The sequence below is a fragment of the Drosophila subpulchrella genome, chromosome 2R, assembly GCF_014743375.2.
Source record: "Drosophila subpulchrella strain 33 F10 #4 breed RU33 chromosome 2R, RU_Dsub_v1.1 Primary Assembly, whole genome shotgun sequence".
Taxonomy (NCBI): domain Eukaryota; kingdom Metazoa; phylum Arthropoda; class Insecta; order Diptera; family Drosophilidae; genus Drosophila; species Drosophila subpulchrella.
In genome coordinates, this window is record NC_050611.1 from 20,610,509 (window position 1) to 20,675,245 (window position 64,737).

At 39.4% G+C, this 64,737-nt stretch overlaps 12 protein-coding genes, 4 non-coding genes and 3 pseudogenes across 17 annotated transcripts; all 19 read right to left on the minus strand.

Annotated features, from left to right (window-relative positions):
- Window positions 1-10,055: 10,055 nt before the first annotated feature.
- Window positions 10,056-21,397, minus strand: LOC119550268 (G surface protein, allelic form 156). The gene is made up of 7 exons (XM_037858847.1): window positions 21,262-21,397; window positions 18,777-19,789; window positions 17,227-18,364; window positions 15,907-17,166; window positions 12,056-15,844; window positions 11,852-11,967; window positions 10,056-11,785 (listed from the first exon to the last, which is right to left on the minus strand). Exons 1-7 carry the CDS (start codon window positions 21,317-21,319, stop codon window positions 10,223-10,225), a joined length of 8,937 nt encoding a protein of 2,978 aa, XP_037714775.1. The 5' UTR covers window positions 21,320-21,397; the 3' UTR covers window positions 10,056-10,222.
- Window positions 21,398-22,503: 1,106 nt separating this feature from the next.
- Window positions 22,504-23,561, minus strand: LOC119551493 (annotated as a pseudogene).
- Window positions 23,562-25,672: 2,111 nt separating this feature from the next.
- On the minus strand, window positions 25,673-27,279 carry LOC119551434. Its single transcript, XM_037860777.1, has 2 exons — window positions 27,132-27,279; window positions 25,673-25,917 (listed from the first exon to the last, which is right to left on the minus strand). The coding sequence occupies exons 1-2, from the start codon at window positions 27,277-27,279 to the stop codon at window positions 25,673-25,675; spliced, it is 393 nt and encodes a 130-aa protein (XP_037716705.1).
- Window positions 27,280-27,424: 145 nt separating this feature from the next.
- On the minus strand, window positions 27,425-29,549 carry LOC119551904. Its single transcript, XM_037861518.1, has 3 exons — window positions 29,398-29,549; window positions 27,831-28,211; window positions 27,425-27,770 (listed from the first exon to the last, which is right to left on the minus strand). Exons 1-3 carry the CDS (start codon window positions 29,453-29,455, stop codon window positions 27,637-27,639), a joined length of 573 nt encoding a protein of 190 aa, XP_037717446.1. The 5' UTR covers window positions 29,456-29,549; the 3' UTR covers window positions 27,425-27,636.
- Window positions 29,550-29,684: 135 nt separating this feature from the next.
- On the minus strand, window positions 29,685-30,354 carry LOC119551435 (putative protein TPRXL; the record flags this gene model as incomplete). Its single annotated transcript, XM_037860778.1, has 1 exon — window positions 29,685-30,354. A coding segment is annotated over one exon (630 nt), but the record flags the coding sequence as incomplete, so codon positions are not given.
- Window positions 30,355-30,444: 90 nt separating this feature from the next.
- On the minus strand, window positions 30,445-31,023 carry LOC119551905 (annotated as a pseudogene).
- A 36-nt stretch (window positions 31,024-31,059) lies between these two features.
- On the minus strand, window positions 31,060-32,267 carry LOC119551903 (protein SLG1-like). The gene is given in 2 exon segments (XM_037861517.1): window positions 31,060-32,004; window positions 32,007-32,267. Coding segments are annotated over 2 exon segments (969 nt in total). The 3' UTR covers window positions 31,060-31,296.
- A 2,108-nt stretch (window positions 32,268-34,375) lies between these two features.
- On the minus strand, window positions 34,376-35,982 carry LOC119551436. Its single transcript, XM_037860779.1, has 2 exons — window positions 35,835-35,982; window positions 34,376-34,620 (listed from the first exon to the last, which is right to left on the minus strand). The coding sequence occupies exons 1-2, from the start codon at window positions 35,980-35,982 to the stop codon at window positions 34,376-34,378; spliced, it is 393 nt and encodes a 130-aa protein (XP_037716707.1).
- A 145-nt stretch (window positions 35,983-36,127) lies between these two features.
- On the minus strand, window positions 36,128-38,253 carry LOC119551765. The gene is made up of 3 exons (XM_037861293.1): window positions 38,102-38,253; window positions 36,534-36,914; window positions 36,128-36,473 (listed from the first exon to the last, which is right to left on the minus strand). Exons 1-3 carry the CDS (start codon window positions 38,157-38,159, stop codon window positions 36,340-36,342), a joined length of 573 nt encoding a protein of 190 aa, XP_037717221.1. The 5' UTR covers window positions 38,160-38,253; the 3' UTR covers window positions 36,128-36,339.
- A 135-nt stretch (window positions 38,254-38,388) lies between these two features.
- Window positions 38,389-39,058, minus strand: LOC119551437 (putative protein TPRXL; the record flags this gene model as incomplete). Its single annotated transcript, XM_037860780.1, has 1 exon — window positions 38,389-39,058. A coding segment is annotated over one exon (630 nt), but the record flags the coding sequence as incomplete, so codon positions are not given.
- On the minus strand, window positions 38,909-39,727 carry LOC119551766 (annotated as a pseudogene).
- LOC119551764 (uncharacterized protein in LEU2 3'region-like) lies at window positions 39,538-41,011 on the minus strand. Of its 2 annotated transcripts, XM_037861292.1 has the most exons (3): window positions 40,657-41,011; window positions 39,996-40,588; window positions 39,538-39,841 (listed from the first exon to the last, which is right to left on the minus strand). In XM_037861292.1, exons 1-2 carry the CDS (start codon window positions 40,996-40,998, stop codon window positions 40,001-40,003), a joined length of 930 nt encoding a protein of 309 aa, XP_037717220.1. In that variant the 5' UTR covers window positions 40,999-41,011; the 3' UTR covers window positions 39,538-39,841; window positions 39,996-40,000. The 2 variants fall into 2 exon arrangements, with proteins under 2 accessions (XP_037717220.1, XP_037717218.1); XM_037861290.1 differs by having other exon boundaries at window positions 39,764-40,588.
- A 772-nt stretch (window positions 41,012-41,783) lies between these two features.
- On the minus strand, window positions 41,784-42,582 carry LOC119550762. The gene is made up of 3 exons (XM_037859686.1): window positions 42,388-42,582; window positions 42,173-42,324; window positions 41,784-42,109 (listed from the first exon to the last, which is right to left on the minus strand). The coding sequence occupies exons 1-3, from the start codon at window positions 42,572-42,574 to the stop codon at window positions 41,849-41,851; spliced, it is 600 nt and encodes a 199-aa protein (XP_037715614.1). The 5' UTR covers window positions 42,575-42,582; the 3' UTR covers window positions 41,784-41,848.
- Window positions 42,583-43,553: 971 nt separating this feature from the next.
- LOC119550750 lies at window positions 43,554-44,484 on the minus strand. The gene is made up of 3 exons (XM_037859671.1): window positions 44,229-44,484; window positions 44,022-44,176; window positions 43,554-43,933 (listed from the first exon to the last, which is right to left on the minus strand). Exons 1-3 carry the CDS (start codon window positions 44,437-44,439, stop codon window positions 43,604-43,606), a joined length of 696 nt encoding a protein of 231 aa, XP_037715599.1. The 5' UTR covers window positions 44,440-44,484; the 3' UTR covers window positions 43,554-43,603.
- A 1,484-nt stretch (window positions 44,485-45,968) lies between these two features.
- Window positions 45,969-47,183, minus strand: LOC119551438 (L-asparaginase-like protein GD25160). The gene has a single exon (XM_037860781.1). The coding sequence runs from the start codon at window positions 47,181-47,183 to the stop codon at window positions 45,969-45,971; it is 1,215 nt and encodes a 404-aa protein (XP_037716709.1).
- A 5,429-nt stretch (window positions 47,184-52,612) lies between these two features.
- Window positions 52,613-52,684, minus strand: Trnag-ucc. Its single transcript has one exon. It is a non-coding gene; the product is annotated as a tRNA-Gly (tRNA).
- A 359-nt stretch (window positions 52,685-53,043) lies between these two features.
- Trnag-ucc lies at window positions 53,044-53,115 on the minus strand. The gene has a single exon. It is a non-coding gene; the product is annotated as a tRNA-Gly (tRNA).
- Window positions 53,116-53,255: 140 nt separating this feature from the next.
- Trnag-ucc lies at window positions 53,256-53,327 on the minus strand. Its single transcript has one exon. It is a non-coding gene; the product is annotated as a tRNA-Gly (tRNA).
- A 7,339-nt stretch (window positions 53,328-60,666) lies between these two features.
- Trnag-ucc lies at window positions 60,667-60,738 on the minus strand. The gene has a single exon. It is a non-coding gene; the product is annotated as a tRNA-Gly (tRNA).
- Between the last annotated feature and the right edge of the window lie 3,999 nt (window positions 60,739-64,737).

Below are 64,737 nucleotides of genomic sequence, written 5' to 3' on the forward strand. Positions count from 1 at the left end.
GTTTTCCTTTTCCTTGAGCACGTCTGGAATGTCCTGGCCTCCGCAAAAATATCATTTGGTTTCACAACATTTGGAATTGGCATTTCCTCGAACTCCAATATTCAGATTATGATAGTTAATGTTCAACACTTAGTTACTCGGACTCATTAGGCAAGGATAGGATACTAGGATGCGCTACACTGGATTCTTGACGTAGATCACTGGAAACGTTATCGTGCTTTGTTGTTAAACCTCAATAGCTGATTTTGGAATTGGCCTCACTTAAAAAAAATAAACATTAAAACCTGATTTATTCTTTCGCTGCATAACGCAAAAAGATATGTTTTTTGTTTAAATCAACACTTCGAGGGGGTTTTTAAATGCTGGTTACCTTAGCTTTGCAGTAACACTCTTTATAAAAAATAGAGATGAATCTCTTAATTTTTGCAGCTTTAAGGATCTACAACTCCCGTAGCCAACCACAAAAAACAATTACAAAATTGTTGGGCAGTCGGTGGTTGTCTGACATGACCTGACCCCGAGTTTTTCGCCCGAACATCGAGTGAACATGTAAATGGAAAAATTTTTCACAGACAGTTGGGTGCGTGTAAAAAATTTCACTTTTGATTTATGCGCGCGGCGTGGAAAGGTGTTTGCAAAAGGAAAATGTATATAGTATATAAAAATAAACAAAAACTGGCAAAGTTTCGAGAACCTGAAGCAGCTACCGCAATAATAAAATTGGTGGGAGTTTTGGGGGGGCACTATAGAAGAGGGGATATTGCAACATATTTGCATAGACAACCATTAGGGCAACGACGACCATTCAGCCACTCAACCATTCAAACCCTGAATGGCTATTACAGCGAATAGATTATGTTTTGCTATGCACGTTGCTCGGCTGCCATAAAATTTTATCTGCCAAGTTAATTAAGCCGGTAGTTAGCCAACTGGGAAGCTGGATGGCTGGATAGCCGGGATCTCGGACTATCCTGGCTCTCCTGTTCATTTGCAGTTGAAAATTTAATTAGTTATTCCATTTGCGCGCCACACTCGCTTTTCATTGCGGCCATTCAGACTGCTACCTCTCATTTTCCGGTTAACCCAAAGGATTCGCGAGAGGAAAACGAAACTGTCTGGGTGAAGGGGCCAGAAAAAATGCCAAAAAAGTAGACACGAATATCTGATCAAGAGTTTCCACACCTTGGCTGGGAAATCACCAGAATCGCATCAAAACTCACGCAAGGAAAAACTTTGGTCGGCATGCAACAGCCAGAGTCTCAAGTTTCAGGTTGCAACCTCAGCACGCGATTTCATTTTTTGCCCAAACGCCGATTATGACTTGTACTTGTTGAAAAGCTTCGGGGGTATATAAAAAACGAAAGGTACAGCGAAACAGCTTAAAAAATGTGTAATGATTTTTTGGGCATGCTCAACATACTTGCAATAATTTGCATGCGACCCTCGAGTGGCATGCAATATGCACTTCTCACGCAAGGCTTTATAATGGATTAATTACAGGTAATGCGATCCCAGACAGGTCACACACAGTTACTTTTTTTTGAAAAAAAACAATTCATATTCACAAATAATATAACTCCTTTCAACACTTTGTGGGCCGAATCGAAGTATTCTTCTCAGATTACTTAATATTGATAGATTGTGTTGTGATTTAAATACTCTATGCAATTCACCACGTACATTGGGTTACTTCCATAGAATATTATAACAATTATAAGAATCTTTAAAGACGATATATTTTCTTTTAAAAATGTTGTGCACCAAATTATAATATTTTTCCCAACTCAATGTTGTAACTTTATGTTATACCAAAAAATAAAATAATATCCACCTGCTCACAATAAAACCAATTAGACACGTCCATAAAGTGACTTCCATTTGGGCAAAGATGGGCACCAAAGGCGTTACATGCTTAAGCACTTTGAGAGCATGTTTGACCATCATGAAGAGCAAACATTGAAAAACCCAAGGAGGTCCAAGCACTTGAGAATGGAAATAGGCATGGGAACATCAAATGGAATTTTTAAATGCTCTTGTAACTCACTCAGATGATCACCGTTCCCAGTCGCAAACTCGAAAAAAATGTTTAAAAAATCAATTTGTATGCTGGCAACAGGTGATTCAGATCTCGGACTTGGGACTTTGGAACCTGCCCTCTTTTCAATCGATTGCATATTTTATGCTCCCATAAAGACTCATTAATTCTATTCGAATGGAGTCGTAAACAAGCCATCAAAACTGACCCGTTATTACACGAAATGGGGGAGAAAATAAAATAAATAAATCGGTGCCATAAAAGCTTGTTTGTTGACATATTTAAATGACGTAAAAATTGAATAATAAAATAGCCCAAAATGGCCAATATATAGCTCATCATTGGGAACTCCAACCTGTTTACAAGTTCTTGAGCTACATTTTATTTTTATTATTGTGCAGATAAAAATCCATTTTAAGGTTAAAGAGTGTATTGTAATCGCATAAGAACACATATGTTCAAATAAAGTTATAAATTAATAACCAACAAGATAAACAATGTTGACCGCAATAAATTAAATTGGCAGTTCATTTAATTCCCGCGAAAGAGATCAAGGCCACAAGAAATCTCTTCCGAAAAAGGTAAAAATACAACGAAATTTATACCCTTAAATAAGTAAAATTCATATATTCAGCAGGGATAATAATGTAAATAATTGCAAATTGAATATTAAGATGATGACTTTAACTAATAGGCTTTAAAAATAAAAATAAAAATTGAAAGTGTAATTGCTGTACAATAGAGTCGATGGTAATATTCCCTTTGTAACAGTTTGTGGTCATAAATTATAACCAAGATAATTTGCAACATCGTATCTCAACCGGAGATTTTAATAATTCATCGCATTTATTGAACTGCCACCACAGGTTAATTGAAGCGATTCCTCATCAACCATATAACGAACAATTAATGGGGTTAACCGCAATAAAATAAAACTTACTTTTTATTGTCAATCGATAAAAGAGGTGAAACATTAAGACGGCAGAAGTTCATCCAAATATAAATAAAAAGCTATGAAGTTGTAAAGATTAAAGATATCAATTTAAAAGGCATTTTTCGTGGATCTTTGACTTACCCTATAAAGATCCATTGCTATCGATTTGAAATGATTGTAAAAATCAATTTAAAACGATTTTATGGTCACAATCCTAGTAGCTATAATAATATCAATAATATTTCAAGCTTCATTGCTTGACTTACTTGGACCTAATTGGATTTCTCTCTGAGCAGCTCTGCAACATAGATAATTCCCTTCAGAAATCTCTGGAGGCGTTGGCCCTTATTGAAATTCATTTAGTTGTCCAACAACTAATTGAAATAATCATGCGAAAATTTGTCTAATTTGTGGTCTTGTCCCCTACATAATTCACAATGCAGGCCAGACATTCTGTCCTCCGGTGTCTGGGATCTGACATTTCGGTACAAATAAGGCAGTCAAGCGGCCATTTGCTGGTTCCCTGCGCATTTTCTTCATCAATGATTAATTGTTTTGACAATGTTGCAGCTACGTATATACCTCCATAAGTCCATCCTGCTCTTTCCCATATGGTTTTGGATGTGGATGTGGTGAAATATTCCGCGTGGCAAGCGCAAACCTCTGCCTCTGGTCCATGTCACATTTGTGGCCTGGCACTGACGAATGTCCCCAAATTGATGTATGATTTTGGCAGCGATGCCAAAATCCTGATGGGGGCAGTAGTCTGTCTCCATTTCCAGGGGCTCGAAGACCCCTCTCCTCCAGACTACTGTGTGCGGAAGATTTAGTGCAGGGCTTCGGGTTCTGTGGAACATTTTTGGCAACCTATGATATATTTCGCACTAAAGTTAAAGCTGCTTTATGGTACTTGCAACGATTTAAGTTGGTAGTGTATATTGACACAGATATGGATTTAAGAACACTAGAATATACAAACAAATGATTTTAAAAAACATAGAAGTATATATGTAAATAATATTAAAATAATATAATATAAATAAAAGCAAACATTTATTTTTGGATATACTTTATATATACCCCTTCCTAAAAAATGCTTTAGACTGGTAGTTTCGTTAAGATTATATATAAATTGACATCCCTAAGAACTTTTTTCGTACTTGCAGGATAACTTTAAAATATTTAAGAATACGGTTAGTAAGTAATTTTAGGTTGTCAATGGATTTCGTTTTTAAAACCAAATGAATGTTTTTCTTTTTATATCTTAATCCTACCTTTATCTACCTTATTTCCCCCATTTAAAACAAGTAAATGTCACTGACAGGTAGTTCGATTTCCTGCAGCTGCTGATTCACACTTTTCCTAACCGGTTTCGGTCTAAATAAATCAGGTTTGCTTGTCTAACCCACTTGGAACAATTTCCTTGCTACTGTATTTACACCTTCCTTTTCCTTTAACGACAGCTAAACAAATTAAACTTAAAAATAAATAAAGTGGAGGAAAGAACAGAGGACGAGCTTAAAGGGTGGCAAACAGTTTAGCTTTAGTTGCCCCCAAAACTTTCACTTGACCCTTGTCAAGCGATTGCAAAGGGGGTTGGTCCAAAGGTGAGGGGTCAAAGACAGGGCAGTCGAGTGTTGTAATCAACAGAAAATTGGCACCAGTCAACAGAACTCCTCCCGGAATTTATCCTTCCGCCCCCTTAGTTTTAGTCCTGGCATCTCTGTATCTGTGTCATTGTCAGGATATTTTTTCGAGGGTGGTTGCCTTGACCAACTTACTGTATCAGTGCGGGGGTTGCCCTATTTGGCTCTGTTCTGTTGTCGTTGATAAGTCGGCAGGTTCAATAAATCGTCGCCTTAGCAAAAAATACATAGTTAGTGGATAGTTGAAGTCTCTAGGAGTCCCAGTCCCCACTTGGCCATTATCGTCCCGTTGAAATCCGAACATGCGACCCCATGTAATCGCTTGCCATTTACTTTATCATTTGCCAACATAAATTAGGAACTAAACGGTTGCACTAAACTGAGAGTGGAGCGTGTTTTGCATTTCATTAAATTATAAGTACGCTCAGAGAAATAATTAGGCAGAAATTTAAATATGATTACTTTACACAGCAATTACTGATAAATGGCTTTACTACTAAAAACTTAAAATATTTATCAATATTTATTGAATAATGGATTATAAACCAAGATATTATATTTCCGTTAGATGTAAAATCAACAAGTCCCTTAAGCAAATCTAATCACATCACATACTTCGAAGAAAAACAATTACGCGGAAACTTAAAATCATCAAATAATTAGAAATGGTTCCTTTTTTCTCTGTGCATAAATAGGTATTTCTATATGAGAAATGCTAATTAAGTGGAATGCAGAGTTGGCGCCACATGCCAAATATTTGCAGCAGCTGACACCATTTGGGGGTCAGGAGTACGTGCTGGTTAATTAAGCGGCCATGCAAATGCATTACATGTCCTTCTGCTCAGGTGCAACAGCATTTATTAGAGAGAAAGGTTTACATTATAAGGCATTCCCTCAAGCTGGAACAGTTTACGTGACAGTAGGCCTTCTCCTTTAAGCTATTAAAGAAGTAAAAAAAAAGGAAATAACTCCCCAGAGTCGCCTGTCCAACTAACACAATTTTTCACACCTCTTCCCAAACCTCCTTTGTTGAAATGTATTATATATCTGCACCATTGACCGGGTCACCATTCGGAAAAAATGGAGTTGCAAAAAATGTAGACAATTTCTTTAGCGCAAGTCATGCATTCCATTTCCTATTTACATTTATCTAACTCTCGCCAAAAAAAAAGGAGCAAAGGATGCGGATTTAATGGAAAACGATGATGCGCCAGGGTTGTTGGCCCCGTCGCTGTGGCGCCTGGCAACCCTGGTCGGCGCCACACAAAATTCCACTCCGCATTGCGTTGCGTCCGTTTTTATTGCATGTGATTGCTTAATTTATTTGTATATATTTTAAACATTTTTCTACATTTTTTCAGAGGGTAGCAAAAGGTATTCACGCTTTTGGATTTCGGATTTCTTTAGTTATTAAAGGCCTATAATAATATAACATATTTTATCAAATGTTAACTTATATACATATAAGAATATATAATAATAATTGTTACCAAGAAATCTTACAAAATTAAGGAGTATTTAAAATGAAGATCTATATAAAACAATCTATAAATCTTAGTATAATTTTGTAAGATAGTTTTTCTTTAATCAAATGGTACCTCTGTTATTCAAGGGTATTTAAGAGAACCATTTTATCAAAAGTGGCCTGTCCTTTCCGTTTTTATTCATTTCTGCTCCTTTTTGGCGCTGACCAAATGGTGCCAACTAGACGCGATGCGCCAAAAATTGTTAAACGTTTGCCAAGTGCAATGTAAATTGGTGACATTTGTTGGGTAACACTACGTATGCGTGATTTGTTTCAGCCAATGAACCGAAAAAGATAGCAGTCAATGAGAACCAAATGATATTACCATGGCTTTAAAGAATATAATTTTAATAAAATGTAGAATTTGTTACGTTTTAAACGCTTACACAATTTATTTGTGATATTTATGGAATAACACTACGAAAGAGATAAAAGTCAACAGTAACAATGGTTTAAATAAATTAAGTTCACGCAATAATTTAATTTTACAGGCAAACTCTTTAGAAAGAAAATGCAAAAAGTGTAACGAATCCACGTAACCATAAATCATTCAACTTAAATCCCTGTAACAAATTCGTATGCACGCGAATCAATTGTTCAATTGTTTCCGTAGGAAAATAAATAAAATATAAGCCCGATGCTGTTAGGGATGCCGCGGAAAATGGAGGAAAAGCGCTGTTCGGAGAGGGAAATAGGGCGTAGGGACAACAAACAAGTTGGCGGCCATAAATAAATATCGCATAAGCCCGGAGACCAACCTAGAATATAAATTTGCACTCTGTTCCCTTCCCTTGTAGCACAATCAACTTAATTTTGTAAAAATTCAATTTAAATAATGCCGTGGTGCGGCCCTATAAAAAAATAATCTCGCATGCGAATATCTATCTCTATTTGTGTATTGTGGCAGAACGAATTCAATTGTCTGGATTTGGTTTAAATGGCAGATGTTGCTTTAGTTGGAGGTTTATTATTTTATTTGACTTTAAAAATGCTTTATTAAATTCTTATAGTCTATCAAATATTTCTTTAGTTTATATATTTTATAATAATTATTGTTTATCATCAACAAGATGTTACCTCTTCTTCAATTCTGGCTATATTTAATATTCTTACCGTTACATTTCCTATAAGTGCTGCTAAAATTAAATTGAATTTGCCGCTTGAAGTATTTTAATTTCCTTCGGACACGATGCGAGTCCATCGAAACCTAATAAAACGCAGAGACACGTACGCACCTCTGACATCCAGAAACGGCGAAGATGACGAGTGGGATCCCCGAATGTTGCACTGTCTACTTTCATGTGTCTTGTCCTCCGTTGCTGCCACATATGCTGCAATCTCCTGAAGTAAATTGAAGTGACAGTTGGGGCAGAAACGAGTCGGTGCGGAAATTAATTGAATTCCCTTGAAAAATCAAAAGGGAGATAGTGCTCAAAGTCAGCAGTTCACAGATCCATGAAAATCTGTTACTGAAATATTTAAAAATATTTATTTTTTATTTTTTATAAGATTCTCTGTATCATATAACTGCCTGCTTTAAGCATTAGCGTCCCTTTGTATTTTTATTTTAGTTGTTGAGAACATTTTTAAGGATTCGCCAAGCTTTATTAATTAATAAGAATTAATTTATTAGGATTGGATGACATTTTTATTCAGATGCTTCCTTGTTTATATTAATGTTTATATGTAAAACAAAATTTAAACACATTTCGTTCCACTTTTGTAATATTTAAATGTGTTGTTGAATAGGAATTTAACATTTCATATAAAAATCCTTATTAAATTATTCGACTTTATGTTTCCTTTTTAAAATTAATTTTCATGTATTTTACACATATATATTTCCCTTGTTTAATTTTATTCAACCTTTTTTCTTATTTCCTTATCTCCCTGAAACGAAATAAGCCCAATGGACACCCACCACGAAGCAGGGCTGCAATTAATTTTCCATTGGCCGGGCGCTCAAACATTTTAATCAAATGACAAAACCGAAAATAATTTATTTTGAGGCACATAACTCACAGCGAACTGGAAGCCGGCACGCGGTTTATTAAATTTTGTTTGCTCTGGCGCTGAAAACTGGCTTCGTGCATTTTCCATGTTGCTGGCATTTTCCTTGTTGTCCGCCAGTTGGAAAACTAATAGATTTTCAAAGCGGCTGTCCCTGTCAGCGAAGCCAAGTTGGCAACGGAGGGGAAATCGCGGGAAAGCCGAGTTAGGCGACGTGATAAACGCGGCGAAATAAATTGGTCAACTTGCAGTTTGGGTTAACGGGCAGTTTGTTGTGACAGCTGCAAGGCGATAGCTAAATAAAAAACAACAGGTTGTCGACTTTACAAAGTGATCGATGAATACGTGTAATCAATAAATTCACCTCGGACTTTTGGCCCTGGGAGCTGTGATAATTCAAACGATAGTCACGATCTTAAAGTATGTAAATGGAAAATGTTACGAAATTGTAAGATGATTTTGGAGGGGGTGAAAACTTAAGCATTATTCATCCAAAAATATAAATGGATGTGATAAAAAGATTTTGAAAAAGGGAAGTATATCTTTATTCACCAAAATAATTAAAATACTTATTTGAAAAATGTGAAAAGTTTTGTAAAGAAAAAATGTATTATTCAACTGAAAATGTTAAAAAAACTAAATATTTATTGATTATAAAGTTACAACTTAAATAAGAATTGCAAATATTTAAATAGCATTTATTGGCTCAAACATTTTTAGAATCCATACTAAATCTTAAAATCTCTAACATTAAAAGGTTGAAGAAAAACCGAAATCTTATAAAATTTATTAGGAAGAGTGAAAGTCAGGAACAGCTTGAGGGAAATCTTTAAATCGTTGAGTAATAAAACCAACCAACTGAGCCATCAATAAGTTCATTTTTTTCGCATTACTCATGGCTCCATCCATTTTCCACTCTCGTTTCGAATCTTTTCAGAGACCGCCTACATGTCTTGTGGTTATTGTGTAATTTGCCATTAAATCGTTGTCAACCACTTAATTGCTCGCTATAAATCTAAAACGCAATTGCTTATCGCTGGTCTGACCAAAATGCCGGCAATTAAAATCAAATCAAATGGTCTTTGGCCACTTTTTTCGCCACAGAAAGTTGTCTTTTCATTGGGTCCCCAATCTTGATGGCAATTTTTGGACTACAAATCTCTATTCCCCAGCAGGAGTCAGGGATTAAGTTGTGCGTTTCTTTGTTATGCCGGGAAAATTTCAATTTGCTTTAAACTCCACTAAAGCAAAACACACAACGCATCGCCTTCTGCATTTGCATTTTATTTCCAATGGCTGCGTTTCGCAATTTCTTGGCAACTTTTTCCCTTCCATTGTTTTTCGGTTTTCTCGGGAGGCAAGGCAATTTCACTTTTCAACTTTATTCGAGCGAAAAATTGACGTGGAAATAGTGGGTCGGAAAAGGGGAAAATCTGTCTGGCATATCTCAGCGGAGAAAAGGTGTAGAAACTGAAGGAGTTCGAAGCTAGACAGGCGTTAAGGCTTCCGAAACAGAACAACCAAGTGTCGACAGGCATTTGAACTGACGAAAAAGTTTTATACTTTATTTATATAGTATTCAGGAAACACTGAAAAGGGAAACTGAAAATGTTATTGATTTAAGGGTTCTGAATAGTGTTCTTAATTTGAAAAAAAACTTATCTTTATTGTTCGAGAAGAAGCGTTCTTGAAGTAAAGACGAAAGTACTCTCAAGATCCTTATTCTAGAATGACCACTTTTGTAATAGAGATGAATGTGGTCTCGATTTGGTATTTTGAGACAAACAAATGTACATAATAATTCATTTAGATTCTAAAAGTGAGATCGTATTTTTTCTGAGTGTCACTCTGCAAAGAAAAGAAAATGCACAAATCTCAAAGTAAAAACTCTCTAAGTTGGTTCAAAAATTCGTTTGGTTTATTTACAAATCGTTTGTAGGTGGTGCGAAAAGTCCAAAAAGGTCCATTGCCCTCAGCACAGCAATCTAATTACATAAGCTCTACTCTATATAAATCTACTTAACTAGGTGGAGGACATGAAACTAGAAGATTGGATAGTCTAGATCTCTATCCTACAGTCGCTGAGTGGAGCTGATCAGATAGGCGACGAGGATGGTGAGACCGAGGCCAATTCCAGAAAGTCCTCCCGCCGATCCTGTGAGTTCAACGGTGTTGCAGCCATCCGTGGAGCACTTGTTGCAGTGGTCCTCGTTGTCGATCTCGCACTCCAGCTCAGAGGCACATCCTCGTCGCAGGAGTCCATCGTTGTAGGAGGTGACACATCCATCGTTTGCGGCATAAATGGGGCACACGGCCAAGCTGTTGGGTTGCTTGGCACAATTGGGATCTGCAGTGGAGTTGCAGATGTGGCAGCGTCGTCGGTTGTTGGGGAAGATCTCGGAGTTGCACTTGGCGCCGGAGCAGGCGGAACAGGTGCCACTGGCCACACAACTGCTGCTCTCGGAGGTGCTCAGGGCACTTCTGCATCCTCGGATGGTGTGACCATCCTCCAGGCGGGTGATACACTCGGAATTGGGGGCATGACAGGTTATGGTTCCCTCCACACTCGTGGGATCCTGTGCGCACTCCAGGGATTTGCTGGAGTCACAGGCCAGGCACTCTCCTTCTCCAGGAAGTCTGCTGAGTTCATTGCACTCGCTGCCCTGGCAGGAGTACAGCTGATTGCCCTCCTGCCATTCCTCCAGACTAGAGCTGTTCTGGCTACTGGCACAACCCATCAGTTCCAAGCCGCCGTCCCTGGAGTACTTGGCGAAACAGTAATCATCCGCTCTGTAGGCCAAACAAGCCTGGGACTGACTGCTCGTACAGGTGGCATCCGCACAGGTGTGGCAACTCAGACGATCCGAGGGATACGAGAAGGTGTTACAGTCTGTTCCTGAGCAGGTGGCACAGTTGGTGCCACTTCCATCCGTAGTACAGTCAGAGCGATCATACAACTCCTTGTCATCCACACAGGATCGAATCAAATCCTCGCCATTCAAGGCCACCAAACACTGACCCTTGCAGCTGCGTTTGCTCAAATCCGATTCTGAGGGATCCAGGACACAACTGGATTTGTTGGCAGAATTGCAGAAGGTACAGGTGACAAACTCATCCGTGGACCAGGCATCGTTGCACTCATTCGACTTGCAGGTGAAGCACAGGGCGGGGTTCTGCCGGCAGTAGCGATCCTCGTAGTCATCGACATCATCCGCGCAGCCTCTCCTCCTCACCGTCACGCCATCCGCCTCGAAGACGGTCTTACAATCCTGATCCTTGTTCAGGGTGCAGGCTACAGCCGGCCCCAGGGAACTCAAACAATGTTCACCCACGCAGGAGTGGCACTTCAGAGGCAAGTCCTGGTACAGTCCATGCTGACCATCATCCACCCGGTTGGCTAGATCGATGGCATTGCACTCGCTTCCCGAGCAACTGCGGCAATTGCGGAAGTCACTAGAATCGCACTCCAAGTAGCTGCTGCATGCACGGGTGGTAACATTTCCGGAAAGCAGGGTCTTACAGGTCTCCGTCTCACTGACCCAAGGACAGGCCAAGGCGTACGTGGGATCCGATTCACAACTGGAATCATCGGCGGAGGTGCAGGAATAGCACACTTGACGATCAGCAGGGAAGACCTTAAAAAGGGGGATATATTCATTATTATAAGGAGTGTATATAGGGTTTTTGTGTGATAAACTTACCTCGCGATTGCAGCCATCAATGGAACACACGGAACAGTTGGCATCGTTTCCTAACAGACAGGCAGCGAATTCAGACTGGCCGAGGTCGTACAGGCAACCACGGTTGGTGGAACCATCTGAAGGAAGGGATATGACAGAGATTTGTTAGAAATAGCTCAGTATAAATATCCAAAGAACAAGAACCTTAGCTTTCTCTGTACTTACCGTCCTCCAACTTGGTGAAACATCCGGTGTGGGGCAACTGGCTGCAGGTTTCAAAAGCTCCCACGGCCTGGGCATTGGTAGCGCAGGTGGGATCAACGCGAGAATCACATACAGCACATCGCACGGGGGACTGGAATTGGGGTACATTGCAGTTGGTGCCATTGCAGACGGCGATGCGCTTCGTCTTGATAATGGACTCCAGATCCTGGTTGCGGAAGGAGCTCAGGCAGCCGAGTTGCTTCAGATCGTTGTCCTCGTCCACCCACAGGAAGCAGCTGTCCTCGGGCTTGTAGATGGCACAGGTCTGGGGTTGAGGATCCTCGCACTCGTCGCCCTCGCAGGTGTAGCAACTCAGGCGATCCTCGGGCAGAATCTGGACATTGCAGGAGTCACCGCTGCAGGCGGAGCAGGTGGAATCACTGCCACTGGCACAGGTCAGTTGATCAGCCGGCTCCTTGTCATCCAGACAAGTGCGAATGAGATCGAGACCCGACTCGGTGCTTCCATACAGAGCAGTCATACATTGTCCTTGACACTGACGTGTCCTGTGGCTAGAGCTCGTGGGATCCGAAATGCAAGAGGAGTTCTTGTAGGAGTCACAGTAGATACAGGTGGTGTACTGACTGAGAGCGGTGGCATTGTTGCAGTTGTTGGACTTGCAAGAGGGACAGCTGGCGACATTGGAGTCGCAGTAGGTGGCGATAGCCGAATCGGATTCCACCTCATCCTGGCAGCCACGTCGGGTGACAGCTCCATCGGCTCCAAATACAGTCAAGCAATCCTGCTCGTTGTTGTTCTGGCACTGGACAGAGGGAATATCGTCACCCTGGCAAGCAGTGCCCTCGCAGGTCAAACACTCTAGAGGAAGGTCCTGCCACTTTCCGTAGTTATCATCCGATTTGGCATCCAAATCAACCTGATTACAACCATCTCCCTCGCAATAGACACAGGTCTTGGCATTCGCCTCGCAGCTGAGCGAGGAGGCGCAGCTCCTGTAGGTCACTCCGTTCCTCAAATTGGTCACACACGTGTCATCTGCTTCGTACAGATAGCAAACAGTGAGGCTTGAGGGATTGGATGCGCAACTGGGGTCCGTGTCGGAGTTGCAGACATGGCAGGATCGTCGGTTGCTGGGGTAAAGTTCTTGGTTGCAAGTGCTTCCGTGGCAGGAGTTGCAGGAGGTCGAAGTGCCATTGTAGCAGGAGAGGAACTCGTCATCCTCCAGGCTGGAGAGACAACCCCTCTCGGTGCTTCCATCGGAAAGTACCCTGGAATAGCAATCGGGGAAGCCACCAAAGACGCAACTGGTGGAGGTGGTGACAGTCGAGGGACTTATGGCGCAATTGGCGTCGGTTCGCGAACTACACAGGGTACATCTCTCTGCTTCTGGAACGGACTCAATGGTATTACAATCGTTATCGCTGCAGGTAATCAATCTCTTGGAGCGTTTCAGTAGATAGATATCCTCATGGCTGAGTTCACTCAGGCAGCCCAGGGCAGATACCGATCTCTCCTCATCGAACTGAATGTAGCACTCATCGTTCTCCCTATAATTCGAGCAACTGGTAGCCTCTGGTTTCTGGCACTCATCACCCTGGCACACCAGACAGCTCTGCCGACTGGCCACCAGGTCCTCCGAATTGCACTTGGCTCCTTCACAGGTGGCACAGAATCTCTTGCTTCCTGCGATACAGGCATCCCGATCCTCCTTTTCCAGATCATCATAGCAATTACGGATCAAGGCATAGCTGGGATCTTCAGTTTCGTTGAAGAGAGGAAGGAAAGCCGACACACAACGCTCATTGCACTGGCGAGTCTTGGTGATCAGGGTGGGATTACTCAGGCAGTTCGAGTCCTTGCTGGAATCGCAGACGATACACTCCACATAGCTATCCTGGGAATCGGCAGTGTTGCATCCATTCGAATTGCAACGCGGGCAAGAGGAGGGATTCAGATCGCAGTAGGTGGAGGCCTCGAAGACCGGTGCCGAACAACCTCTTTGGGTAACCGATCCAGTTGCACCAAATACAGTCACACAATTGTCATAGCCGGAGCACTTTGTTAGGGTGCCTCCTCCAGAAGCACATTCCGTGCCGGAGCACTCCAGACACTCGATAGGAATATCCTGCCAGGCTCCTGGCTGACCATCTTCGTTAATCCTGTCCAGATTAATGGTGTTGCAACCATCGGCGGAGCTGCAAACGCGGCAAGTTGAGGAGTCCGAGGGGTTGGAGCAGGACAGAGTGGAATTGCATCCTCTGTAGGTAATACCATCCAGTAAAGTGGTCACACAGGACTCGTCCGGCGAGTAAATGGAACACACAGTGCTGGTGAGGCTGGCTGGTGAGGAAGCACAGTTCGGATCGCTGGAGGAGTCACACTGGTAGCACTTCCTCCGGTCAGCAGGGAATACCGACAATCCATTACAACGTTCTCCAGTGCAAGTATCGCAGAGAGATCCATCTCCAGTCAAACACTCGTAGAAATCTCCTCCGTCCAAACTGGACAGACATCCACGAATGGTATTACCGTTCGAATCAATCTGGGTCACACACTCCGTGTAGGGCAACTTGGAGCAAATGTCGGTGGTGAGCAACTGATTCGGATTGGTGGCACAGCGAGGATCATCTGTAGAGGTACAGTGCAGACAGGTTTGGGGATCGGGAGTGAGGGTGTATTCATTGCACTTCTGTCCGGAGCAAAGGAGCAATCGCTGCTGGGCCACCAGTTCCTGGATCACCTGAGTTTCAAAATCACTGGCACAGCCCATGGCCACCACATTGGACTCATCGTAGGCCAGGTAGCACTGATCCTGCTCCCTGTAGGCCACACACTTGGCTGTTTCCGGATCCTCGCACTCGGGATCCTTGCAGGTATAGCACTCCAGTGGGTTAGCAATCACATCATCGCCATTGCAAAGGGATCCAGTGCAGGCGGTACAGTTGGCATGAGTTCCCGCGGCGCAGGAAGTGCGTTCATCCAAGTTCAGATCATCCAGACAACCGCGAGTGGGCAGCAGGGCAGAGTCCCAAGAGGAGCTTCGGGGGTACAATCCCGTCATGCACTGACCCTGGCACTTCCTGGTACCCTCAGGCTTCTCCCAGGCACAGTTCACATCGTCCTCAGCATCGCAGAAGTAGCAATCCACATAGGAATCCAGGGACGCGGCGTTATTACAACCATCTGACTTGCACTGGAAACAGTTATCCTTGTTCAGATCACAGTAGTCCGCATTGGCAGCCAGGACAGCATCGCTGCATCCTCTGGCCACCACCTGACCCGCAGAACTGAAGACCGTGGAGCAGGTCTGCTTGTTGTTGCCCTCACACTTGATGGCTTCCGTGACAGAGGCACAACTGGCGGCATCTTCACAAACGTAACAGCTCAATGGAAGATCCGTCCACTTTCCTGGCTCACCCACGTAACCCGACTGCAGATCCACATCATTGCAATTGGCTCCAGAGCAAATCCTGCAGCTTCCCGCCTGGGATTCATCGCAACTCAGTTCCGATTGGCAGCCACGAAGAGTTCGACCGTTGTTCAAATAAGTCACACAGGCATCGTCCTTCGAATAGGTACGGCAATAGCTCGAATAGCTGGAGGGACTCAGGGCACAGTTCGCATCGTTGGCGGAATCGCAACGCAGACACGTTAGCCAATCCGAGGGATAGACCTCGTTGTTGCAACCATTCGTGCTGCAAATGGTGCAGTTGGAGCTTTCAGAGCTCAAGCATTCATCGAAGAGGTCATCATCGGTGTCCATGAGACAGCCACGCTCCAAAACGCCATCTGAAAGGTGGAAAGTAGATCGTTGAATAAATACATTCAAATTTAATCTTATAAGCACCCACCTTCATTAAGGTAGCTGTAGCACTCGGGGTTGATGTAGTGCTGGCAGACAGCTTGCAAGGACCCACCAGTGCTCACACAATCGTCATCATAGGTGGAATTGCAGAAATTACAGGCGACGCCGACCGTGTTCAGTTTATCCTTGGTGTTGCAATCGTTGCCGGAGCAAAGATACAAATCCCTGCGGTTGGTCAACAGGTATGAATCCTCCAGATCGGTGGCACAACCCATGGCCGTGACACTGAGATCTCCCACTTGAATGTAGCACTGTTCTCCTGACCGATAGCCCAAGCAAACTTGGCTGACAGTCGTTTCACACTCCGCATCCTGACAGACGTTGCAGCTGAGTCGATCCTCTGGCACATCAGCAGTGTTGCAACTGGCGCCCGAACAGGAAACACAGTTTGCCAAAGTTCCGGCTGCGCAAGCCTCGCGATCGTCGTACTCGAGTTCATCCAAACAACCGCGAGCCAGATCGTAAACGGGATTCGAGTCTGACTGATTGCGGGGATATAGACCGGTGAAGCAGCTGCCGTGGCAGGATACGGTACGGGATACATCTCCAACACTCCTCACGCATTCTGCCTGATCGCTGCCATCACAAAACAGACAGTCCACATAGGCACTAAGTTCCGTGGCGGTGTTACATCCCGAAGACTTGCAGAACTTGCAGTTGCCTGAGTTCTCATCGCAGTATTGCAGAAGGTCTTCATCCTCGTAGATGGTATCGGAGCAACCTCGGAACACCACCAAGCCAGAGGCATCAAAAACTGTTCCACAGTTTTGGTCATCGTTTCCAGTACACTTGCCCAAAGAGCCCGAACTCGACCCCTGGCACTCGGTGCCATTGCAAGAATAACAATTGACTGGCCCACTGGACCACTTGCCAGGATAACCAATGAAGGAGTTGGACAGATCCGCCACATTGCAGTTATCCTTGGAGCACATGCGGCAGTGCTGTTTGTCCGAGTCGTCGCAGGTGAATTCCCGCTGGCAACCACGGTAGGTTACACCATCCACCAACTTGGCACTACATCCTTCGTTTTCCAGATAATAAGGACACACCTCTGCCGCATCGGGAGCTGATGCGCAGGTGGGATCGGTCAGGGAGTTGCACCTCTGACAACGACGACGATCGGCGGGATATATGTCCATGTTGCAGTAATCGCCAGTGCAAACCGTACAGCTTCCAGTGCCAGCGAGGCACTCCTCCAGTTCATCTCGTTCTAAGCTGCTTAGACAACTACGTTGGGTTCTGCCACCTGGGGGGGGATTACAAGAATTACAATACTTCATTTCAGGATACCTTTCCTTATACTCACTTTGGATTCGGGTCTGACAGCTGGAGTAGGGTAAGATACCACAGTTTCCTATTAGCTCGATCTTTGAGGGATCTGTAGCGCAGTTGGGATCCTCCGAAGAATCGCAGAAGAGGCACTTGTGCGGAACTGGCAGGTTATCGAAGAAGTTGCAATTACTCTCGTTGCAGAAGAAAAGGGAGTGGAAATTTTCATCCACATACTCCTCGTCCAAATCGGACTGACAGCCCATGGCCTTAATATCGGCCTGATAGTTAAACAAGATATAGCAACGATCATCGGGACTGTACTGGCTGCAGAGACTAGACGTAGGTTCATCGCAATCCGATCCAGAGCATTTCCAGCAGGTCTGAGTGATCTCGGTGATTTCATCAACGTTACAGTTGGTTCCAGAGCAGGCTATACAAGCTCCATCGGTTCCGGCAATACAGGATGCCTGATCCTCTGGCTCCTTATCATCCAAACAACCTCGAACCGTGTCGAAGATGAAGTTCTCACTTGATCTCCTGCGAGAAGCGGTCATACATTGACCATTGCAAAGACGACGGGACTTGACGTTTGCTGCATTTTTGGCACAATCTTCGTTTTCATAGTCGCAGTAGATGCATTCGGTGTAGCTATCCAGGGATGTGGCACTATTGCATCCATTGGAGTTGCAGTTATGGCAGCTGCCAGTGTTGGCATCGCAGTAAGTACTCCAGGACTGCTCCACCACCTGGCTGCAGCCCTTGGCGGACACAGATCCATCAGCTCCGAATACGGTCACACAATACTCCGATTGGCTGGAACAGGTCACATTGGAGAGATCAGTGGCGGCACAACTGGTGGCATCCGTGCAACTCTGGCAGCTCAGGGGCAACACCTGACCCCAAAGTCCAGGCTGACCATCCTCCAACCTCTTCAGGTTCGCACTATTACAATCGGCTCCCGAACACAGCTGACACTTCCTGGGACTGCTGGAGTCGCACTGCAACGAGGCACTGCATCCACGTTGGGTATTCCCCGAGAGGTCTACGCTTGTTATACACTGCTGGTTGGCGGTGTGCAGCAGGCAGAGGGCGGCGGAGGAGGGCGTGCCCTCGCAGGAGGCATTCTCACTGGAATCGCAGATCTGACAGCTCAAACGCTCACTGGGTTGCAGCTGGAATATTAAGTTTTAATTTTTTAAATTTTGACTAAAAATAGAGATATTAAAATGAAGTATTTGGATTTTGAATTTAAAATGTTGAAGTTAAATACAAGCATTTAATACAAAACATATGTAAGTGCATTATTTAATCGTATAAAATTTGAATAAAGGTAGACTAGGTGTACTAATATAAGGATTTAAAGTTTAATGAAAATGACTTTAATTTTAAGTAGTTTAATATAACTATGAGGTCGAATTTTACTTTCAGTTATATTGATTTAACTTTATATTAATAAGTTAACAAGGCTTGTCCATGGGTACTGACAATTAAAATAAGTAACAATTTACACTTTAAAAAATTCTAGAAAAATCCACGAGTAACGTGATAGTTATCCAAGTCTTCCTGATGGAATACTAAACTCACCTGCTGGTTGCAGTTCTCTCCTGAGCACCTAAGGCACTTGGTGGTATTGCTGTCCTTGAGACAATCCAGGTAATCCTCACCCTCCAGAGAGGTCAGGCAACCCCTCTCCGTGTGTCCATTCTCCAGGATCCTCGAATAGCAGTCGGTATTCACGAGACTACTGCACAGGGTACTCGTAGTCACGTCCTCTGGGGCCACGGCACAATCATCGCCCGTGCGGGAACTGCACAATTTGCATCTTGTAGGCTGGGCCAGAGCAGATTCCACATTGCAGTTGTCGCCAGTGCAGTACCACAATCGCTTGTTGGTTTCCAAGAGGGTGACATCACTCACATTGTACTGACTTAGGCAGCCCATCTCGGAGATGGATCCCGATTCATCGACCTCGATGAAGCACCGCTCTACAGCATCTTCCCCAGAGGGAACAGCCCGACAGGTCTTCGTCTGAGGACTACTGCAATCTCCTTTGCAGCTGTTGCAACTTCCTCGTACACCCAAGTCCACGGAATTACAGCTGGCTGAACTGCAGGCCACACAGTTCTCCAGGGATCCATCGATGCAAGCCTCCCTGTCGTCCAAGTCGAGGTCATCCAAACAAGTGCGAAGCAGTTCCAAGGGGGCACCCTCCTCGCTATTGGTGGCATATAGAGCCGTAATACAGCCTTGGTTGCACTTTCTCCTCTCAGTCACCAGCTCGACGTCGAAAACACAATTATCATCGTTCTGAGCATCGCAGGCATAGCACTCGAGCAGATCCTCAGTGGTTGTCAGGGAGTTACAACCGTGCGATCGGCACTCGTAGCAGTTATCCCCACTTTCTGTGCAAACCGATTCTAAATTGTCGCTGCAACCTCTTTGGATCACAGCTCCACTGCTGTTGAATATGGCCACACAACTTTGGCCATCGTTATTCAGACATTTTCGCAGGGCTCCAGACCCTGCAGAGCACTCTTCGAGGGTGGAACACTCATAACAGTTGATCGGACCATCATGCAAGTTGTGGATATAGGCATCTGCAAGTGCAACATATATATTTTATATATTATACTTGAATTCTTTAAAAAAATTAAATAAATATTTTAAAGTACAAGAAATACAATTGAAATTTCATTAAGTATAAGATATTTAAATATATACTTTAATGCTGGAAACATTTCATTTCGAGAGTAATTCCTTAGAGATGATAACAAAAACTGTAATATCATTCTGAATGAATGAAAATTTAATTCAATCCGCGAAGGCAAGTAAAATTCTTCTTTAAAAATACGTAAGTTAATTTACAATCAATGGCAATATGCGGCTTGTTACTTATAAAATAGTTTATGACTCGTGGGGTAATCGAATTTCGCCTTATTTATGACTACCGATGTCCGATGGCTGCCGTTACCACATCGACGCGATCTTTCCCGCGTAATCAGGTAATAAATTAATAATTGCTTTAGGATCCATAAAAAGACCAATTCAATGACGATGGCCAGACTTAATCTATAAGGAAGCGTGTTCTTGTATAATGAAAAGGGGAAAAGAGAAAGTTGGAATATTCGAGAGGTTTATCCCTAAAATTTCATTTGTACATAACATTGCATTTCAAATATAAGTAAGTTTTGTATACTGCAGGGTAAACTCGCATATAGCACGTAGCATATTCCATGTTGTACACGCTTAAGAACTATGAAGGCCACTTAAATGGTTTGCGTGGCTTTCGTATTGATAAGTCCAAAATCCACTTTTAATATGATTGTTGGCTTGATCCATATAAATCAAGTGTGGAGGATTTCCAAGTCACTTGAAAATTTTGATTGGGATTGCAGGAATTGCCCAACTTGATTATCACACGAAAAGTAGTATGATTAAAAAATTTGTACTTTGAAAATGTCTCGCATCTTACAATCAATATTCGTTACACGCTTATGTCTCATGGTGAAGTGCTTTTTTGTTTTATTGATAATAGATAATGGCTTCATATAGCCCATATAGCATGTGTGTGAGTCATAAATGTCGGCGCGATTGACGGACATTCAATTATTTTGTTCTTTGTCCGATGGGGAAAAACACGAGGAGATTCGTACTATCGGTAGATTAGATAGGTCAAACTTCCTTCTATACATTTGTGTTCTTAGTTGCTCAATGGATTTTCCCAAGAACGTTTTAATTTCGTTTTCGATTTTAGTATTTTTGATTGATTTACATTTACGTAATAAGGTATTAAATGGTTCTTTTTCTTTAGATATCAACACTTGAAAGAAAGATATTTTGTATATAGTTTTTAAAATGAATAATATATTGTCGTTCCTTTTTTCGTTAAGTCTTTCTTAAATTTTTTTTTTATACTCGCACAGCAATATTTATATAACTTCGGAAGTTTTCATTAAATTTCTCAGTATGTTTTGTGTTTATTTGTGGCACTTTTTGGGGCGTTAGTTAACTTGCACTTCCACTTTCACTTCTCGTTATCCTTAATCCTTGACTTGGTCAAAAAACCTACCACTTGAGTGACTTAGCACTAGAAGTAGCAGGGCTACTCCTGCTGCCGTTGATTTCATGATCGTTTAAGGTCCACTTCAAAACGGCGACTCGCGTATTTCCGTATTAGCCACAAAAATGGATTCCGGCAACTAATTGTTAGCTGGATAAAGTAAGGCCTTTTATAGATTTTCGACCGGCGACAAGCTTGGGGCAATCGATCGATCGATGGGTCCTATCGCGCTCGTTTGATATTGCTCTATATTAGGGGCCCAAGGCGATTATATTGCAGGCGCTGTTGCCATAGCTATATGGCCGATAAAGCTTCGTTATTTATAGCCGATTGAGGGGAATTAACATAAAAAGCAACAAGAACTATTCAGATAAGCCGACCATAATCAGGCGAAAAATGAGTAGTGAACACGTTTACACCTCTCGATAAGGTTTTCCACGATGGACAACCGAAATATATGCTGGCTGATTAGAGGATCTCGGCCATAAAAAGCTGTCAAATGGAGGCCATCGAATCACATTGCCCACAAAAACGTTTTGCATTTCAGCTGCATTCAGTTTGTCGTAGTTTCTTATCACCACTGCACTCAAATAACTAAATGCAGAGGAGAAAAGGCTTAAAGCTTCAAAAATCGATAGCCTTGTTCGTTAATCGATAGTTACAAAATCTAACAGCCAGATGGCGCTTTAATATTGCGCGATTGTAAATCAAATAGTTCTGTTTGGAAAAGCCCAGATAGTGTTAAAGGCTTTTCATAAGAACTTAATCTTTTAACGTATATTGCTTACTTTTATTGCCCCTAGTGGACTTTAGGCGAGACATTTAATAATGTAATAAAATCAACCCTAAATGAGTAGTAATAAGTAAATAAATAAATACCTCAAATGAATCATAGCCAAAGTGATTCAACAAGATTAAAGTCTTACTCATTAAAAATCTTTATTACTCATATTGCTACGAAAATGGAATACTCTACCTTGGCTACCTTAAATCTAAATAAGAATTCTCAGATAACTTAGAATAGAAAATATATAAATCACTTTGGTTTTAAAGTAGAAATTTCTTAACGATTGTAAACCATTAATACTAAATTTGGTGATGGTTATATAAAGAGGCCTTCCTGTGGGCTGGTCGATTTTCGTCAAATAATCGTGGCTTATCAATCCTTAATCGGTGACATAACACATTTTTAGCGCAAGCATTAAACCCAAAAGGTTGCAATTAATCGTGACAAATAATTTATGATCCTGTCATAAAAATTACTTTAATAATAGTCGTACATAGATTACGTTCCGGACAAGGTCGTGGGAATTTTTTAGGTATTACTTGTATTATTGAAGTACGTTGTGAACACAAAGTGCCAATTGAGTAAATATCAGGAACATGGAAGCATGTAAACCGAATGCCGACTTGGGGTTGTTGTTGGGATCTCCTCGGTTGTCGAAGGTTCTGTGGTTGATTGGGTAGTTTCTGGTGATTTTGTGGATGAACTTGTTGAAGAACTTGTAGAAGAACTTGTAGAAAAACTTGTGGAGGATCTTGTGGAAGTACTCGTGGATGAACTTGTTGTTGAACTTGTTGAAGAACTCGATGTTGATTCTGTTGTTATTGTTGAACTAGGTGTAGACTTAGTTGATGAACTAGTGGATTCCGCTGGATCTTCAGTGGTTGAGGAATTATCTGCTTTTATAAGTTAATCATTGCATCGGGGTTGTTCCAAGGGATCGCACAAGTGACAATTTGGATTAGCCAGACAATTTTCTTGATCTGAAAGAGTCAAGGAACATCCTCTCTCCACACGATCTCCCACCAAACTGGCAAAGCAAAAACCTCTACCAGATCTCGGAATAGCGCATTCTTTAGCTTTCAGAAGCTCTGGAGATACAGCACACTGAATGTCCTGGGGGAAAAATATTATTTTAAAATGATAAGGTTTTTGGTTTAATATTTTATTATTCGAATAACTACCTCTGAGCTATTACACTGAAGACAGCTGTATGTTGTTGGAGCCACCTTGCACTTTTCCGTTATACAGATTTCGCGGTTGGAACTGACTGTCCCTTATTATCCTCCTGACAATTTTTTCTTAAATCATCCTCCAGGCCTTCCAGACATCCGTGAGCCTGAACAAATCCATCGTAAAAAACAATCACGCAGGCATCCAATTTATCCGAACACTGATCATCCGCCTCGTAACTAGTCCTTTGGCAATTAATACCCCGACAATAAATACATTTTTCAGATGCCAATGCGTAACTGCTGGTTAAAAGCAGTGCCAGCAGGAGTTGAGAGAAATTTAAGTTTGACATTGCGCAAAGAACATTTAGCATTGAAAAGCTGTCACCAGCTAACCATTGCTTTATAAAAATTCTGGTCACTTAAGAGGATGTTTGTGATTGTCCTCCATCTCTTCAGAAATTGCATAAACAACTCTGTTTTCTTTGTGGGGTTCCCTAAGCCCCATGGCTCTCAAGTGCCCGAGTTTTTGTGGGGGCACCCCTTAAAGTAGTTCCTTAGTCAAAAGTAAATAAGCAAGTTTACATCGGTAATGGAATTTTTTCTTTTAATCGGTTATCTACCTAGATTAGACAACGAATTAGATCAAATGTCTTGAAGATAATTTGAAGTGACTCCTATTGAAGGCTGTTGTTTTTGATCATCATCGGTACACAGAATAAAAAAATTGATATGATATGATGGTCAATTTGATGAAATCCAGTATCAATTCGGCCTTGATACGGCACATATAAATTTGATATGTTCGAAATGGTGAAAACGATATTTCGGTAACATCATTTTTACATTAAGCGGTATCAATATATTAAAATATTTTTGTTGTACATTTTATATTATTGTAGATTTGATATTATAATTTCAAATGTACATTGCCGTAGATTGGATATTAAAAATACCAAATTAATATTATTGTTTATTTGATAATATAATGTAAAGGACAAATTTTTTTATTATATATTTTATTTTATTTTCATATACGTTTTATTACCTATTTACAGTTTGTACAAAATATTTACAGTATTTCTTATTTACAAGTTAGTTTAGACATTTACATTGGGTCTTTTTGTTTACTTATGTATACTTATTTACTGAAATTTCTTGATTGTGATTAACTTATAATTATAGTTTTTAAACAATCGTATAAGATTCAAGTTCGGCATCTACCACATAAGCTTGAAAATGCTCGCTAAAATTTGAAACCTTAATTAATTGAGTAATAACAAAAAATTTGTAAAAGACAGTCAAAAATATGCAAAATTGTATGAAAAGCAATGAAAATCACGTGCATCTGTCTATACATACATATGTATGTACATAAGAACCGACTTTGCAGGGCGGCGTAGAAAAAAAATACATAGGCATGTAAATTTAAGAGCATTTTAAAATATGTTTGTGTTTAAATGCAATTATGTTTTATGTTAGATAGACATAACTACTTATAAAATTTATTTTAACGCTGGCACAGCCTCTATGTACGTATGTATGTAAATAAGTAGTTGCACGTGCTTTCGTTGTTGTAGGGCAGTCAGTAAACCGCACACTATTTAAGTTTTTTTCACTTATTATGTTCTTATTAATCTAATAACACTTTATAAATATACACATTGTATATGAAGTTTACACACCTTTTCCTTGTTCTGCGCTAAGTGAAACACTGACAATTTACGTCTGACCGGCTTCACGATAAAACTCAAGTGTCAAAAAACTCACTAAATCGTATGTAAGTGCAAGCGAGACAACATGATCGAAGTAGGCCAATTCGAATATCGAATATATCTTTTTCGCTTCCACTCACGTGATTGATGTCGCCATATAGCTATATCCTCTCTTTTTCGATGTCAAAGAATTTCTGAAAAGAGAGAAATCGACAACTTAACATTTTTTGGTATCAATTTGACATTATTTAATGGTGAAAAATGATATGTGTCTAAAAAACACAAATTTACCATACGCATATCAAATTGATCCTGGCCCCTTTTTTTTTCTGTGTATTATATGTAGACTGCGGATGATTCACCAATGCGCTTCATTGAGAATCACACTGAATGTTAAATATCTTGATACATTTTAAAAAACTTCAAACACTAATCTATACAAGATTTTTATAATAATAATAAGAAATAAACTAACTTAAGAGGAAATATTTCAAAATTGTAAGGCTTCCCTCTCAACGCTATCAGTCTTCAAATATTAGCGATTATATTCCGATAAAGTGTTATAAGAAAAAACCAGTGACATACACAACAATATTATTTCATTTTAATCAGAGTGAGATAAATTACCTCAAAAGTTTTTTTGTTAAAGTTAATTCGGGGCTTAAATACACTTTTTATTCATTTATTTTGTTATTTTATTTATTAGATATTTTACAAATTTGACTTTCATTCCAGTTACAATATAACAGTTATCTTAGGAAACGAATGAAGCGATTTCCAACACTAGAGCTCTCGGAGATGTTGGCAGCATTGCAGTTCCTAATATCACCAGGTGAGCACAACAGGCAGTTGGCATCATTCAGACAAGTCTGCTCATCAGTTTCGGTGGTGCATCCTCTGGCCACCACCTGACCCGCAGAATTGAAGACCGTGGAGCAGATCGTAAACGGGATTTGAGTCTGCCTGATGGCGGGGATGTAGACCGGTGAAGCAGCTGCCGTGGCAGGATACGGTACGGGATATATCACCAACACTCCTCACGCATTCTGCCTGATCGCTGCCATCACAAAACAGATAGTCCACATAGGCAGCAGCACTTAGTTCCTTGGCGGTGTTACTAGTGATGTAAATTTGAGTCGAAACATCGATGTCGATCTTCATTGTTGTTTGCAAAATGATACATCGATGTTTTGTGAAACATCGCCTAGAAACATCGATGCATCGATGTTTTTTTACATCACTAATTTCCGTCAACTTTTGTAAAGTGCCTCCAGCAAAAGCATGTCTTTGTTGTTATTCTAGAATGAATACAGTTGTAATTGCAAATAACTATATTTATATACATATATATTTCACATAATACTTACATTGGCATTGCAAACACGTACTATGTTTATGCTAAGGGTTTCATGATTTCTTAAAAGCGTGAAATAAAATTTGCTCCTGTTTATGCGACACCGCCAAATTCATGCATTCTATCAATCTCAGCTGACAGAGGTGCCGGACCGGTGGAAAAAGGTGTTAGCGATTATTAAACCGATTATTTTTTCTCGATTCGCATGAAATAATCTTGCTAATATTAAAGATAAAGTATGTGCAAGCCAGTATAACATATTTTTACCGTCAAAATAAACGATGAAAACTAGTTTCCATTGGCACTAAATGATCAAATAACTTGTTAAATGTAAGGTGTACTTATGTATTTATATCGATGTGGCAACTCCGATAATTATATAGAGTTACCGGAGTTTAATTGTCACCAATTCACGCTTTGAGGTTGAATTCATAGTCAACTTTCGTGTGTTGCCGAATTCACGAAATGGCGTTTATGCACACACGAATCGGCTGAAATCGCGAAATGAAAGCGTGAATTCGGCATCGCATAAACACAGTAATAGTCAACTTTCGTGTGTTGCCGAATTCACGAAATGGCGTTTATGCACACACGAATCGGCTGAAATCGCGAAATGAAAGCGTGAATTCGGCATCGCATAAACACAGTAACGGTAAACTAAAACAAAAACCGCGAAACTGTCTGTGCGGCACTGAAACCATATGTTCTGCAATGTTGTGCAACTCGACGCCCGATGTTTTGGTTAAACATCGATGCATCGATACACATCGGCATAACATAAAACATCGAAAAACATCGCCGAAAAATCATCGATGCTCGATGCATCGATGTTTTTTAACATCACTAGGTGTTACATCCCGAGGACTTGCAGAACTTGCAGTTGCCTGAGTTATCATTGCAGTATTGTATAAGGTCTTCAAAAATCTTCGTGGTCGTAGCGAGAATCGAACTCACGACCGCTGGGTTCGCAGTCGAGAGCACAACCGCTGACCAAAGACGCATCGCGCTAGCCGACGCGCAAAAAGGGTGCACATCTCAATTTCTTCCAAGAACAAATTCTCAACTTAATTCAAAGAAATATTCTCACTAACGACAACAAATTATGTTTTTTTTACCCAATTAGACTAAATACATTAAAAAAATATAATTTTTATGTAATATGCACTTTTTTTATTTGTTATTTTGACGTGTTCTAAATTTTTTTTAGCCTCTGCACACAAAATTGTTAAGAATTCAGTTCTAAAAACTTTCACAAAAAAGAAAAATAAATGTTGACTCTACGTGGGCTTCAACGCATTAGACCGCTAGGCCACCGATTTTCAAAATTGATGGGCGATTTTCTAGTTGCAAGGGCGACTTTTAACCACCGGCGGTATATATTTTATTGTTGCACAAATCGCCAGTGCAAACCGTACAGTTTCCAGTTCCAGCGAGGCACGCCTCCAGATCCTCTCGTTCTAAGCTGCTTAGACAACTACGATAGACATAGCCATCTGGGGAGGGATTAAACAAATTACAATATTTCATTCAAGGATATCTTTCCCTATACACACCTTTAATCGAGGTCTGACAGCTGGAGTAGGGTAAGACACCACAGTTTCCTATTAGCGTGATCTTTGAGGGAGCTGTACCGCAGTTGGAATCCTCTTTAGCATGGCAGTAGAGGCACTTGTGCGGAACTGGCAGGTTATCCAAGGAGTTGCAATTACTCTCGTTGCAGAATAAAAGGGAGTGGAAATTTTCATTCACAAACTCTTCGTCCAGATCGGACTGGCAGCCCATGGCCGTAACATTGGTATAATAGTTAAACAAGGTATAGCAACCATCATCGGAACTGTACTGGCTGCAGAGACTAGACGTAGGTTCATCGCAGTCCGATCCAGAGCATTTCCAGCAGGTCTGAGTGATCTCGCTACTGTTGGTTCCAGAGCAGGCTATACAAGAGATGATAAGAAAAATTGTAATATCATTTTGAATGAATGAAATTTTAATTCATTTCGCGAAGGCAAGTAAAATTCTTGTTTAAAAATACGGTAATCGAATTTCGCCTTGTTTATGACTACCGATGTCCGATGGCTACCGTTACCACATCGACGCGATCTTTTCCCGTAATCAGGTAATATATTAATAATTGCTTTGGGATCCATAAAAAGGACAATTCAATGACGATCGCCACACTTAATCTATAAGGAAGCGTGTTCTTGTATAATGAAAGGGAAAGTTGGAATATTCGAGAGGTTTATCGCTAAAATTTCTTTTGTATTTAACATTGCATCTACTATACTGCAGGATACAACTCGCATATACCACGTAGCATACACCATGTGTTGTACACGCTCAAGAACTATGAAGGTCATGGTTTGTGTGGCTTCCATCTAATCTAATCTGATTGTTGGCTTGATCCATTTAAATCAAGTATGGAGAATTTCCAAGACACTTGAAAATTTTAATTAGGATTGCAGGAATTGCCCAACTTGATTATCAAACGAAAAGTAGTATGATTACAAAATTTGTACTTTGAAAATGTCTCGCATCTTACAATCAATATTAGTTACACGCTTAAATGATGGGGAAAAACACGTGGAGATTCTTACTATCGGTAGATTAGATAGGTCAAACTTCCTTTTATACATTTGTGTTCTTAGTTGTTCAATGGATTTTCCCAAGAACGTTCTAATTTCGTTTACGATTTTAGTATTTTTGATTGATTGATTGATTTACATTTACGTAATAAAGTATTAAAGAATTAAATGGTTCTTTTTCTTTACATATCAACACTTGATACAAAGATATTTTTTATATTGTTTTTGAAATGAAGAATATATTGTCGTTCCTTTTTTAAAAGTATTAAATGGTTCATTTTTTTTTTGTATCAACACTTGAAACTAATATATTTTTTATATTGTTTCCGAAATGAATAATATATTGTCGTTCCCTTTTTCTTTCTTAAATTTTTTCTTATACTCGCACAGCAATATTTATCTAACTTGGGAAGTTTTCATTGAATTTTTAGTATTTTCTATGTTTTCTGGTTATTTGTCGCACTTTTCGGGGTGTTAGTTAGTTAACTTTCACTTTCCCTTTTCATTATCCTTAATCCTTGACTTGGTCAAAACTTACCACTTGAGTGACATAGCACTAGAAGTAGCAGGGCTACTCCTGCTGACGTTGATTTCATGATCTTTTAAGGTACACTTCAAAACGGCGACTCGCGTATTTCCGTATTAGCCACAAAAATGGACTCCGGTAACTAATTGTTAGCTGGATGAAGTAAGGCCTTTTTATACATTTTCGACTGGCGACAAGCTTGGGGCAATCGTTCGATCGATGGGTCCTATCGCGCTCGTTTGATTATTGCTCTATATCAGTGGTCGGCACACACATACCATCACAGTTTGCCTTGCATTAGTGTAAGTGCAAAAAACACGAAGTTGGCGCGCAGCGCTCTTACGCCTGACGTTTCTCTGTTTTGCACTGAAATTCTCTGCCGCAAAAGCAAAAAAACACGCCAAAACATGCCAATTGAGTAAATATTAGGAACATGGAAGCACGTAAATCAAATGCCGAACTGGGTGTTTCCGTTGTTGTTGGGATCTCCTCGGTTGTCGAAGGTTCTGTGGTTGATTGGGTAGTTTCTGGTGGTTTTGTGGATGAACTTGTTGAAGAACTTGTGGAAGAACTTGTAGAAGAACTTGTGGAGGAACTTGTTGAAGAACTTGTTGAAGAACTTGTTGTTGAACTTGTTGAAGAACTCGATGTTGATTCTGTTGTTATTGTTGAACTAGGTGTAGACTCAGTTGATGAACTAGTGGATTCCGCTGGGTCTTGAGTGGTTGAGGAATCTGCTTTTATAAGTTGATCATTGCAGCGGGGTTGTTCCAAGGGATCGCACAAGTGACAATTTGGATTGGCCAGGCAATTTACTTGATCTGAAAGAGTCAAAGAACATCCTCTCTCCAAACGATCTCCCACCAAACTGGCAAAGCAAAAACCTCTACCAGATCTCGCAATAAGGCATTCTATAGCTTTCAGAAGCTCTGGAGTTTCAGCACAAGCATTAAACCTAAAAGGTTGTAATTAATCGTGACAAAAAATTTATGATCCTGTCATAAAAATTACTTTAATAATAGTCGTACTTAGATTCCGTTCCGGAAAAGGTGGTGGAAATTTTTTAGGTATTATTTGTATTATTGAAGTACGTTGTGAGCACAAAAAGCCAATTGAGTAAATATGAGGAACATGGAAGCACGTAAACCAAATGCCGAACTGGGTGTTTCCGTTGTTGTTGGGATCTCCTCGGTTGTCGAAGGTTCTGTGGTTGATTGGGTAGTTTCTGGTGGTTTTGTGGATGAACTTGTTGAAGAACTTGTGGAAGAACTTGTAGAAGAACTTGTTGAAGAACTTGTTGTTGAACTTGTTGAAGAAATTGTTGTTGAACTTGTTGAAGAACTCGATGTTGATTCTGTTGTTATTGATGAACTAGGTGTAGACTCAGTTGATGAACTAGTGGACTCCGCTGGGTCTTGAGTGGTTGAGGAATCTGCTTTTATAAGTTGATCATTGCAGCGGGGTTGTTCCAAGGGATCGCACAAGGCAATTTGCTTGATCTGAAAGAGTCAAAGAACATCCTCTCTCCAAACGATCTCCCACCAAACTGGCAAAGCAAAAACCTCTACCAGATCTCGCAATAAGGCATTCTATAGCTTTCAGAAGCTCTGGAGTTTCAGCACAAGCATTAAACCTAAAAGGTTGCAATTAATCGTGACAAAAAATTTATGATCCTGTCATAAAAATTACTTTAATAATAGTCGTACTTAGATTCCGTTCCGGACAAGGTGGTGGAAATTTTTTAGGTATTATTTGTATTATTGAAGTACGTTGTGAGCACAAAAAGCCAATTGAGTAAATATTAATAGTGACAAAAAACTTATGATCGCGTCATAAAAATTACTTTAATAATAGTCGTACATAGATTCCGTTCCGGACAAGGTGGTGGAAATTTTTTAGGTATTATTTGTATTATTGAAGTACGTTGTGAGCACAAAAAGCCAATTGAGTAAATATTAGGAACACGGAAGCACGTAAACCAAATGCCGAACTGGGTGTTTCCGTTGTTGTTGGGATCTCCTCGGTTATCGAAGGTTCTGTGGTTGATTGGGTAGTTTCTGGTGATTTTGTGGATGAACTTGTTGAAGAACTTGTGGAAGAACTTGTAGAAGAACTTGTGGAGGAACTTGTTGAAGAACTTGTTGTTGAACTTGTTGAAGAACTTGTTGAAGAACTCGATGTTGATTCTGTTGTTATTGATGAACTAGGTGTAGACTCAGTTGATGAACTAGTGGATTCCGCTGGGTCTTGAGTGGTTGAGGAATCTGCTTTTATAAGTTGATCATTGCATCGGGGTTGTTCCAAGGGATCGCACAAGTGACAATTTGGATTAGCCAGACAATTTTCTTGATCTGAAAGAGTCAAGGAACATCCTCTCTCCACACGATCTCCCACCAAACTGGCAAAGCAAAAACCTCTACCAGATCTCGGAATAGCGCATTCTTTAGCTTTCAGAAGCTCTGGAGATTCAGCACACTGAAATGATAAAGGTTTTAAAATGATAAGGTTTTTGGTTTAATATTTTATTATTCGAATAACTACCTCTGAGCTATTACACTGAAGACAGCTGTATGTTGTTGGAGCCACCTTGCACTTTTCCGTTATACAGATTTCGCGGTTGGAACTGACTGTCCCTTATTATCCTCCTGACAATTTTTTCTTAAATCATCCTCCAGGCCTTCCAGACATCCTTGAGCCTGAACAAATCCATCGTAAAAAACAATCACGCAGGCATCCAATTTATCCGAACACTGATCATCCGCCTCGTAACTAGTCCTTTGGCAATTAATACCCCGACAATAAATACATTTTTCAGATGCCAATGCGTAACTGCTGGTTAAAAGCAGTGCCAGCAGGAGTTGAGAGAAATTTAAGTTTGACATTGCGCAAAGAACATTTAGCATTGAAAAGCTGTCACCAGCTAACCATTGCTTTATATAAATTCTGGTCACTTAAGAGGATGTTTGTGATTGTCCTCCATCTCTTCAGAAATTGCATAAACAACTCTGTTTTCTTTGTGGGGTTCCCTAAGCCCCATGGCTCTCAAGTGCCCGAGTTTTTGTGGGGGCACCCCTTAAAGTAGTTCCTTAGTCAAAAGTAAATAAGCAAGTTTACATCGGTAATGGAATTTTTTCTTTTAATCGGTTATCTACCTAGATTAGACAACGAATTAGATCAAATGTCTTGAAGATAATTTGAAGTGACTCCTATTGAAGGCTGTTGTTTTTGATCATCATCGGTACACAGAATAAAAAAATTGATATGATATGATGGTCAATTTGATGAAATCCAGTATCAATTCGGCCTTGATACGGCACATATAAATTTGATATGTTCGAAATGGTGAAAACGATATTTCGGTAACATCATTTTTACATTAAGCGGTATCATATTAAAATATTTTTGTTGTACATTTTATATTATTGTAGATTTGATATTATAATTTCAAATGTACATTGCCGTAGATTGGATATTAAAAATACCAAATTAATATTATTGTTTATTTGATAATATAATGTAAAGGACAAATTTTTTTATTATATATTTTATTTTATTTTCATATACGTTTTATTACCTATTTACAGTTTGTACAAAATATTTACAGTATTTCTTATTTACAAGTTATTTTAGATATTTACATTGGGTCTTTTTGTTTACTTATGTATACTTATTTACTGAAATTTCTTGATTGTGATTAACTTATAATTATAGTTTTTAAACAATCGTATAAGATTCAAGTTCGGCATCTACCACATAAGCTTGAAAATGCTCGCTAAAATTTGAAACCTTAATTAATTGAGTAATAACAAAAAATTTGTAAAAGACAGTCAAAAATATGCAAAATTGTATGAAAAGCAATGAAAATCACGTGCATCTGTCTATACATACATATGTATGTACATAAGAACCGACTTTGCAGGGCGGCGTAGAAAAAAAATACATAGGCATGTAAATTTAAGCACATTTTAAAATATGTTTGTGTTTAAATGCAATTATGTTTTATGTTAGATAGACATAACTACTTATAAAATTTATTTTCACGCTGGCACAGCCTCTATGTACGTATGTATGTAAATAAGTAGTTGCACGTGCTTTCGTTGTTGTAGGGCAGTCAGTAAACCGCACACTATTTAAGTTTTTTTCACTTATTATGTTCTTATTAATCTAATAACACTTTATAAATATACACATTGTATATGAAGTTTACACACCTTTTCCTTGTTCTGCGCTAAGTGAAACACTGACAATTTACGTCTGACCGGCTTCACGATAAAACTCAAGTGTCAAAAAACTCACTAAATCGTATGTAAGTGCAAGCGAGACAACATGATCGAAGTAGGCCAATTCGAATATCGAATATATCTTTTTCGCTTCCACTCACGTGATTGATGTCGCCATATAGCTATATCCTCTCTTTTTCGATGTCAAAGAATTTCTGAAAAGAGAGAAATCGACAACTTAACATTTTTTGGTATCAATTTGACATTATTTAATGGTGAAAAATGATATGTGTCTAAAAAACACAAATTTACCATACGCATATCAAATTGATCCTGGCCCCTTTTTTTTTCTGTGTATTATATGTAGACTGCGGATGATTCACCAATGCGCTTCATTGAGAATCACACTGAATGTTAAATATCTTGATACATTTTAAAAAACTTCAAACACTAATCTATACAAGATTTTTATAATAATAATAAGAAATAAACTAACTTAAGAGGAAATATTTCAAAATTGTAAGGCTTCCCTCTCAACGCTATCAGTCTTCAAATATTAGCGATTATATTCCGATAAAGTGTTATAAGAAAAAACCAGTGACATACACAACAATATTATTTCATTTTAATCAGAGTGAGATAAATTACCTCAAAAGTTTTTTTGTTAAAGTTAATTCGGGGCTTAAATACACTTTTTATTCATTTATTTTGTTATTTTATTTATTAGATATTTTACAAATTTGACTTTCATTCCAGTTACAATATAACAGTTATCTTAGGAAACGAATGAAGCGATTTCCAACACTAGAGCTCTCGGAGATGTTGGCAGCATTGCAGTTCCTAATATCACCAGGTGAGCACAACAGGCAGTTGGCATCATTCAGACAAGTCTGCTCATCAGTTTCGGTGGTGCATCCTCTGGCCACCACCTGACCCGCAGAATTGAAGACCGTGGAGCAGATCGTAAACGGGATTTGAGTCTGCCTGATGGCGGGGATGTAGACCGGTGAAGCAGCTGCCGTGGCAGGATACGGTACGGGATATATCACCAACACTCCTCACGCATTCTGCCTGATCGCTGCCATCACAAAACAGATAGTCCACATAGGCAGCAGCACTTAGTTCCTTGGCGGTGTTACTAGTGATGTAAATTTGAGTCGAAACATCGATGTCGATCTTCATTGTTGTTTGCAAAATGATACATCGATGTTTTGTGAAACATCGCCTAGAAACATCGATGCATCGATGTTTTTTTACATCACTAATTTCCGTCAACTTTTGTAAAGTGCCTCCAGCAAAAGCATGTCTTTGTTGTTATTCTAGAATGAATACAGTTGTAATTGCAAATAACTATATTTATATACATATATATTTCACATAATACTTACATTGGCATTGCAAACACGTACTATGTTTATGCTAAGGGTTTCATGATTTCTTAAAAGCGTGAAATAAAATTTGCTCCTGTTTATGCGACACCGCCAAATTCATGCATTCTATCAATCTCAGCTGACAGAGGTGCCGGACCGGTGGAAAAAGGTGTTAGCGATTATTAAACCGATTATTTTTTCTCGATTCGCATGAAATAATCTTGCTAATATTAAAGATAAAGTATGTGCAAGCCAGTATAACATCTTTTTACCGTCAAAATAAAAGATGAAAACTAGTTTCCATTGGCACTAAATGAACAAATAATTTGTTAAATGTAAGGTGTATTTATGTATTTATATCGATGTGGCAAGTCCGATAATTATAAAGAGTTACCGGAGTTTTATTGTCACCAATTCACGCTTTGAGGTTGAATTCATAGTCAACTTTCGTGTGTTGCCGAATTCACGAAATGGCGTTTATGCACACACGAATCAGCTGAAATCGCGAAATGAAAGCGTGAAATGGCCATCGCATAAACGCAGTAATAGTCAACTTTCGTGTGTTGCCGAATTCACGAAATGGCGTTTATGCACACACGAATCGGCTGAAATCGCGAAATGAAAGCGTGAATTCGGCATCGCATAAACACAGTAACGGTAAACTAAAACAAAAACCGCGAAACTGTCTGTGCGGCACTGAAACCATATGTTCTGCAATGTTGTGCAACTCGACGCCCGATGTTTTTGTTAAACATCGATGCATCGATACACATCGGCATAACATAAAACATCGAAAAACATCGCCGAAAAATCATCGATGCTCGATGCATCGATGTTTTTTAACATCACTAGGTGTTACATCCCGAGGACTTGCAGAACTTGCAGTTGCCTGAGTTATCATTGCAGTATTGTATAAGGTCTTCAAAAATCTTCGTGGTCGTAGCGAGAATCGAACTCACGACCGCTGGGTTCGCAGTCGAGAGCACAACCGCTGACCAAAGACGCATCGCGCTAGCCGACGCGCAAAAAGGGTGCACATCTCAATTTCTTCCAAGAACAAATTCTCAACTTAATTCAAAGAAATATTCTCACTAACGACAACAAATTATGTTTTTTTTACCCAATTAGACTAAATACATTAAAAAAATATAATTTTTATGTAATATGCACTTTTTTTATTTGTTATTTTGACGTGTTCTAAATTTTTTTTAGCCTCTGCACACAAAATTGTTAAGAATTCAGTTCTAAAAACTTTCACAAAAAAGAAAAATAAATGTTGACTCTACGTGGGCTTCAACGCATTAGACCGCTAGGCCACCGATTTTCAAAATTGATGGGCGATTTTCTAGTTGCAAGGGCGACTTTTAACCACCGGCGGTATATATTTTATTGTTGCACAAATCGCCAGTGCAAACCGTACAGTTTCCAGTTCCAGCGAGGCACGCCTCCAGATCCTCTCGTTCTAAGCTGCTTAGACAACTACGATAGACGTAGCCATCTGGGGAGGGATTAAACAAATTACAATATTTCATTCAAGGATATCTTTCCCTATACACACCTTTAATCGAGGTCTGACAGCTGGAGTAGGGTAAGACACCACAGTTTCCTATTAGCGTGATCTTTGAGGGAGCTGTACCGCAGTTGGAATCCTCTTTAGCATGGCAGTAGAGGCACTTGTGCGGAACTGGCAGGTTATCCAAGGAGTTGCAATTACTCTCGTTGCAGAATAAAAGGGAGTGGAAATTTTCATTCACAAACTCTTCGTCCAGATCGGACTGGCAGCCCATGGCCGTAACATTGGTATAATAGTTAAACAAGGTATAGCAACCATCATCGGAACTGTACTGGCTGCAGAGACTAGACGTAGGTTCATCGCAGTCCGATCCAGAGCATTTCCAGCAGGTCTGAGTGATCTCGCTACTGTTGGTTCCAGAGCAGGCTATACAAGAGATGATAAGAAAAATTGTAATATCATTTTGAATGAATGAAATTTTAATTCATTTCGCGAAGGCAAGTAAAATTCTTGTTTAAAAATACGGTAATCGAATTTCGCCTTGTTTATGACTACCGATGTCCGATGGCTACCGTTACCACATCGACGCGATCTTTTCCCGTAATCAGGTAATATATTAATAATTGCTTTGGGATCCATAAAAAGGACAATTCAATGACGATCGCCACACTTAATCTATAAGGAAGCGTGTTCTTGTATAATGAAAGGGAAAGTTGGAATATTCGAGAGGTTTATCGCTAAAATTTCTTTTGTATTTAACATTGCATCTACTATACTGCAGGATACAACTCGCATATACCACGTAGCATACACCATGTGTTGTACACGCTCAAGAACTATGAAGGTCATGGTTTGTGTGGCTTCCATCTAATCTAATCTGATTGTTGGCTTGATCCATTTAAATCAAGTATGGAGAATTTCCAAGACACTTGAAAATTTTAATTAGGATTGCAGGAATTGCCCAACTTGATTATCAAACGAAAAGTAGTATGATTACAAAATTTGTACTTTGAAAATGTCTCGCATCTTACAATCAATATTAGTTACACGCTTAAATGATGGGGAAAAACACGTGGAGATTCTTACTATCGGTAGATTAGATAGGTCAAACTTCCTTTTATACATTTGTGTTCTTAGTTGTTCAATGGATTTTCCCAAGAACGTTCTAATTTCGTTTACGATTTTAGTATTTTTGATTGATTGATTGATTTACATTTACGTAATAAAGTATTAAAGAATTAAATGGTTCTTTTTCTTTACATATCAACACTTGATACAAAGATATTTTTTATATTGTTTTTGAAATGAAGAATATATTGTCGTTCCTTTTTTAAAAGTATTAAATGGTTCATTTTTTTTTTGTATCAACACTTGAAACTAATATATTTTTTATATTGTTTCCGAAATGAATAATATATTGTCGTTCCCTTTTTCTTTCTTAAATTTTTTCTTATACTCGCACAGCAATATTTATCTAACTTGGGAAGTTTTCATTGAATTTTTCAGTATTTTCTATGTTTTCTGGTTATTTGTCGCACTTTTCGGGGTGTTAGTTAGTTAACTTTCACTTTCCCTTTTCATTATCCTTAATCCTTGACTTGGTCAAAACTTACCACTTGAGTGACATAGCACTAGAAGTAGCAGGGCTACTCCTGCTGACGTTGATTTCATGATCTTTTAAGGTACACTTCAAAACGGCGACTCGCGTATTTCCGTATTAGCCACAAAAATGGACTCCGGTAACTAATTGTTAGCTGGATGAAGTAAGGCCTTTTTATACATTTTCGACTGGCGACAAGCTTGGGGCAATCGTTCGATCGATGGGTCCTATCGCGCTCGTTTGATTATTGCTCTATATCAGTGGTCGGCACACACATACCATCACAGTTTGCCTTGCATTAGTGTAAGTGCAAAAAACACGAAGTTGGCGCGCAGCGCTCTTACGCCTGACGTTTCTCTGTTTTGCACTGAAATTCTCTGCCGCAAAAGCAAAAAAACACGCCAAAACATGCCAATTGAGTAAATATTAGGAACATGGAAGCACGTAAATCAAATGCCGAACTGGGTGTTTCCGTTGTTGTTGGGATCTCCTCGGTTGTCGAAGGTTCTGTGGTTGATTGGGTAGTTTCTGGTGGTTTTGTGGATGAACTTGTTGAAGAACTTGTGGAAGAACTTGTAGAAGAACTTGTGGAGGAACTTGTTGAAGAACTTGTTGAAGAACTTGTTGTTGAACTTGTTGAAGAACTCGATGTTGATTCTGTTGTTATTGTTGAACTAGGTGTAGACTCAGTTGATGAACTAGTGGATTCCGCTGGGTCTTGAGTGGTTGAGGAATCTGCTTTTATAAGTTGATCATTGCAGCGGGGTTGTTCCAAGGGATCGCACAAGTGACAATTTGGATTGGCCAGGCAATTTACTTGATCTGAAAGAGTCAAAGAACATCCTCTCTCCAAACGATCTCCCACCAAACTGGCAAAGCAAAAACCTCTACCAGATCTCGCAATAAGGCATTCTATAGCTTTCAGAAGCTCTGGAGTTTCAGCACAAGCATTAAACCTAAAAGGTTGTAATTAATCGTGACAAAAAATTTATGATCCTGTCATAAAAATTACTTTAATAATAGTCGTACTTAGATTCCGTTCCGGAAAAGGTGGTGGAAATTTTTTAGGTATTATTTGTATTATTGAAGTACGTTGTGAGCACAAAAAGCCAATTGAGTAAATATGAGGAACATGGAAGCACGTAAACCAAATGCCGAACTGGGTGTTTCCGCTGTTGTTGGGATCTCCTCGGTTGTCGAAGGTTCTGTGGTTGATTGGGTAGTTTCTGGTGGTTTTGTGGATGAACTTGTTGAAGAACTTGTGGAAGAACTTGTAGAAGAACTTGTGGAGGAACTTGTTGAAGAACTTGTTGTTGAACTTGTTGAAGAACTTGTTGAAGAACTCGATGTTGATTCTGTTGTTATTGATGAACTAGGTGTAGACTCAGTTGATGAACTAGTGGATTCCGCTGGGTCTTGAGTGGTTGAGGAATCTGCTTTTATAAGTTGATCATTGCAGCGGGGTTGTTCCAAGGGATCGCACAAGGCAATTTGCTTGATCTGAAAGAGTCAAAGAACATCCTCTCTCCAAACGATCTCCCACCAAACTGGCAAAGCAAAAACCTCTACCAGATCTCGCAATAAGGCATTCTATAGCTTTCAGAAGCTCTGGAGTTTCAGCACAAGCATTAAACCTAAAAGGTTGCAATTAATCGTGACAAAAAATTTATGATCCTGTCATAAAAATTACTTTAATAATAGTCGTACTTAGATTCCGTTCCGGACAAGGTGGTGGAAATTTTTTAGGTATTATTTGTATTATTGAAGTACGTTGTGAGCACAAAAAGCCAATTGAGTAAATATTAATAGTGACAAAAAACTTATGATCGCGTCATAAAAATTACTTTAATAATAGTCGTACATAGATTCCCTTCCGGACAAGGTGGTGGAAATTTTTTAGGTATTATTTGTATTATTGAAGTACGTTGTGAGCACAAAAAGCCAATTGAGTAAATATTAGGAACACGGAAGCACGTAAACCAAATGCCGAACTGGGTGTTTCCGTTGTTGTTGGGATCTCCTCGGTTGTCGAAGGTTCTGTGGTTGATTGGGTAGTTTCTGGTGGTTTTGTGGATGAACTTGTTGAAGAACTGGTAGAAGAACTTGTAGAAGAACTTGTGGAGGAACTTGTTGAAGAACTTGTTGTTGAACTTGTTGAAGAACTTGTTGTTGAACTTGTTGAAGAACTCGATGTTGATTCTGTTGTTATTGTTGAACTAGGTGTAGACTCAGTTGATGAACTAGTGGATTCCGCTGGATCTTCAGTGGTTGAGGAATTATCTGCTTTTATAAGTTGATCATTGCAGCGGGGTTGTTCCAAGGGATCGCACAAGTGACAATTGGGATTGCCCAGGCAATTTTCTTGATCTGAAAGAGTCAAAGAACATCCTCTCTCCACACGATCTCCCACCAAACTGGCAAAGCAAAAACCTCTACCAGATCTCGGAACAAGGCATTCTGTAGCTTTCAGAAGCTCTGGAGATTCAGCACACTGAATGTCCTTGGAGAAAAATATTATTTTATAATTATAAGGACTTTGGTTTAATATTTTATTATTTGAATAACTACCTCTGCGCTATTACACTGAAGACAGCTGTATGTTTGGGGAGCCACCTTGTTGCACTTTTCCGTAATACAGATCTCGCAGTCAATTCCATGTCCTTTATTATTCTCCTGACAATTTTTTCTTAAATCATCCTCCAGGCCTTCCAGACATCCTTGAGCCTGAACAAATCCATCTTGAAAAACACTCACGCAGGCATCCAATTTATCCGAGCACTGATCATCCGCCTCGTAACTAGTCCTTTGGCAATTAATACCCCGACAATAAATACATTTTTCAGATGCCAATGCGAAACTGCTGGTTAAAAGCAGTGCCAGCAGGAGTTGAGAGAAATTTAAGTTTGACATTGCGCAAAGAACATTTAGCATTGAAAAGCTGTCACCAGCTAACCATCGCTTTATATAAATTCTGGTCACTTAAGAGGAAGTTTCTGATATTTCTTTATAGATAGCCAACTTAAGTGTGTAAGCTCGTTAAGTGATTGTCCTCCATCTCTTCAGAAATTGCATAAACAACTCTGTTTTCTTTGTGGGGTTCCCTAAGCCCCATGGCTCTCAAGTGCCCGAGTTTTTGTGGGGGCACCCCTTAAAGTAGTTCCTTAGTCAAAAGTAAATAAACAAGTTTACATCGTTAATGGAATTTTTTGCTTTTAATCGGTTATCTACCTAGATTAGACATCGAATTAGATCAAATGTCTTGAAGATAATTTGAAGTGACTCCTATTGAAGGCAGTTGTTTTTGATCAACATCAGTATTGTCAATAGACTGCGGGTGATTCACCAATGCACGTCATTGAGAATCACCCTGAGTCTTAAATATCTTGATACATTTTAAAAAACCTCAAATACTAAGCTATACTTATTGTTTCTAACGATCATAAAAAATAATAATAATAATATAAAAATCTTATTAAGGTAGTCATATTTGCATCTATACAAGTTTTTTATAATAATAATAAAAAAACCTACATAAAAGTAAATATTTCCTAATTTTAAGGATTCCGCCCTCGACGCTATCAGTCTTCAAATATTAGCGATTATATTACGTTGAAGTGTTATAAGGAAAACAAGTGACATACACAACAATATTATTCAAAATAATTCAATTAATCAGAATTAGATACATTACTATATAATTTGTTTTTGCATTTCGTTATTTTATTTATTAAATATTTTACAAATTTGACTTTCATTCCAGTTATCTTAGGAAACGAATGAAGCGATTTCCAGCACTAGAGCTCTCGGAGATGTTGGCCGCATTGCAGTTCCTAATATCTCCAGGCGAGCAGAGCAGGCAGTTGGCATCATTCAGACAAGTCTGCTGATCAGTTTCGGTGGTGGAGCAGCCCCTCACAATAGATCCACCCGAGGTCTTAGCATAGCAATACGAATTTGGAGCAGTGGGCGCACTGCAGCGGGCAGCTTCCAAAACGGCGGCATTCGAAGCGCAATTGGAGTCCTAAAAGAAGATTTTAATTTTCAGAATTTGATATGGTTTCAGATATAACAACATCCAACTTACCTTGCTGGAATCACACTGAATGCAGGCATATTTTGCCGAACCCACATTGTTGCATTCCTTGGTGTTACACTTGTAACAAGAGCGATTATCCTGACATTTCGAACGCAGCTCATAGGGAATTTCTAGAGAGCAACCCTTGAACAGAACCTTAGCTGGAATTTTTTAAAAATATTTTTCAAAATGATTTGATATTTTCATTGTCCCTTCAAACCCACCTTCTTCATAGATGGTCACACAGTAGTCCAAGGAATCCACACAGGATTGAGTTTTAGTGAGCTGAACCCTCTGGCAATTGGCTCCTTCGCAACTGTGGCAGCTGATTGCTGTGTTTCCAGCCGTTTGACCCACCAGAACCACCAGCACCACCGCACTCACCACCTTCGCAATTGTTTGGGCCTTCATTTTTTCGCTTAAACTGTCGGGCAATTGGCCAATGCGATCGGCTTTTATACCACCGACCACTTCAAATGCTCCACTGAAGTGTCCTCAAGAGCGGTTTCTGTCAGTGTGTGCGTTCGTCCATGGAAATGGCCAAACACTTGAGAGTGTTCTATGAAGAACCGACAGCAGGGGATAGTCGAATATGTATAGCAATAGGTAAAATACTCATCTACTTGTTTATTTAAGCTTGCCGGGATTTTGCGAAACCGGAAATAACTTCTTAAATACCAAACTAAAAGACATATAAAAGTCTATTGAAAGATATACCAATACGAGGTATACTTAAGCAATCTTAAAATTATATACATATGTACTTTTGCACAGAATATCTTTTAAGTAATTCACAAATTCATATTTAATATATTTAGTATTAAATATTTATTATAAGTAGGTCAGGCCTTAAAGTCCTTAGATCAACCATCTGTAGCTATCATAAGAAAAAAATTTCTTATGTCTACTTGACAATATTTACTAAGCCTTGCCTAAAAACAGCATCACAGCTTTAAGGCAATACATTTTATAATTCATCAATTTACATCAATTTGACTTTTATTTGTATCAGTAATTTGCACGGGGCAGCTTATCAGCAGCTATTGTACGCTGTACGTGTGCCGGCAGAGGCTGAACAGAGCTATTCCCTTTACCCGCTTAATGGGGCGCTGCTGACCCCTGATTTTACTTACAGCTTAGCCACATTCTATAAATCTATTTATTTCATCATGTTTAGTTTTCCATTTAAAATCCAGTCAGCTCTAATTTTTCACAAAATTAAACTATTTTCAATATTGGCTTTAAAGTTCCCACCCGGACTGTATATTGAAGCCTCATTGAAGTGGCCGTTAAAAAATAAACTGTCAGCCAAAGAATTCCCCTCTGATTGAACTGTGGAATTGTTCCAAGAATCACATGCTAGTTAATTGACGCAAAAAAAAACAAAACATTTGAAAAACAAGCGATTATTTATTTTATTTTTGTTTATTTATTTAAAATTTAGTTCATCATTTTGAGCAAGAGCAAGGCAAGGAAAGCAAAGCTCAAGCCTGCGAATTTTTGACTTTGATCAGCACCCGATTTGGAGACCAACGGCAGATCAAAATTGTTGCACGCCACAGAATCACTAGAGTTATCCGGCAGGCAGAGGGAACATTCCGAGTCCTCCAGACAGGATTTTTGTTCCTTTACAGACAGAGCACAACCTCTTTGCAGATTATCCTTCATATCGCCGACGACCTTGACATAGCAGTAGGAATTAGCTGATGTGGGGAGGCCACATTGGGAGGCGGCTAGAGAGGCAGTGGAACCTATGTTACAGGATGCCAACTGGGGATTAAAACCAAATTTTAATTATATTAAATAAATACTAAATAGTTTTATAACTTTCAAAATATAGTAATATCAAGATACTTACATCAGAACCAATGCATTTAATGCACCTGAAGTCCCTGCGTCCCTGGTTGTTGCACAATTGACCACTGCACTTTTGACATTGGTCGTCCTTGGCCGCACATTTTGCCTGACCAGCCAAAGAAATCTGGGAGAAACAGCCCCGCTCACTGACAGCATCTATAAAGAGTTTGGTTAAATATATTTTATTAATTTCCAGAATTAAACTTACAATCCTCATAAATGGTAACGCAGACATCCAATTTATCAGAACAGCTAACCGTGGTATTCTGGCGGGTTATTCTCAAACAATTTACACCTTCACAGCTAAAACATTTGGGCAGATCGACTGCATTCTGCACTTCAGCTGAAATTTCTCCTGAAATCTCTTGAGCCGCCAGTAGACAAGCCAGCAAAATAAAAAACTTTCCCGATTGCAACATTTTCTTTGAGCCTCCAACACCTTTGGGCGTCCAAACCGAACTGAAACTAAGCTGCAACTTATTTGGAAAAAATCGAAAACATCCACAATTGTTTTGCGACACTTGAGAAAATTCGCATTAATCAGTTGACAGACTGATAAAGAAACTACAATGCAGTATTTGTTGTGCTAAGCAATTTCAAGATGTTTTCCTATAGATTAGTAATTCTTACCGGACTTATATCACGGAATATACGATTTGTTTGCTTGCCCATTGAAGAACCTTATCTGATGAAAATGTAAGCTAACGATATTGCATTTTTTTGCAGTTACTCATGCTACTCATTATACTTTTTAATTACCACTTATTTATTAGCATAAGTTTTGATTTAATTTGTTATTATTTTGTGAGGTTTTCTTATCTAAAATGTAGGAGGCCTTTAAATTGCCCATAGTCGGTCACTTGATAATTTATTTGCCCTTTGGTTATCTGGAACTTATCAGTTTGGATCGGTGTGAGTTATGGCAATCAATTTTATGACCCACTGCATTATAATCTAAGTGTGCAAAAGATACAAACGAGTAAGACATTTGTGCTTTTAATTTGACTTTCTTAGTCCAACATTTATTTATGGTTTCATATTTCTAGCAGTTATTCTCCAATTAAATCTATCAATTAAGTATAATAATACTGTTTACTTACAAGTAAAGGCGAAACATTACTAAGAGGACTTTAATGCTGAGGTCAAACTTTGTTGGCCAGGCAAATTAAAGCACAGCTGTACTTATTTGCATACATTTACAGCAGATTTTCCCTTACAACCGGCACGAGGGGATTACGTTACACAATCCTAAAAAGTAAGGGGCGGGAAAGCCTCGAAATGGAAAAGGAAGGGAAAATAATACAAACATAACAAAGAAATATGCAAAGCAGATGAATTGGGGATAAAAATGCGTGAGGGAAAATAAAAGTGTAGGAAAGTGGGAAAACTGAAATCGTTACACCAAAATTGGGAGCTTACTTTGTGGGCAAGGAAAAGTTTTTAGCCTTGGTAATAGGGAAAGGCAAATGACACAAAGGAAATGGAGAGTGGGTCAATATTTTTTCAGATGTAGGAAAATCCACTGGAAAGTAAATAAAAATGGAAAGCAAGAAAAACTGAAGATAAAGTTTAGGTACAACAGGTAGAGATCAACTTATGGTTAAAAATATTTTGAAGAACCATAAAAGGAATAGCAATTTTAAGGTTAATTTGATAAATAATTTCTATAACTCTACACAAAAGACGAGGGATTGGATTTTTCTGATATTATTCTTTTTTTTTGTGTTTTTAAATTAATAAAATAATGTACATAATGACAAAATACATTTAAAACAAGGTTGAAATTACTAAATATTTCCAATTTTATTGAAACTGACATAAAAATTGTAAACTTTAAACTAATGGCAGCTTTTGTTATATAGTTCCCCCCCTTTTTACCCCAGCTTTCTTAATGTAGAGACAATTATAACCAGTTTTTGGGACACCTAAGATTCTATAACCCTCTTATCTACCTTAACTTAATCCCTGCCCTGTGCACCACCTGCTTTTCGGGGTTCCCACGAAACAGTCCCTTGGGCCCGCCATCCACGATTTCACTCTGCCTCTCCAGACACTTGATCCGCTCCACCCGGGCCATGCTGAGATACTCCCTGCCCCCACTGACCACGAAATGGAACTCGTCGAGTCCTGCGCAGGCGGCGGCATAGATGCCCCTGCGATTGACCACCACCACGGCCCCATTGAACTCGGTATTGTGTCTCAGCAGGCGTTGCACCACCCTCTCGGCGGCCTTGTCCGGCTTTTGACCCCCTCTCATCGCCTCGACGGCCAGGAAGGCGGGCAGGTGGCGCATGAGGACATCTCCATCGCCACTGGCCACCGCGGCACCCACCTCATTATCCGCATAAATCCCGGCACCTGGCACCGCCGAATCCCCCACCCTTCCGGGGATCCGAAAGGGGGCGCCACTCGATTGGCTGGCCACATGGAATTGACCCTCTGCGTCCAGGGCCAAAAAGGCCAGCTGATCGTGTTGACCCAGTACGATGGGATATTCCGGGTGCAATGGTTGCTTCATCAGATGCTGGGGTAAGGGTGTGTATGAACCACAGTTTTCCATGGGAGAAGGGTTCACGTCACGCCAGAAATTCGGTTGACAGGCGTTTAAGTTCCATTTTTTCAACACCTTCTGGGTGCTCATACTCTCAGGGTAATCCTCCTTGTAGCCCATGGATCGGGCAAATATCGTAGCGCTTTTGCCCACCAAAAGCGAGTGTTTTGTGTATCTTATAACTGCATCTGCCACGAGGATGGCATTGCGAACTCCTTCCATGCCAGCAACTGCACCGTATCTCAAGGTTGAGCCATCCATGATGGCAGCTTCCAGGGTCAAGGTTCCATTCGCATCTGGAGCAGCTCCCCCGGCCAAAAGGCGGCCACATCGCTGGCTTTGGCAGGCCAAACATCCTTGGATCACCGCCTGACGAGTCCTTCGTGATCCCTGCTGCAAAACACTCCACGCTTGCAAATTGGCATCCGTGTAGTTCCATGTACTGATCAACAGCGGTTGTATTTGAGTCCTTCTGGTTCCAAACATTTTGAACTTTCTCTCCCTCATTTTCGGATTCCAGTAATATTTTCGGGACCTTTCCTGAACACCGGTGGGTAACTTTAACAACAGGAGGAGGATCAGCAGTTGAAGGCAACATCTTTGCGCCAACATGCTCCGAACAGAACTTATTCATGACTGAAAGTTACCATCCACAAATGTTTCTTTACAAATCTGACTTGAGAATATACCTGAGTCATAGGAACTTTTATTAACTCGAAGCTGTTCAATACGAGTGCTAAAGAGAGTGGACAGCTGAAATCTTCAACAATTTTAAAACATTTGATTGACAGTAAAAGCTTTTAAGTGAAAAATCTGTATAAAAGATAGCAGGGCAAAACAGACCTTTAATTTAAAGAAATGATAATTAACTTTCTTTTTAGCTATTGCATCTGTCCTAATAACTAGGGCCTATAAATGCTGTTTCTGAAATTAGTAAATTTGTTTACCAAAGTACAATGTCAGCATGTGACAAACACACAGAAAAGGCATTTGCCAAATGCAGGCCATTCAATCTATGAATTACCAACCAAGGAATTTACACCTCCCCAGATACATTACAAGCCCAAATGGCTCAAATAAATTTTGATTTATTTACTACAAACAATTTGCAAGTATTTATCCTATTTATACAATGTCAACAAGCAAGATATCTGCCAGACAAACTCATAAGATACAACATTTGTTATGCATCGAACTTTGTCTATATAAATTTATGGGTGTTTGTTTGCTTTCTCGATTGTGTGTGTGCGGCGATGTGGATGTGTGGGCGAGGATATCTGATGGAAACAAAACTTTTGTTTCAATCGTCTGGGAAAGGGGGAGAAAACAACTGCCAATGGGTGGAAACAGACAAAATTACCTGGTATTTCCGGTAAAATGAGTAAATCTATACGAAATTGGTTTAAAAAAAAAATTCAATTTATTTTTTCTTTTTTGGTCAAGCGGAATAAAATAAAAGTATTTTAAATTTTAATCTTTTAAAATGTGTAGCCACATTTTTGGGTGGTATGTGGGCATGTCACCCAGCTAAAATAAACTTGATCTGCGCAAGAACCTCTAGAACCTGCATGCCTTATTACCTGTTACATACTTTCCGTCGAATTTAATATCCATTAATGTAATGTAAAATGAAAAAAACAATATAATATCAAAAAAAAGTGTTAGTTTCTACTTGACAGAACACAGTTATTAATTCTTCTACCCAAATAAAATAAAGAATTATTGACTTAGCTTACACATACTAATTCAGCTTATGATTATGTTGTACTTATGTTAATTTTGGCAGTCCCTGTCAAATATTACACATAGTTTTTGGTGTAAGTAATCTACGGCTGATTGGAAATGGGCCCACGATAAAATAGCCCCCACTGGCATTTCCCCAGCCTCTTTCCACTTATCAAAAATGCTGTTTTTCTCACAATTGACTTCAATCATGTTGGGCATATGTATTGACTGCTGATTGATTGGTGAAGCCCAGCGAATGGTTAGTTGTTGGGCCGAAATTGCATAAATCCTTGGCGCCCGGCCTTTCGATTTCCTTTTGGCCCACGTTATTTTCGCCTGCGGTCCGCCTTTACCCCGTCCCGCTCTCTCCCACAGCCCCTCTCACTCGCACACCCGAGTAATTGCGTTTATTGTGCGTTTGAGATTTGTAATTCGATGGCTGTGCATCTGTATTTGTGTACCTATCTGCCCGTATGTGTATGCGCGAGTGTGTGTGTTGGCCAGTTTGGGTTTGGTTTTGGCCGTGTTGATTGAAACTGGCTTAAGTAATCGACAGTTGATTGGCTGATTTGATTGCTGGTGCTGTAGTTCGGTTGTCACTGAATATTGTTCGCCGCTCGGATTACGTTTTGGCATTTGCGAATTGTGGCCATCGCAGAAACCATCTATAAATGCGGCCAAATGCTGGATTTAAGTGAGTGTTAGAGGACGATTATTTAGTTAGGAATTGTATTTACATAGTTCGGGAAAAACATATATTTTTAATATTAGTTATTATTAAAATGGGAAGAATAATATATACATTAAATAAGTTAACTGAATACAAGACTTACTACTTTTTTTTTCTATGCAGAAATAATTACTTTCCTTAAATTTTCCTTAGGTTATTAAGGCTTTTGCCTATTTCTAAGGTCTAAAAAAATCTGTATAAATTATAAAAGATAAAACCACATTGCACTTTTAAGATTTAAAGATATTAGGTGGTCTCCTTTATAAAATATAAAAAATACTTGGAACAAAGAAAGTAACTCTTGCTGCTCATTTCATTTATTTAGCATACCTTTGATTTGGCTTTAGCAGCCGCAAACTACTTTCAAAAATTAGCAGATTGACAGCGCCACATCCTTTCACTTCCTTGGCTTCCCTCACTTAACCCTCTGCTCCAAGTTTTCTATGTCAGGTACAATCTTTGAGTCTGAACCCTGACCCAGATTCCCCCCACAAGGCCCCCAAAGAACCCCCAAGAACCGCCAAGAACCCCCAGAAACCCCCGTATACCCCCGAACCCCAAGTCTGCGGAGGCTCTTGAGCGGCTAAATAAGCTTGCCGGCGGCTACAAACACTTTTGCGCCTGGACGCAGCCAAAAGCAGCACTTTGTGTCGGGCGGCTTGGCTTGGCGGTGGGGTGGCATGGGTTAAGTTTGCTGTGCGGTGTGTAGCAAAACGTAAATAACTTGCCAAAGCAGAAGGCAAACAAACAAAACTGCCAGGAGGAGCAGAAGGAGAAACCGAGCCAAAGAAACGTGAAATACCGCAAAATGGCGCAAAAGAAAATCCACTTTTCCAGTAAAAAGTTCTTCGCATTATTGCTGTTGTTGTTGCCACTGATGCATGTGCCGCCCCCCCCTCGGTTACCTGTTACCCCTCCATTTGGCCGCTTCCTTTGCTCTTGCCAAAATGCCACCATTAGTTGACCTGAAAATGGCTTCAAGTGGCGCTCAACTCTTCTCTTTCAGTGGCTTCCACATGCACTCCAATATTTAACATAAACAAATATAAACGAACTGCTTCAGCGGCTGTCAGTGCGGGTGTATCTCAATCCAGTTGGAAAACTGGGAGATACATTTCGTATTTCAACAGGTTTATTATATTTCCAGGAGTTCTTAAATATACACTTAAAGTCTTTTAAAAATATATGTATATTAAAACAAATTGCAGAACAGGTATATACTATTTACTTAAAAATCGTAGCATAAGTAAAGTTTTAAAATCATTTTATTGGCTTACATAAAAAATAAAGGCCGTAATTTAAATAGCATTTTAAGTTGGCTTTATAATTTATCATATTATTATTATTATCATAAAATATCTTCACATATTAAAATTAAATATTTTCATTTTCGTTCAATACTTATTATTTTGAAGTTAGTTCTGATTTCCAAGTAATCAAACATTTTTTTGAGTGTTTTCAGAGTCACTTATCCTGTTTTCTTAAGGTAAGATCTTAAAAATCCTATTTAAATTGCAAATGTATTTGATATATACTTATTTTTAGCCACCTTGATAACAGGTAGATATCAAAGGGGCTAAAAATCAAATATGTTTTTTCCAAATTCAGTACCACTTACCTCATTTTCCTTAGCCAAGATCCTAAAAAGTTTATTTCAATTGCAAAACTCCTACCGGTTAGCAAAGTGGATTAATAAAGGCCACATTCCAAGCTGTCTCTAATCAAATGTCCACGAGTAGACTTTATACGTTTAATCAAGATGAGATCCCGATCCCCCAGCGGGGAACCAGTTCCACCGGACACCCAACGAGAGTTAGGAGGAGATTTTTCTAGTTGTCAAACCCTTGGGTGGGCAATTTTAAGCAGAACGCGACATCGGGCAATCAAAACTGCCATGATTAATGTCAGCACAATTGACATAAAGCATTGGCCATGGCCGAGAGTGGAAATCGCCGAGGGCCATCGCCATCCAGGCCAACTGGAAAAACTCGAAATTGCGAGGAGACCCAGCAGATCCCGGCCAACTGGAGGATGCAATTATTGATGGATTATTTACTGTCAGCACTGTCCGTTATGACAATGAGATATGGCCACAGGGCGGGATGGCTGTCTGTCTGGAGAACGTCTGCAGCCAATGACATCGACTAGACGAGCAGTTGGAGTTTGGCTAGGAGTTTGCTGCCCTCGAGCCCGAGTCATTGAATCTTGCTCCTTTCGGCATCTTTCGCATCCCTGACTTTGCGATTTATGGCCCGCAATTATCTGGAGTGTGTGTGTGCCCATCATTAGTATTCAATATATTCCAGATATCCAACGTTGCATTGATGCATTAATTGCACGTAATCACCTTTCGTATAAGTAATCAAACAATAAAAGTGGGGAGAGCTCAGAACATAACTCCCACACAGAAAAAAATATGTTGCTTAATAAAAAAATTATATAGTGCTAGAATCTTAACTTACAGCAATATAAAATACATTAATAAGTTATTAGATTCTTTTCAAACAAAAGATATGTTTATAGCACTACTGGCCTTGAAGAAGAATATAGCCATAAGACACTTGGTTAGACTTAGACTAACTGACTGAATTTATTTTTAAAAGTTGAGGTACCCTTGAGAAGGGAATTTATATATTATATAGGCTGCCATCTCTTTGCGTAATAAATCAGAGATCCGAGTTTCATATGGTCATAACGTTTCCTATTTTTATAAGAAGCATAAGCAATTCATTTCTAAAATAATAATTTTAATATCAAGATAAGTCTAACATACTCCTTATTAGATATATTTTTCCCTCTGTGCAGAAGTCCCAAGGCGGAAGCCAAAGTCAAAGTCAAGCGCTGGCGACGCCTTCGCTCATTTACATATTTCGTGTAATTATGCGGGGAAATTACAACGGGAGCGCTGGGCCACCGACCATCATCACATTCGTCGAAAGTATCATCATAATCATCATCGTATCGTCCTCACAATCCGTCGCATAACTTCTTGTCATGGCCCTGAGACTTTGGCTGCCAGTCGTACGCAGACATTTGCCGTTAATTATGTTGACAGCATTGACAGCAGCGCTGGGGATCGCGATTGGGATTGAGAATGGGTATATATATAGACGCTATATGGGGAAGGGAGGACCACCAGCCATGTTGTGTCAATCGATAAACGTTTAATCGCCTTGAATTGATAATAGCCAAACTGCCCATTATGACCGCGCTGATGTCCCGTCTAATGGATAATTTGTGTTTCGGCCAACTTTTGATTTGGCCGCTCAATCACATTTCGAATGCAAAACGTCAAATCGGAACGGAAATAAAGACCAAAAAGTTATGCTTCTTTGATTCCCGTTGATTTGAGCAATTTCCATAAATTTATTGGGAAATTATCAAAAAACCGTGGGAGTGGAAAATGTCAGAATATGAATTTCTATGTTGGTAACTTGGGTGCGGAATAAAAAGAAAATAATTTATAAGGTGAACAATTCAGAAACAAATAATGAATACTATTTTAAATTAGTTAAGGCACATAATAGAAGAAAATACAATTTAAAACTCTTAAATAAAAAACAAAAATGTTAAAAAAATGTACATATGCGTCGGCCGGGAATCGAACCCGGGTCAACTGCTTGGAAGGCAACTATGCTAACCATTACACCACCGACGCCAATGAAGGTAACAAAAAAAAAACTTAACCAAGACAATTTATTAATTATTTAACAAACATAAAAATATAGTAAAATTAAAAAATATTTCAAATAAGAACATTGTTAAATTAAGTAAATAAATACGTAGTCGAAGGCCTCGTAGCTAGCACTACACCCCCTATGTTAGTATAAGTTTTGTAAACTTTACTATCATGTTAAATAAATAAATAATCTCAAATAAGAAACATTTAAAAGTAAAAAAAATTGACAAGTACTTAATAAAATGTTTGCTTTAGCGTCGACTGGGATCAATTAACGGTTTTTAAGGAAACTGTGCTAGCCGATACACAAAAATTAATGAAGAAAAAAAATTTACTTGTGCGTCGGCCGGGAATCGAACCCGGATCAACTGCTTGGAAGGCAACTATGCTGACCATTACACCACCGACGCCCACAAAAGAAAAGGAAAAATAACTCCAAAAAGACTACTAATAAAAGATTAGGGCTTGTAAAAAAAACAATTGAAATTAAAACTGTTCAACCAAAAACATAAAAACTTATTAAAAAAATATTTTTTATAAAAATGAAGTATGCGTCGGCCGGGAGTCGAACCCGGATCAACTGCTTGGAAGGCAACTATGCTAACCGCTACACCACCGACGCCTATGAATCGAGCGAAAAAATAACTGAACTAAAAAGATGAGTTTCAGAAAGAGAAAGATGGGAGAAAGAGGTGAGGAAAGGGTGGAGCAAAACTGGAAGAGAGATTCATAGAGTGAAAAGAGACTTATAAGAAAGAGCTAAGCTAGCTAAGTTTCAGCTTTACCTATAACAATCAAGTAAGTATTACTCATTGTTCCCAACAAAAAAATATTATTTAATTACTACTTCAAGAAACACACTTGTGTTTGCCGTTGACTTCAGACACCTCGTGCTATTCCATTATAAATTGTAAAAATCTTTACAATTTATCGGCTGCCGTAAGATAAATAAAATGATATTTATGATGATTGCGTATTTGCTTTGAGAGTAATTGGTTGAATTTGTTTGCCCAGCTCCACCGAGAGTGTGGAAACGGTGTGAAAACCTCTTTAACCTCCGTGTAGGTGTTGCGTAGGTGTCAAAGGTCAATGGGTTTTCTGTTCGACAGAGACCGCCTGTGGACAAACTTGCTCAACGACTCCGAATGCCAAGCGAACAGGCGGAAAACGACGAGTCTGGTGTGCGAAAAAAGAAGCCTCCGCTGCCTGCCAGACTTTGCTTTTGACAAACTTATTAAAAAAGTTTCTGCCAGTTGGCAAATATCATAATCATCTGCATTTCAGATAGTACGGAGCTATTCTCCCCCCATTTTCCAGGCCTCATCTTTTCCTCCATAATCAGCGAGGGCGGTGTTTGGCCTATGCCCTCCGACTTGAGCTCGTCATCGCCAGACTTTTTGCTTTCAAAGTTTACTACTAATGGTATACTCGATGCTCTTTTAAAGGGTTTATGGGATTTGAGTAGAGGCATTAACTAGATGTTTTTCTACCACATTTAACTGACTTTTTTTTTATATATTTTTGGTCATTTAGTCCACGAAATCTGGAGATAAAAGGTTGATAATATATGATTTCCAATGATGATTCACAGATTTTTGAGAAAAAAGAAATATTACTACCTATTTATTATTCTACCCTTTTGTAATCTTAAAATCTAAATAATAATTCAGAAAGCTGAATATTGATTATACCTTTTTGTCTTAATACGGGAAATGATTTTAAGCAATAAGATGTCTTATCTCTTCTTTCAGTCTTCTTCAAAAACCTCTCCTACAAGTCATTCTTTTGAAGAGTATACCAATATCATTAAAAAATTCTACCCACTCTCAATTAATTATCAAACAATGTGAAGTGCCATTGTGTGATTATGCGATTGAAATGATGGATATGTAAATAGTTTTATCAACTGTTTATGCCATTCATATTAAACAAGTTAAATACAAAAGCGATGACAAAGTTGAGCACTAAAATTAAAATGCGGATATTTGTTCTTGCATGGCAAAATTAATATGTGCATAAAACTTGCATTGTGGCTGGCCTTAATAGCAAAATTTTAATTAAATATTTCCCAAAATAAGTATTTATATTAATTTGGCCCACACACTTTGCATGTTGAGATTCCATCGCTTTTTTTCACAGCGTGCAAATTTTTGCTTTGTAACTTTAAACTTTCAGTGGGTTAAGTAATCGAGAGGTATGAAGGTTGGGGATTTATGATGATAAGCGTGCTGATTGTTCGAATTCGGTTGACTAATACTTTCAGGCATACTTTTGGGGGTCTGAAAAGAGGTAAAATATTTTTTATAGATATTACTGGTAATGGGTATTCTGCATTTTACACCACGAAGAGAAGACTTTATTTATTTTCCATTTATTTGTATGCGCGTAAGCCAAAGTTGGACGGGGGTTATTGTGGGACCCCAGAGGGGACTTTCGGGTAGTAAATTACAAAAGCGGACAGTTGCTTACCCCAGTGGCCAGTGGTCCATGGGACCCCGTACTCCCCACCACCACCTCTGAAATATTTTCAAGCTGTGCGTGCGGAAATTAAAGGCATCAGGCCATGGACAACTTGCAACCGGGCCACATCCACTTGGGCTTCATAATTGCCTGCGGTGCTTTTGGCTAATAGAATTAGAATGTGCACCACATGAGCAATTTTCTGCAAATTTGTCGTTCGGCTCGTATACGTTTGTATGTGCATTTTGCAGCTGCTGTCGGATAGTTTTCCAGGCCAAGAGGATCGCAGCCTTGTTGCTCTATCCCCGCTAATTAGTTGGCCAAGACGCGGCAACAGGCCAAATAAAAAGAGGGGAACACATCCAGTGCTATGTGGCTGCCATGTTCGGACCGGAGGAGTCGCAGTCCCGAGGAGGTTGTCGGATGTCACCAAAGGTTGATTGGGATCAAGGTGAGAACGAAGTTGTTGCCGCCGCCACGGAGCCATGAATTGTCCACTTTACGAGTATAGTGGGTGCCAGTGGATGTGCGGAATTCGATGGGATGTTCCTGGGTCCAGCGATGCTTTTTGTGTACGTCCATTGGCAACAATGTCTGGGACCTTGTTTTTCGGCATTGTCTTCTTTTTTTCGTAACCCGAGTTATTCAGCCTAGACTTATTACAGACTTTTAATTGGATAAAGGAATAACATGCTTACATTTTGGGAATATTTTTATACCATACCATAAGTTTTAAAAGAAAAACAGGATAATAGGAATACATTTTTTTAAATTTTAAGAATTTATTTGTATTTTATTTGTTAGTTTTACATTTACCATCGCTGAACCTTAAAAAAATATTACGTATTTTTTTATCTGCCCATGAAGTGAACTCTGTTACCTAAAAACTAAGATTTTGCTTAACTTAAAATCTAAAATTCCTTATAATTGAAAAATAAGCTTCTTAATAAACCTTGACTTTCTTTTAAACTTTCTTTTATTTTTTTCTATTCACTCATCGCCATAACGGTTCCCTTAACCAACGGTTTAGCTATAGAATTAGATATTAACAACAAAATGCAATTATCTTGCACCATGACCAGCCGAAAAACTCGCGACATTTTAGCCACGCTGCGGATTTTCAGGCCTGAATAACGAAGAATTCTTCGTTCGCCGCATGACAACGGAAATTAAATTGCATGAAATTGGAAAATTATTACACGCAGGCACACAGAGAGTGGAAAATGCATTTGCATAGTGTTGAGGTAGCCATGCAATTTGGCCGGCCATTTAAGCCAAATTAAGGCCCCGTTGCTGGCTCCACTTGGCCTAAAACCCCGTCTCCTTCGACGTCTTCCGATGGCCATTCTATACAAAATGCATGGCTATACTATTTTGTATATGTGCGTGTTGCTGGCGGTCACATGCAATCAAGGCTGCAATTTTCTTAACCAGTTTCCTTTAACCAGTTGACAATTCGTGTGCGTAACGCGGTCTAGACCCCGTCACTTGCGTTCTGGCCGTTTTTCTATCGTCGACACGAATGGACAGTGCACGGGAAAATGTTAGGCATTTTTCTATGATGATCAATGATTTATTACTTATAAATATGCGAACTTTTGTGTCATCGATCGTAGAGATCTTTAAAAAATGTACTGCGACTCCCGAAAAAGTTGTAAGTTTTACACTAATGAGATTATTAAAATCCAATGTGTAAGTAATATAAAGAATTACTTAGCAATTTCTGTTATATATGTAAGAACCTTAAGTCTTTCTCTAAAATTTAAAAATTATATTAATTTTTATTATATTCAAATATAAGTATTTATAACAAAAGACAATTAATAGTATTTAAGGCTTAAAAAAAATAAAGTTTGGAAAGTAAGGTAAGTATAATTGGAAGATTTTATCTATTTTTATTTGCAGTGTTCCTCTGAGAGTCTCATCTTTGTGGGCTCCTTTCAGGTCTTCGGTTTTGGCATTGGCATGCATCGCCAATCAGTTGGCAGTTTGTTTGGCTTAATCGCCTGCGTAATTGATATGCGCCTGTATGTAGGTATACCCATATGGATGTGCTGGGAGGCGGGAGCATCCTAGGCTCTTTTTTAATTAAACTCCACAGCTCGTTGGCTTTTAGCTGGCAATTTAACAGAGACATTAATGCGGAGAGTTCTGGCCGGCGATTGAGCGGCAGATTGAAGCAGATGCTAAATGGATGTGGAAATAGAATGAGATGACAGCGATTGATCTGGGGGAGTGTGTGTGTGGGGTCGGGAGAAGATTGGATCTGGTGATTGCTGTAGATATAATCGCATAGAAGGGGTTTCAAGGTGGGTACTTTAGTTTTTATGATAGCCATATTATAGACAGGTTTGAAATATAGCCAACAAATTACCTAAATTGTTTTTTATTCTTTTTAAATGTGACTATGAAAAATAAATACTATATCATTTTATAATATTGCGTACAACATATTTCGGTTTCTTTTTCTGATTTTTTAAACAAATTTACATTCATTTAACTTTTAAGATAAAACCAGTCAAGCATTTTTACATATTTTTTACAACACAAAAATCACTTCATTTTTTGATCAGTCGATAAAACAGTATTTTATTTGAAACCTTTTTATCGAGAAATCATTTATGCGCATGTGGCAGAAATTACAATTACAAATGGTTTGTTTTTCAGGCCATTCTTTGGTGGTCCCGCAGCACCTACCTTTGCCCCCTGACCCCGTTTAACCCTCTGTTGCCGGTGGCCCAGCGGTGGACAAAGACAAATATTGGGCTGCAATCACTCAGCTGTGAAGATGCCGCAGAGCAAACACAAACAGCATAGGGAGGCCCATCAGCCACAGTGGGCAGCAAAAGCAAAACAACACCAGCTGACCGGTCATCATAATACAGAAAGGAGGGGCAGACAGTAGCTGCGATAAATATGCGAGTGCCAAATAAACAAAGTGGAACAAAACGTGCTGGGAGCCAAATGAAAAGGGGCGTGGTGGCCATTGAAATGCCAAAAACGTAAAGCGCAGCTGGGGGAATCAAACCAAATATTGTCTTTAAGTGGTGGCAAAAAAGGGCCAGTAACAGATCAAAAATATTATTATATTTTTATGCACTATTTTCTTATGTTAATCTAGGGATTTTAATTATAATTTTAAGAGAAAGAGCACCGATTAAACGGATACTACTCGAATTAATTCGAGAATTAGTTTGAGAATTAATTCTACCAATGAAAAAAATTAATATTATTTATTGAGTAGGTAAATTGGGCAATTTTCAGCGCTACAGGAGTTTTTGTGATTCAAATGTCATTTGTTAAACTAATATTTCTCACTAAACATTTTTCGGTAAAGGTCTTATGACACTGGTTTTCTGATTTAATAGCTCGATAAATTTAAAAAAACGCTTAACATCCCTAGAGCTTTTTTTCAAGGTCATCACGAATTTTTTTAAATAAGCCTAGATATTTAGTTGATAATCAGATAATCAGTCACCACCGATTTAGAAGCCTTTATTCACAGTTGACACGAAATGATAGGCGTCGAATTTCAACTGTCTGTTATAATAATCTCGATTTCATGGTTATTATCTCCAAATGCGGTTGGCTCAAACCGAACCAAATTAAATAGCTCCGGGTCCGATTAAACGGATACTACTCGAATTAATTCGAGAATTAGTTTAAGAATTAATTCTACCAATGAAAAAAATTAATATTATTTATTGAGTAGGTAAATTGGGCAATTTTCAGCGCTACAGGAGTTTTTGTGATTCAAAAGTCATTTGTTAAACTAATATTTCTCACTTAACATTTTTCGGTAAAGGTCTTATGACACTGGTTTTCTGATTTAATAGCTCGATAAATTTAAAAAAACGCTTAACATCCCTAGAGCTTTTTTTCAAGGTCATCACGAATTTTTTTAAATAAGCCTAGATATTTAGTTGATAATCAGATAATCAGTCACCACCGATTTAGAAGCCTTTATTCACAGTTGACACGAAATGATAGGCGTCGAATTTCAACTGTCTGTTATAATAATCTCGATTTCATGGTTATTATCTCCAAATGCGGTTGGCTCAAACCGAACCAAATTAAATAGCTCCGGGTCCGGTTAACCCAGATTTAGCATTCGAGGGTGTTGCAAGCTATTGCGGCCACTAGCTATTTGCGCAATGATGCCTCAAGTGCTCCCAAGTGCAGTGAGGCACGCTTTGCATACTCCAGTGTTGCAAGTACGGCAGCAACCACAACGACACAGCAGCAACATCGTCGGCAAAGCGGCAACTTGAACATATTTGAGGGCCAACCGAGGGCAGCTCGAAAGTTCCGATTGTGTGCGTGACTTGACCCTTTCCCCCCGGCAGGCAGACACATAAATCGGGCTCCAAATCAATTATGTTAGCCCTCTGCGGGTCCTTATCTGCCACACTACTCCACATGGGGCTTGATTATAATCCAAGGTCAGTGCGTGTCAGGGGCAGAAAGCGTATTGAATATTTCACGCACGTTTTCAGCATTAATTGATATTTGCAGTAATACGCATAAGTCAAGAACAGGACAGCTCCGAAATGAATAGCAAATGAGTTGCCAAGGAAGTGGATAAAAAGGAGAGAAAAGGCCTAGCCAAAATGTTAGTAGTCGGAAGTTGAAGTTCAGTTCTCAGTATAAAAACTTAATAGATGTTTAAAATACAGCCATTGAAAAGTAAGCTATAAACCTTTCCTTCTCATAATGGCAATCTTTAATCATAACTCCTACATCTTTCCATAAAATATACCAACATTTTCCCCTGGGTGTACAGTACTCCGAAAATCTGTTATTGAGAATTTAGTGCAAACAAAACGCTTTGCTAAACGCAAACGGCATACTAATTACTGGTCTCCAGCCCTAGTAAATCTATACCCCTCCCCAGGGCAACGTTCATTGACCTTGGACCTGCCCAAAGATGTTCATCCTAAATGCGAACACCAAATTACAAGCTTAAATATTTACATGTTGAGCTCTGAGACAATGTCAGCATAATTAAATTTTCAATGCAAATATTTGGTTTTGGACAGTTGGGCGAGTTATTAAACAGCTAGACTTGATAAAGTGAATTGGGAGCAGGTGTTATATTAAATTGGGCTTGCTAAACAATATATACATAGGCTTGACAAGATTGATTTATTTCTATAAAACGTAAGAAAGGTTCGAAAAAATGCTGACATGAGATTAATAATATACCAGATCCTAAAGTTCCGGAAATGTTTGTACCCCTGGAACATCAAAGCAAAGGTGGCGAGCGCCACCTACTTCTATTGGCCGTAAAGCCACCGTCTGCTTAAGGCCTTTTTATATTATTTTCCAAGTAACTTCCCTAATAATCTATTTATTATTATTATTTAGCTTTTATTATTTCGGGCAAGACGGTAGGTTTTATTTTACCATCCAAATAGCGCTGAAGTCCGTTAGAGAGTTTTCTGCGAGGTACCGTGTAAATTTGGAATACCTTTTATTAAAAAAAAAAGAAAAAAGTTAACTGCGTCGACCGGGAGTCGAACCCGGATCAACTGCTTGGAAGGCAACTATGCTAACCGCTACACCATCGACGCTCTTGAAGCAGGCGAGTATATTTACCTCCATAGCTCAACCCCTTACTCTCTTCAGAACTGGAAGAGAAACCCGTTCTTAAAATAGAACAAGCCCCAGCCACGCTTCACAAAACGAGATTATGGAAATCTTTATGTTCTCGCTTATCAAATTGGGTCGTTTTAGCAATCATTAAGAAATTATATGTATGTTTTTGTTGGGTTCAGTCAACTATTAATTTGATTTGGCATGTTGCCACAGAATTGCGGAGATAGCTAAATGTATTTATAGGACGCAGACAAAACTCAAAATTAATAGTGACACAGCTATTAAATACAATGTTACGACAAACTATACATGGTTAAATATAATTAAACATTTATGTCTAATTAAAGTTGATTTCTTCACTAATTATTTAAAGAGATAACTAACCATTACATAATCACCATTATACCATCATTGGGACATACTATACATAACAAAATATAATTTAACATTTACGTTTAATTAAAGATGTATTTTTTACTAATTAATTAAATAGATAACGAACCATTTCCACACAATAAGCATTATATTTTTGAGAGCCAAAATGTATCCTAAGGGATAAGTGTATAGACTTTAATATTAGCTGATTAGTTTGGTGCAGCAAAATCTTCTAAGTTTTAAGTATTTTAGCTACTCCTATCTTAACATGAAGATTGGGAGTTGTTTTAAATGACTGAATAGCTTCCTAAGATTTAATATAACGAGTGTGACAAATGGGGCTTGCTCAACCCTTGAAAGTTTCCAAAGGCATTTAACTCCATTGCCAGTTCCATTGGTACTGCCAAAGCTTTTATATGCAAATGCGGAGTTCGTTGGGTCAAATAACTCAAAGACACCCACTCCCACTCACTGAAAAGAAGCTAACAAAAGGTTATAGGCAAACCACATGCGGTCCACGGGCTAAACTATTTATTACACACCAACCTTAGCTCTTTTATGTTTATTTTCCGCCTGGCGAACCGTGTAAAAAGCAAGACAAACAGCAGTTCGAGCCTAAATAACCGAATCGTGTTTGGTTGTGATCTTTGACATGGACTCCCTAAAGTGTTTTATTTTTCGAATCGATCTCCCCTGTATTTAATTAATTTGTATGATCCGCTCACAGCGTGTCGGTAATTTCCCGTATCCGAAAGCATTTTGCCGGGCCTAACAAATTGCAGGCAATACATCAAAATCTATCAAACGAATGGCCAGTTTCGTTTGGCTACCTTTTTCGACCATATTCTATGAAGCACATAATTGATGGGACTCTGCTGGGATTGTGGACACGGTGGGTTTTCATCTTGAAAGGGGAAAATCAAATGGGGGGAGAACAATGAAGTTGACACTGATGCCAAATGATGTCATTGTCGGAGTTACAAAGTTTGGCTTTGGAAATTCTTCGAACCTGTTGCCCCCAAAAAGAGTTTCTCTCTGGTAATTTATTAATACGATATTTCTTTGGGGTGCCTGTTCCTATTGAGTTGTCTACTTTGGTTAATTGACTTCATTATTTGGGGTTAATCGCCTAACAAGGTTCCAGTTTTATCGAAAAGATTTCTTTTGTTTAGTCATGGAGGATTATTGAAGAAAGAGAATGGTCTGCAGGTATTGTTAGATTTTGGAGTTAGCCTCTATTTATTCCGGACAAATGTCGAAATGGGTTTTGAATTAATTGAACCTGAATAGCCTTTTAAATTGTGAATTCCTTACATATTTTTTCAACAGATTAACTCATTAACTTTGCTTCGAGCAAATGTAGAACATTAAATGAAGTTGTTACGCTTCGGCTTAACTCCTAAGCTGTCTGGGTTTACTTGCCAATTATAGTTCTCAAGAACTGCGTGACTGGTTTTTCGATCATAATGAAACTGTTATGTTAAGAGTCCGAGTTTACGAGTAAGCGTATCAAACTAATTATGCACTGCAAGAACGCTGCATTTAACAGTCCTTGAAATGCGTTGCCCTCAAAATTACATATGCAAAATGAGAAAAAAACGAAGAATGAATGAATGGGTGAAAGAAAAACCAGTAAAAACGAAACGGAAACTGCATAATCAAAAATCACAGCAAGCGGTAATCAACGGACCATATATTTTCGAGATGCCTACCCCTCGAACCGACAACCTCCTCCTTGAGGAGCCCACACACAGCAACTAAGTAAGGCAGGCCAGCCACTCGGATGGGAATGGTCAAAACAAGTCCCCAGAGCGAAGGATGCATACTCATGTACACGGGAGGAAATGATGTGGTGATCCAAACGAAGGAATCTTATAAACCAGGTGTTATGAACATAAAAAAAAGTCATAAGTAATCAGCAAGGTCATTACGTACCAGACATTTGTTAACGTTTTTTGATAGTAAAAAGCGTTCGAGCTTATTGGTAATCATCATTCGTTTGCTCTTTCATAAAAAGTATAGAAAGGTAACTTATTTAAAACAATTTCTGCCTTATCTACGGTATTTTAATGTTTTTAATATTGTCAAGCTTTCGTTTTTTTTACTTCTTTATTTTTAAGATCGTAACCCACATTATTCCTTTATTTTACATATCGTCCGAAAAAGATTTAAGTGTTTATCGGATTAAACCAAATTTAAATGTTCCTCCAAATTCTTTGAAGAGTTAAAGACACTTTAAAAAAAATTGGCGTACTAGTATTTATGAATAATTCTCTTTGCTAAGATCCTGATTAGGATGCGTACTTAAATTTAAAACTGTGATCCTAAGAACCTTGCAGTTACCCACTTTTTTCCTTAATGAAAAGTAGTGCTCCTTTTTCCTTAGTGTATGCTGCTGAATGGGCAAAAATTTGTAGCGTGACGCTTCTCAGCCCCGAACTCCTTACCAATAACCCCTCCATTTGCTATCCCCAGTCCTCGCCACATGCGGCGTTCTGTTGAAAGCAACTTAGAGAGCGGTTGTCTAAGTTTCCAGACATTGAACTTGAATATGAATTTTTAATTGCATGCGGCATGCGAAACTTGCTCAAGCCAATTAATTACGCATCGATTTGTGACTCGGCAGGTTTTCGCATGTGTTTCGACCGAGCTCAAACCCAATCCCGAACCGATCCGAGCCAAAAACCCCAGCCCCATCCAAAATCCAACCGCCTGATGGGCAGTAACATTTGCATTTGACAGTGGGGCAACTTAATTGTTGGCTCTGCCCGTCTGACTTGGCAACTTTCGGAAATTGCTTAGTGGCAGGCTCAAGGGATGGGACCGAAATCGAAGTCATTAGTTTTGTTTTGGGGCATCATCATGAGGCCCCCAGACCCGGGTCCTCGGCAAAAAGCCTCGTTCATCAATAATTTCCTGGTAAATCACTGCAAACTGCATTTTCTGAGTGATTGACAACCTCTGACCTTATTTTCTGGTCGCCCTGAGTCATGGCATCGAGTTAACCGAGTTAACCTGTTTCTGTTCCAAGTCCCAGGGCCTGAGGCTAGAATTTGCCTGGCTGTTGAATAATTTTCAATTAACTACACGTATATGCAGGCAGAGGGAATGCAGCGATGAATAATAATTTCATTTAAGTGTGCAGGCCCTATATAGTATATTGTCGGCTAATGCGACTGGCGACTGGGTTCCATTAAAAGGGAGCAGAAAGGAAATAAAGAGCGGCGCACACACTCCATAAAAGCAAAACTAATCATACAATAAATGAATCCTCATCAATTCGTAGACAGCAGGAGCTCGGATTCGATGAGAGCATCCATCCTGGCCATCGGTGGCTGTCCCGGTGAGTAAGCCGCAGATATATACGTGGGTCCCAGTTCCGAGTTCTGAGGTCCTACGGCCTAGCCCCCAAATGAGCAAACAGCAAGGCAATAAAATTTATGTTAAGTAGCGCGCCCATAAATAGCCAAAAGCGGCGATGGAGTGAGTGGCTATCGGACAGCGTCGTCATCATCTTCTGGCCTTGACAATAGGAGGGAAAAAATCAGGGTGCACTGAGAAAAATAGTTTTAAAATGAGAAAAGCATCGAATTAAATGT

Coding starts and splice junctions, on each gene's coding strand:
- LOC119550268 (XM_037858847.1), bottom strand. CDS start 21,319: ATGAAATCAACGGCAGCAGGAGTAGCCCTGCTACTTCTAGTGCTAAGT. Junction 11,968..12,055: donor TTTCACCAAGTTGGAGGACG/GTAAGTACAGAG, acceptor CCCTTCCTTCAG/ATGGTTCCACCAACCGTGGT. Junction 11,786..11,851: donor TTGATGGCTGCAATCGCGAG/GTAAGTTTATCA, acceptor CCCCTTTTTAAG/GTCTTCCCTGCTGATCGTCA.
- LOC119551434 (XM_037860777.1), bottom strand. CDS start 27,279: ATGCGTCTTTGGTCAGCGGTTGTGCTCTCGACTGCGAACCCAGCGGTC. Junction 25,918..27,131: donor GTTCTGCAAGTCCTCGGGAT/GTAACACCTAGT, acceptor CTGCCACGGCAG/CTGCTTCACCGGTCTACATC.
- LOC119551904 (XM_037861518.1), bottom strand. CDS start 29,455: ATGAAATCAACGTCAGCAGGAGTAGCCCTGCTACTTCTAGTGCTATGT. Junction 28,212..29,397: donor AGTGCTATGTCACTCAAGTG/GTAAGTTTTGAC, acceptor TCTCTTGTATAG/CCTGCTCTGGAACCAACAGT. Junction 27,771..27,830: donor CTGTCAGACCTCGATTAAAG/GTGTGTATAGGG, acceptor ATCCCTCCCCAG/ATGGCTATGTCTATCGTAGT.
- LOC119551436 (XM_037860779.1), bottom strand. CDS start 35,982: ATGCGTCTTTGGTCAGCGGTTGTGCTCTCGACTGCGAACCCAGCGGTC. Junction 34,621..35,834: donor GTTCTGCAAGTCCTCGGGAT/GTAACACCTAGT, acceptor CTGCCACGGCAG/CTGCTTCACCGGTCTACATC.
- LOC119551765 (XM_037861293.1), bottom strand. CDS start 38,159: ATGAAATCAACGTCAGCAGGAGTAGCCCTGCTACTTCTAGTGCTATGT. Junction 36,915..38,101: donor AGTGCTATGTCACTCAAGTG/GTAAGTTTTGAC, acceptor TCTCTTGTATAG/CCTGCTCTGGAACCAACAGT. Junction 36,474..36,533: donor CTGTCAGACCTCGATTAAAG/GTGTGTATAGGG, acceptor ATCCCTCCCCAG/ATGGCTACGTCTATCGTAGT.
- LOC119551764 (XM_037861292.1), bottom strand. CDS start 40,998: ATGTCAAACTTAAATTTCTCTCAACTCCTGCTGGCACTGCTTTTAACC. Junction 40,589..40,656: donor TTCAGTGTAATAGCGCAGAG/GTAGTTATTCAA, acceptor TTTTTCTCCAAG/GACATTCAGTGTGCTGAATC.
- LOC119550762 (XM_037859686.1), bottom strand. CDS start 42,574: ATGAAGGCCCAAACAATTGCGAAGGTGGTGAGTGCGGTGGTGCTGGTG. Junction 42,325..42,387: donor TGTGACCATCTATGAAGAAG/GTGGGTTTGAAG, acceptor AAAAAATTCCAG/CTAAGGTTCTGTTCAAGGGT. Junction 42,110..42,172: donor TTCAGTGTGATTCCAGCAAG/GTAAGTTGGATG, acceptor ATCTTCTTTTAG/GACTCCAATTGCGCTTCGAA.
- LOC119550750 (XM_037859671.1), bottom strand. CDS start 44,439: ATGTTGCAATCGGGAAAGTTTTTTATTTTGCTGGCTTGTCTACTGGCG. Junction 44,177..44,228: donor CGTTACCATTTATGAGGATT/GTAAGTTTAATT, acceptor AACTCTTTATAG/ATGCTGTCAGTGAGCGGGGC. Junction 43,934..44,021: donor TTAAATGCATTGGTTCTGAT/GTAAGTATCTTG, acceptor TTTAATCCCCAG/TTGGCATCCTGTAACATAGG.
- LOC119551438 (XM_037860781.1), bottom strand. CDS start 47,183: ATGTTGGCGCAAAGATGTTGCCTTCAACTGCTGATCCTCCTCCTGTTG.